Source organism: Argopecten irradians, chromosome 9, assembly GCF_041381155.1.
Source record: "Argopecten irradians isolate NY chromosome 9, Ai_NY, whole genome shotgun sequence".
NCBI classification, from domain to species: Eukaryota; Metazoa; Mollusca; class Bivalvia; order Pectinida; family Pectinidae; genus Argopecten; species Argopecten irradians.
The window spans coordinates 14345049-14417137 of NC_091142.1; the positions used below are offsets into that span (position 1 = coordinate 14345049).

The window sequence follows — 72089 nt, forward strand, 5'->3', positions numbered from 1 at the left end:
CGGAAGTGTCAGAAATGGCGTCATTCGCAGTCAATATACGTCCTATGTCTTGTCTAACAAACATTCTCTGTCAAAAAACATCCTGCTGTCTTTCATTATTGTCCACAAACGACCTTTATGTCTTTTGAGGACAATCAAGGTCTATAGAAGCTACATGACGATTCAATGCCATCACGAATTACTCCTTATGACCTGTCCTGGGGATGGGAGGTGGGGGCGAGGGGGTGTAGCTGATGGCTGACCTTCCTGTATGATGATTCTGGCGCTAGCACTCCTTTACATCTCAAAGTTGTTTCAATTCAAGTAATTTTCTTACAGGAATCCACATCTTTGATACGAGTACACAGCTTTCAGGAGCAGACCAACCCATGCAGTGAGCAAACTCCAATTTTATAATCAGCCTTGTGGACATAGAGCTTTCAAAAAATGGTAAATTTGAAAAATATATAAAATGTAGGTATGTTACAATGAAAGACAGCCTATTTTATCTAAAGTTTGCTGGGCGAGTATTGGAATCGATATGAAACACGTGAGGTAATCGAGAACTCTGATCTTCCGCATGTTTAGGTACTAGTAATTAGGGTCAAAGAAGTGATATCAACCGCATTTTCCAGATGACACGGGATTCCATCAAACGTATTAGTTATTACATAGACAACTCATCTCGATAAGGAAATGCAATATGGATTGATATAGTCGGCCTTTGCAATCTAATCTAAGATATATGTCCCTATCAATTACAATCATGTTCTATAAAGGATACATGATCTTATATCCTGAATAACACATATTATTTGGCATGATGTGGATTTCGTTTGTCATAGCATTGAGACATTTTGCTACAAATTGACTGTTCGGAAATCCTAGGATTAAAGAAAATACACGAGATGTTCACACTCCAAATTTAAAACACTATGTGGGCATCCTCGATAATTAAGGGTTTACTATCACTATGGTCTATCTCATTGTAAAACTAGATGCATCTCAGAAAAATGACCAAATACAGACATGCAGAGACTTCCTTTAAAGATTACAGAACGTGCGAGGTCATACTTTAAAGCCAAGCAGTCAACCGGTGATAGTAATTCCTGGAGTATCGAAAATACAATGTGGGTAGATTAAATAATAATGACCATCATGACGTCACTAATGTTAACGAGAATATATTACACAGGGAATAAATTCAGGTCAACTTCAGATGAATTTCAGTTGAAATTTTTCAGGTCAAATTGACCTGAAGACATATTGCCAGTGTACCCCCTCAATCTTAACCGTCGGTATTGGGGTTTTAGCTATCAAACCCCCACCAAGTTTTGCACAAACACATAAACATTCACAAGACGAAATCATATTTTGAACATAAGAAAGTCGTGAAAGAACTATCTGAAGTAGACTGATTGAATATCCCTTAATGTGCATGTCATCTGGTTGTTTTATTTTGTAATTAAAAGAACATTAATTTATCAATTACAATTTTTAGACTACTTGGACATACTCACACGAAGCTTATATATTAGTTTTGATAATATAATCATCCTTAGTTTATGACAAAATTGAAGGTTTTGTGTTCTGTAGGAGATTGACTAAATCAGAACAAGTCGCACGCACTTCCAAAACACCAACTAACACATCACCTATACGGAATTCCTTTGTGTAATGACCATTGCACCAAATAATGTTTTTATAGACGACTATTCCGTCTTTCCATATTGCAGAGTTAGCTCCCTTGCGGGTTGGTACGATTGTTACGTCATTATTTTATGAGCGCAATTCACGTCGATTTCGGCGAAAGTATGACATTACGCTCACAATCAAATGACGTCATAATTTTTACCGACTTGCAAGTGCAGATAACTCTGTAATATTCAAATTCAGAATATTAACGCCTAACGTGATTTTTTTTCAAGTCCGTCCCTTTATTTATATGCAAGCTCATTCCACACACCAGTGAAGTGAGATTGTTAAAGGTTTATCATTTTGCCAAATCTTTTCATGGGGTGCCATCTTGAATCGAAGAATCATTTTTGTAATTTGATATATATATAAATAATAAAATTACACGAAACTCTTTCATATCGGTTGATACAAGACTTAGTTTTGACAGAAACTTCAAGAAGGAAGATAGCTAATGGAGATAATGATATGCCCTCCATTTGTCCTTGTTAGTTATAATTTGTCATGGTCTCAGATATATGTTTACACTGCCACGAACCACCAGTCGGCACATTATGGAACACGTGCGAATAAAAAAATATACGTACAGAGAGTGGAAATTACAACTGTATACGTGACAGGTACATGATATGTACGTTCATTGGCCTATTCAGAGCTTGCAGTTTGTGTATCAAGTATCTAAATATAATTTAGTCTTTCGTCAGTTAATTCCAAGGGAGCCCAGAGGGGAGGAGACGGTAGACGCTCAATCTAGGCGTAATATTACGAAGCTTTTAAATAGACGTTTTATCTAGGTGGGGACTATTTACAACCCCTTTCCGCGAGTTACAATGTATATATGTTTCATTATTTTCTGTTAGTTTATGACAAAAACTGAAGGTTTATAACCACAGTATTAAAACAGTGATCTTCCTATTTTTAGAACTTATCCTCCCTCCCCTTCTGACATCACTATGTGTAACATCTGTTATAAAACGATAGTTGTTATATAAACTACACTTAGCTTGCGATAATAAGTACGTCTGACAACATGCTTCAATTCAATAACACAATGAGATGGTTAGGGCTAAACTTCCACACAGGTAAATACCCCCAGTGCTCTTTATGGCCCTCTGAACCAGAAAACTTTGATGTATTGATAAACTATGACTTAGGAAATGAGGAAAAAAGCTATAGACTCCAGTGCACATTGAACAATTTCTTTACTTTAACTTTTTCCTCGACAGCGTAATAAGAAACCCTCAAAATGAATTAGTAATGTAATCATTAATATCAATCTATCTTCTGATAAAATCTTTGGTCTATATAGATGCCAGAATTTTGCTTACGATAGGGCATTATGAAGATTGTCTGCAAAGATCTGGCATCTATATAAATGATGTATTTCAATAAAAGTTTCATTTAAACTTCTCGGAAGACGTACTGACATGCGACGTTTAGGTGGATGAGGCAGGAGGACTTTGAAAAAACCCACGTACGATCAGTACATGATATCTGAATTTGACTTCGTGTGTGACAGGTGAAGATATTGTGGTAATATGTTGGTAAATTTTAATCAAACGGCCCCATGACCTATCTACGTACTTTGCATTAAAAGTAAATAGGGCAACAGAAAACATATAATTTACTCCCTCAATTTTACCATCGGTGTAGGGTTTTAGCAATCAAACGCTAACCAGGGTTCGCATTTGAAAATGGAGTAGCATGAACATTCACAATGAAAAAACCGGATAAAAATATTTTGAATATAAGGAAATCGTGAAAGTGCAGACTGAAGTGATTTAATATCCCTTAACTTGCATGGCATCTGGCTGTATTGTTTACTTATAAAACAATAATATAAAGTAGTCCAGATGTTTTTAAACTACTTAGATATACTCACAGGAAGCTTTTATTAATTTTGGTTTTATTAATATTTTTAGTTTATGACCAAACGGAACGTCTATGGCCACAGTTTTACAACAGTGATCTTCCTATTTTTAGAACTTATCTTCCCTCCCCTACCGACATCCCAATGTGTAACAGCTGTCGTATAAAACAGACTGTTGCGTCTCTTCATACTAAATACACGTGGTCGCCATTTTAGGAACTACCTTATTCATATCACACTACCAGATACATACGCTTATAGTATCCCTACGCTAGGAGTGTAATAAATGAACCCAGCTTGATATTTCCGGAATGCACATATGATAAAAGTAAATACACAACATTCCTCCCCTACATTTTAAGAAATACTAAATCTTTGAACTCAGTCTTTTTAACAAGTTTTTTGTAATTAATGGTGATGATGATGATGATGAGATGATGACGATGATGAATGGTGATGATGATGATGATGATGAATGAAACTGATGCAGCAGATTATGATGATGATGGTGAATGAAACTGCTGTGGCAGAGGATGATTGATGATAATCTTAAATTTGTTTTGTATTTGTAAAAATGCTTTGGAAAAATAAAATAATCATATATATAAAAAATAAAAAGTTTTTAGTACTTGTTATTACATAGCTAGATCTGTTTCTAGGTTCTAGGGTTTGAACTGTCACTGGTAGAATAAAAACACTACGGTTATCTTCTTAGATAATTTGAAATAAACCATAGACTGAATTTAACAGGACACAAAATTAACATTACAATCAATAAGATTTCAACAGAACCTTAGGTTCCGCTATAATCACACAGGACATTAACATGTCCCACTAGCACAGTGTGATTATTACTACACATCAAATATTCAGTCTACCCCGAGCTCTCCGGTTTCGTCTAACAGGATACCAAGACACTGGAACTGTTTTCGGAGTCAAGGCTTCTTTTCCTTCAGAAATGGTCTTTTCAGAATTTGGAGCCACAGCATCTCCACCAAGGGTGTTAAAAGAGCGTTACTAAAATCCAATCCTACTAACTGTGTCCTTCTCATTTGATCCACATGTCTACGCCAGATAGCGCCCTTTCTAGTTTTGATTCTGTACGTAAGTGAACTTTCACTCACTATTCCGTGTACCCATGGAATCTTTTCATGATAATCATACACCATAACTGAATGTCCTAGGTATGTACTTCCGTTCCAGAATGTTTAGCGAACATCATTTTCTCCTCTTCTCTTTTTACTCGATCTTCAACATCAGATCTCATGAGAGCCATCCTTGACCGTAAACTTCGACCAATCAGTAGTTTTTCTGGTGTCTCCCCTGTTGTGTGATGGGTCGTATTTATTCGTATTCGTATTTCTGTAAGTGAACAGAAATGTACTCAATCTCTGGTTGATAGGTTTGCCCGTTTTCATGGCAGCTTTGAATGTTTCGATAAATCTCTCCGCTAATCCATTCGTTCGTGGATGGTATGGAGATGATGTAATGTGTTTTACACCGTTGTTTCTCAAAAATGACTTGAACTCCTCAGCAACTGGGGGCCATTGTCTGATACCAACTGTTTTGGTAGACCAAATCTTGAGAAAATGTCTCTTAGTACGTTGATTGTAGCCGAAGCTGCGGTTGAACTCATCTGTATAACTTCCAGCCATTTGGAATGCGAGTCCACTAGGATAAGAAACATGTGTCTCTTAAATAGTCCAGCAGTTGTGAAGTCCACTCCCAGGGATGTACCGGTGACGCTCTGGGTTTTGGTAAGTATTGTTGACATTCCGGACATGTTAAACACTGGTTTTCTATGTCTTTATCGATATTTCGCCACCAGACGTAGGACTTTGCTGCTGACTCCATCTTTACAATTCCCATGTGTCCCTCGTGGAGTTCATTTAAAACGCCCTTGCGACGTGTCTCTGGAACAATTATTCGATTTCCGTACAGCAGACAGTTCTGATGACACGACAGTTCTGTGAACTTTGTATAGTACGGACGAAACTTTTCTCCACGATACATTTTGTTATCTCCTGACATCACCCTACCTAAGACCTGCGATAGAATACGATCTCTCTGTGTTTGTCTTTGAATCTGAGTACCGGTTTTTGGTAGTTTATTAACTTGTGATGCATAAAATACCGATGCAATGTCTTCATAGTTTTCCTCCGAGATAGATAGTGGTAGCCTGCTGAGGCAATTAGCATTACTATGTGCATGAGTTTTGCGATATTCAATGTCATATATATGTCCTGATAGAGATAACGCGTACCTCTGTAGGCGTGCTGCTGTCATTGCTGGAATCCCAGTTTTAGGATTAAGAATGCTGACTAGGGGTCAGTAACCAGAGTGAAACGTCGTCTAAACAGGTAAGTGTGAAACTTCTGTACCCTCCAATATAGCCCTAGAACTTTCTTGTCAATTTGCGCGTATCCTATTTCTGCTTTGGTAAGTGATCTCGAGGCAAAAGCTATCTCTCTTTCTGAACCGTCATCCATCACATGAGAAAGTACACTGCCTAGTCCTTATGGCGAGGCATCGCTAGCCAAATCCACAGGACGCTGGGGGTCGTAATGACATAACACATCTTGTGACGTCATTAACTCCTTCACTTGCTGGAATGATATGTCGCACTCTGAAGTTCATACCCATGGTTTGTTCGCCTGTAGTAATTCATTCAATCGTTCGAGCGTGGACGAAAGGTTAGGCAATAATCGCCGATAATATACTAGCCCTCGAAAAGACCGTAGCTGGGGTAGATTTTCTGGTTTAGGTGCACTTAATTCTGTAGACCTTGATCCGTGATGACATGTCCACAATACGTAATACGATTTTTGAAAAATTTGCATTTTTCCCTGTTGGCTTTTAATCCATAATTCTCGAGTCAGTCGAGTACTGTCTTCAGGTTGATTAAGTGTTCCTCATCCGTCTTCTCATATATAACCATGTCGTCGATGATACAAGATGGAATTCCTTGAAATATTTGGTCCATGGCGCGTTGCCAAATAGCTGGGGCCGACGCTATTCCGAACTGTAGTCGGTCACATTGGTACAGCCCTCTGTGCATATTGATTGTCAAACAAAAGTTCCCTTGATGATTCATCCATTTCCATTTGATTGTAGGCTTAAGTAAGATCTATCTTAGATAATCGTTTTCTCCCTGCTAGTGAAGCGAAAATCCCTCAATCTGTGGCAATGGATACTGGTCAATCTTCAGAATTTGATTTATGGACACTTTGTAATTTCCACATAACCTCACGTTACCATTTTTCTTCACAACTGGTACAATTGGAGAAGCCTTTTTGCTAGATTTTACAGGAGTGATGATTCCGGTCTGTTCTTATCGCTGTAATTCCTCCTCCAACTTAGGATTAAGTTAATATGGAACTGGTCTAGCCTTGTGAAACTTTGTGCGTCGCATTGTCTTCTAAGTAAAGTGTAGCTTTAATGTCCTTCATTTTTTCCTATTCCTTCACTGAAAACTGTCTTGTGACTGTTTAAGATATCTTGAAGTCTCTTGTCAGTAGCATCCTTAGGTTCAAGTGCTTTCAGTACTTTGATTTCCTACCAGATTAATGCAAACTTTGTAAGTCCGTCCCTACCGAACAGGGCTGGTCCTGTTTGCTGAACCACTTTTAGATCCATGTTTCCTGTCTGGTTGTTGATAGTTACAGGCGCATGCACCGCTCCTAATGGCACTATTTTCTCACCAATGTATCACTGATGTTTTCCTATAAAACTCATCAGGAATCAACGATACAGAGGACCCGGTGTCCAATTCCAATGACAAAGAATGACCATTGATCGACGGCTGTAGTACAATAGAGTCTACACTGTTTAAACTGTGCACATGTAGTATAGGCTCATAGGAATCCCCCTGTGGAGCTTGTTCCTCAACAAACTCGACATTCTTACCTCGCTTGCTGTGTTGACCTTTAAAACTTCTTTTCCTTAACAAGCATGCTTTTTCTATGTGTCCTTTTTGAACAGTTGTTACAGGTTGTCTATGCATGATGTCAATTTTCCACTCTGTGTAGTCCACCACATCTACATATGTATAACATTAGTTTCAAAGCACTAGATCGTGTTGGAGTTTTCAGTTGAGGAGACGAAGTTTTACTGGAGTTACTTCCCTTACCTGTGGTGTGTAGTTTGTTTACTGCCCCAATGACATGCCTCTGCTCACGTAGCTCCACTGCATCCTTGCTGGCGGTTTTCATGGCGACCGCAAGTGCTATCACCTTGTCGAGTGTGAGAGTACGTTCAGATAATAAACGCTTCTGAATATTTTCTGTATTAATGCCACACACTAGTCTGTCTCTTTGAGTGTCGTTCAGGTTATCCCCAAAATTGCAGTGTAGTGACAGTTTTCTTATTTCAGCTACATGACTCATGATCCCTTCATCCTGTCGCTGATCGCGTTTGTGGAACCTAAAGCGCTCTGCTATTACTGAAGGTTGTCCGTTCAGGAATTGAAGTATTTGAGCATAAGTGAGTTCCACTGGTTTGCCTGGTGCAGCGATGCTTTTGAGTAAACTGTATGTCTTTCGCCCAATAACGGATAGGAATGAGACAACTTTCAAATCGTTACTCACCCCATTAGCAGTGAAATACAGTTCCACGCGCTCCGTGTAACTTTCCCAAGTTTCGACCGCTTCGTCGAATTGGCCAATATTGCCGATTGACCGTGGAGGTAGAGATGGCTGTTCGCCCATCTTTCCTGCAGTTTTGAAGGCGTATCCGTGGATTAAGAATCCCATCCTCGTCGCCAAAATATGTTGCGTCTCAACATACTACATACATGTGGTCGGCATTTTAGGAACTACTTTATTTATGTCACACTACCAGATACATGCGCTTATACTATCCCTACGCTAGGAGATCGTAATAAATAGACCCAGCTTGATATTTCCGGAATGCACTGTGATAATAGTAAATACACAACACAGACATGTTGAACTTAACACTATGCTTGCCATAAATAGTTCGTCTGGCAACACGCGTCAGTTCAATGACACAATGAGATGGTTAGACTGTACTTCCACACAGGAAAATATCCAAGTGTTCTTTAGTGTTCTTTATGGACCTCTGAAACCAGAAAAAATTGGTGTCGTTACAAATTATGACTTAGGAAATTCACGGCAAGTCAGATAACAAAGTTATAGACTCAAGCGCATATTGAACTCCTGCATTACATTAACGTCTTCTCTTTGGAATAATTTCGATACATCTATTAGGTGTTCTCCAAACTTAATCTTTCTTTCAATCTGTTCAGTAAGTCATTCCTTGCAGAAACTGAATAACAATGTACATTTTCTAAATTTTGGGGTACTCGACGGCTTAATATTCTGCAGTGTCGATTGAGAAATAAAGGAAGTACTTTGAATTACGATCTTTGCAGATCTAATTTGTTGCCTTCTGTACGATGTGAATGTAGATTCACGCAATAGGACTCGTATCACTTCTTCTTTACATGCCCAAATATCACATTATACACCAGACGATATTAAACGATCTTCATTGATACACTGGTGACATCTCATTATACATACTTCTTAAAGGCGTTGTAGATCGAGAACAAAATCTTAATCTTAATATTGCAACAGCATCCAAATATAAAATGTTATCTATATGGCAATGGTATAAAGCAGTATCTGTTGGATAGCATACACTGTACTTGAATGACTTTCAAGGATAGGAATAACGGCATGGCTTAGAATGGATCTTTCCCCCCCCCCAAAGAATGTGTATAATAGACAACGTGATTAAGACAGTTTCGATCGATGATTCCAAGCCAGTCAGATACATGTAACTAATTACAAATTATCATTATTATAAATATTTATAAATATAGTTTATTGTTATGGAAATATAACACATATATCTGAATAAACTTTAAAATAAGCCACAAAGCGGTGCACAACATAACAAATCAAGTTTATTCTTATAATCCAATACAGTTTAGATAATCATTTGACAATAAATTCCAAATTGATTTTAGAATTCTTTTGATATCATCATGCCATTATATTTGTCGATCAGAAGCGACGTTACAAATGGCTAAGTCATTTTTATTTTTAATGGGTTCATTAAATAATTCTTTAACGAATGAGAATATTTTTATAAGAACAGTTGAATTCGTAGATATAATACAACCAATCTTAATATATAGTCATGATTTGCATTTGCCGTGACGTAATATTTATAGGGGTCTCAATATACAAAACAAATATCGTGACGAATTATCCCGTGACCCGAGGTCAAGAGACAGCTGGTTCGTGAACTGCATGAGTGTACTGCGTTCTTTAGGATATTGACTAAATCAGAACAAGTCACACGCACTTCCAAAACACCAACTAACACATCACCTACATAGTGGAGCGGCTAGGCATGGAAATCGTTAAAATTTTGAAGAAAGCATGAAACTTTGCATATGACCTCTTTAGGACATCAGGTTTCAGGAACAAAATAGACCCCAAAAATTCACGGACCCTGGCGGCCGCCATATTGGTTTTCAAAATGGCCGCCAAAAACCACCTTCTGCGACCCATATCTTACGTTCTATACCAGCTAGACCCAAACTTTAAACGTGTACACTCATGGAGAAGGATTTCAATTTCAAGATGGCCGCCAACTTTGCGAGCTATATCTGTATGAAATACATCTAATTGGCTAAGCTTACTTTAAGCAAATTAACTCTTGCAAATTAAGTAATTTGATTATAAGTTTAATTTAAAAAATGACCAACATTTTGAAATCCAACATTGCCGTATAAATTCAAGTTGTTTTCCTATTTATCTGTAAAATGCAAGTTAACACTCTTAAACGTCTACACCCATATTATTGATACGTAATATTATTATTACTGAGGATCATTTTTGTAGCGCCAATTTTCTGCATTTACCTATATCTGTATAAAATAATAATATCACAATTGGCTAATCTGACTTTAGGTAAATCAAAAAACCTGCAAATACAGTGAGTGTTTATATTTTGTAGCGTTTGATACAAAATAATTCGATTCTTATTTGAATTTCAAAATAGCCTCCAATCTGAAATTCAAGATGTCCGGCAGTATTAAATTAAAGGCACTTAAATTAACCAAATTGGCCGATAATTTCGATGACAGATATCTGTATCATCTGAAGAAAGAATTCATATCTACACCTGAGAAGAAATAAAGCGGATTGCGTTCTCGGACATCATAAGATGAAATGTGTTTTTTATAGATGTGGTTATGGATGACTTGACAGTTTCATAGGAGTTACACTGTGAGAAAGGATTTGAAAGATATCAATATCATAGAATGTAGAAATGAAATGGGTGTTCTTGTTTCCTGCATGTTCAACGTAAAAGCTTTATCCAACATGGGAAGTAATGGAGAATGACAAGAAATCAGCTGTGGATCTACTGTCAAAAACAGGAGAGAAGAGACCGATTGATCGCAGTAGAAGTGACAATGTTTGAGCTTGGTGTTATCTGCATATGGGCAGTGATTTAGACAATCGCTGTTGACTTGCGACATTAAAGATGTTCCAACTGAAGACTCGATAAAGCCCATGAAAGATGATCCTCTAATGACGCCTGTAGAGTTGCAATTCGGGGGTTTATTCAAATATCATTTAAGGCATCTCATATGTATCAACGTGTTAAGAGTGGTAACTTGATCTTTTGCTCGATCATTTACAGAGTGAAATACGGAAAAAAATTAAACGGCCAATTTAAAATTCAAAATGGCAGTCATTTTGAAATCAAAATAAGAATAAAATCATTTAAGTATCAAACACTACAAACGTATAAATACTCTCACTTTATTTGCAGGTGTTTATTTGCTTCAAGTCAGCTTACCCAATTAGATGTATTTTATTCAGATATAGCTCACATAGTTGGCGGCCATCTTAAAATTCAAAGTAGCGGTCCTTCTATATGAGGTTTAACGCTACCAGAAAGTTTCTAAGTATCAATAATATGGGTTTAGACGTTTAAAGTGTGGGTCTATCTAGTATAGAACGTGAGATATGGGTCGCAGAAGAAGTTTTTTGGCGGCCATTTTGAAAACCAATATGGCGGCCGCCACGGACCGCGAATTTTTGGGGTCCATTTTTTTTCCTGAAACCTGATGTCCTCAAAAAGCCATGTGCAAAGTTTCATGCTTTCTTTAAAATTTAAACGATTTTGCCGAAAAATCGACCTTAGCCGCTCCACTAACACGGAATTCCTTTGCGTAATGACCGTAGCACCAAATGAGGTTTGTTTTCGCGAAGCGAACTCTTGTGATAGAGGTGTCGCGGTTACGTTATTCTATGTAAATTATCCAATATATGTAGAGTTGGAAAACTTTCTCGTAAACCGGAAACAGGAAGTCAACACAAGATCCAGCATCGCGCAAAACAGTATCAAAAGTCACACTCTCGCGTGATTACAAAATCACACTCTCGCGTGATTATAAACAAGTTATGCTTGAAAAATTCAAAATGAATACATGAGTGAAAGATTAATCTTCCAATTTATTCTTACCTGAATCTAATAATTACATATTGTCATGAATCTTTACTGTAAAGCCGTTTTATGTGAGCAGTTGCTTCGTAATTTTCCGCCTGGTACCGGAGAATGACGTTGAGATATATTTTGTAGCCGCAGTCACGTATTTTTGCAGAAAGTGAAAATAGAAGTACCCTTCATTCAATTTTGTTTTTCTTGTTATACACTCTATGCAAGTAATTCAGCATAGCTATGATTCTAATAATTAATATTTCTGTAAATGGTTTCTAGCAGTACAATTAGTCAACGCACACAATAAGCAATAACAACAAAACACATGCCAACATCGATAAGACTGATGGGTCAGGGAAGAATACTCATTCGCCGATGGAAATCCTTTTTTTACCTGGTATATTTCTATTTAGTAACACAGTTGAAAAAAACAAACGAAAGAATGAATTAACTGCTGCGCTCTCAGATAGAATTTGCCTTAAATTATATTAGAAGACTATTCCGTCTTTCCATATTGCAGAGTTAGCTCCCTTGCGGGTTGGTTTCGATTGTTACGTCATTATTTTGTGAGCGCAATTTACGTCATTTTCGCCGAAAGTATGACGTTACGCTCGCAACCATATGAAGTCATTATAATTATTACCTTCTTGCAAGTACAGATAACACTGTAATATGCAAATTCAGAATATTAACTCCTAACGTGATTTTTTCAAGTCTGTCTCTTTAATTATGAGGAAGTTCATTCCACAAACCTAATTTCCAAACTATACTTTTTAGTCATGTGCATATTTCCTATTCATCCAAATCTGGTACTAGATTAAGGTTTTATCATAACAACTGGTTTCGTAAATAAAATATGTAAGTACAAATGTTGTTAACGAAACCGTACTACTATAGCATGCTTATAACAATAGGTTTTTGACAAAAATGTGTACGTACATATTTTGCTAACGAAAACGTGTTATGAGTAACATCTAAATTGATTTTCTATATTAGAGAATTTTCATTGTTCAGAAGTTTGAGGTTATTTTTTGCATAGCCTGAATGAAATAAGTTTACGTGGGATATTTAAAAGAACGGCATTCATTGGCTAAACAAGAGGCATTCACAAATTTGACCTTTTAATTTTAATATAATTAAACAATATAAAATGTAAGTAATTGTGTTCCGAAAAAACACCTCAGGGTACTCTGTCCCATATGGAATGAAGTACTAATACGCATACACAAAAAAAATATTTCATAAGTATTTTCAAATCAATTAGAGACATGCTGTGTATGTACACGATTAAACATCACTTATGCTCACGATTAAACATCACTTATGCTCTATCGGCGGTTGAGCATCTCTAAATCATTTTAAATCATGATAGGATATACTACTTACACAATGATGAAACAAAAACAGTAACAATCAATTGATCGATTTCTAATGATTTCTAATGCTGTAAATGCAATTTAAAATGATTAATAGTTATTTATTTAAGTTTAAGAGCGAAAATAATGAAACATATATGACTCATGGGAAGGAATTGTAAATAGTCCCCACCTAGACAAAACGTCTATCTAAAAGCTTCGTAATATTACGCCTAGATTGAGCGTCTACCGTCTCCTTCCCTCTGGGCTCCCTTGGAATTGACTGCCGAAAGAATAAATGATATTTTGATACTTGATACACAAACTGCAAGCTCTGAATAGGCCAATAAACGTAAATATGGGTATCAACATCAAGTATCCTGTCACGTATACAGTTGTAATTTCCACTATCTGCACGTAATTTTTTTCATTCGCACGTGTCCCATCACGTGCCGACTGGTGGCTCGTGGCAGTGTAAACATATATCTGAGACCATGACAAATTACAACTAACAAGGACCAATGGAGGGCATATCATTATCTCCATTAGCTACCTTCCTTCTTGAGGTTTCGGTCAAAACTAAGTCCTGTTTCAACCGATATGAATTAAAGAGTTTCGTGCAATTTTCGAATAATATATATAGAGTAAGTATATATATTAAGTGACAAAAATGATACTTCAATTCAAGATGACACCCTATGAAAAGATTTAACAAAATGATAGACCTTTAACAATCTCACGTGTGTGGCAATCGTATGTAAAAAACACAACGACATGATACGTAATAACTATTTCTTTTTTGTTTATCTATTAAAGCTTGATGCGTTGCCAGTAAATTTAGCGACGTATCAAATTGCGGTCACGTTTTCATTGAACTTCCTCACAGGAAATAAATAATACGATAAAGAACACAAGATTTGATTACACTGTATTTATAAGTCACATTTTGGGCTTAGAGCCTCGTTTATGTTCAAATATGACGACATTAGCAATCCACTTGTGGCCGATTATCTTTTATATCATGGTGGTTCGCGAATGTCAAGAGCAACCTTTTGACCCATATGTACTGAAAAATGGGAATGACTTACAGCCTAGTTATTTCCTTTATTCTGTATGATGCAAAAATACTTTACGAAAGCATCACGTGGCAAAATACTGATATCTGATTGGTTTTACTATCATAGGTATTATGCCGCAATAGCGTCGTATCCCGCATCCTCGTGGTGAGATAATGAGACTTCGCTTTTTTGACTTTGACACTATTCCATCCTTAGACAATTATACGTCACAAAAACGACTTCGTAACCGGGTACAATGACAGTGAACAGTTATCAAACAAGTTACGGTTTTTGATCATGTTTACCGAAATCGAGGAAGTACATTTTCAAATTTTGAAATGACATGAGTTTTAGCTCTAGCTTAATATTTTAACTTAAGTCTTTATATAATTTTAAAATTAATTACAGAGAGTATTTATACCGTTACTTCAACACTTCATTTAAGCCATGATGATCACTTATGTCACATCTACAATGTACATTCATGGAAGCCTATCATCATACATTGCGACAATCGGTGTAAAGAGACGCCGTATAATGTAGGTGTTTACACACATTTAAAAAATATAAAATTAAATGTTTCCACTTCCTAAGAGACCCCTTTAATTTTCCTAAAAGGAGTTTGTAATATTAACGGATTTCCTTATCGAAAGTATAATGTAACTGAACGGGGTGAGCTGTTCTTTGTCTTTGACAGGTTTGATCTAGTGAGATATAACTATTAAACATATATATTACGAGAAACTCTCGGGGAATACATACACACAAAAAATATTTTAAAGATTAACCTTTTAAAATTCTATTTCAATGCTACTATTTTGATCGACTCTTTTTGTTAGATTGTATTGCTCTACCGTATCAACCTATCAAAAGCGACGTTTTAAACGTCGATGACATGTATTTACGAAGCGGCTTATAACAAAAAATTTAAGTCAATGAAAATGCTTGTTATAAGTAAGATTAAATTATACATGTATAAAGCCATTCCGCCATTACCAGGCCGTGACCATGAGGATCAGATACAAAATATAATGTCAAATCTCCTTTTAGTTTTATTTGTTAAAAAAGCCGAATTGTTGCTCCATTAACTGAAAATTGATACGCATTATGATATGCACTGAGCATAGAAGAGTAGATAAAGTTATGGAATGCTACATCAGCAATTCTCCGATGCATTAAATAAACTTACCCTGGTATTGCACGTGTTGCCTACGTCCACGTGTCCAGGGATAAACTATGCGCGCCGTTCGGAAGGTAAGAATGTCACAAAGTGAGCGATAAGACATCTGCATTGGTATCTTAACCTTTGATACTATATACCTTAAAGTCAAAGTCTACCTTGCAAACACGTGCCATTTTTAAAAGGTAAATGTGGGTAAAATGGCTTGCAGACGATTTATTACCTCTCAACATCACGTTAGCGAACATTCAACTTAACTAAATAGCCAAAAGGAAATCAACAGTCAGACAACTCAAATAAAGTCATATTGAATGGTTCATCAGTAGAGTTCAGAGGGTACAATATGTACTGTTTTTTACTATGATTGATATTTCTTAAATTAACCCCGGTAGGTTTTATGGACATGGTAAAGATACATAATCACATTTGATGTGTTCAGTATCCAAACACAGCGCTAGCCCATTAAATAAGTATCACCTTCGCACGGAACAACCATCACAGCTTGTCATTACTGCCTGGGAATGGACACATTAGTGGGTTTTTTCTCGTAAGACCTACAACGGAGTCATATTAGGCTAGACATGGAATCATAGACATTTTTCAATATTCCTAGGTGGTAATTAATTTCGGTCAATGGATTCGACATCGTTAACTGACAAAACGGGCTCGCCATTATAACTTCATGGTGACTTTCAAAGTGGAAAAAAGGTTTACTGAACAGTGATCACGCAATAAAAATGTTTATGGAAATATTGATGTTGGTGTCAGGACACGTGAGCTTGTCAAAACGTGACCAGATTGCGACAATCCAAATGCAAAATGAAGTCTACAAGTAGAGTAGATAAGTGCATAAACTGTGCACATTATGATAGATTTGTATGAAACATGTCGGAGAAAATCTTAGGTGCAGAAAGAAAACAGTAGGTACATGTATGTATAAAATCAGTCAGTCAAACAAATGAACTAAAGATTAGTTGCTTTAGCAGATGAAGCATGTCAACTGTCTCCGGCAATGCTCGTTATAACATCAATATTAAAATGCAAAGTTAATGTTCTGCCTGTAAATAAATGCACATGCGCTCACGTTAAATTAACGAACACGTGTTTTTTTTCCAATCTGTATCCCGTTAAATCCATTATGAATTTTTCGCAATAACGAAAATTCTAGATGTAGAGAAGAGATGTAAATCGTCTTAAAATCGTAAGGTGATTCACCAAACTGTGAGTCACACAAATAGAAAAGTCTTTGATTATTTTTTTCGAGTTTTTTTCAATGATATATAATAGTTCAAAATTCAATGACCTTGCCCACTCAAATGTAAGAGTTTAAATATGTAAAGATTATTTGGTCATATTTTGAGGATAAAACTGTTATGGATTATATACTGTTTATATAATCCTATGTAAAAGTAAATTATCTTCTTTAACAATGGGAGACGTCTTAATTGATTTTCTCTATTTAACTCCATACTATTAACCAGTTCTAATTAGGAACTATCAGATTTTAAATATTTGGGGGAATACAAAGCATTTGAAGAAAACCATCGATCTACGATCAATAGCTAACACCTCAGTATTTGTATTTGGTAACTAGAGAATGAGAGCTCACGGCAGAATTAAATGATATCTTTCAAGCGGCTACCACGATCAGGTATACGTGTATTGCAATTCAATTTTCCAAACAACTGTCTTCAAATAGAAAGAACAACGGACGTGTTCATTTCATCACTAATACTGATGCCTTCTCAACAGTTCAAGGCATTTTGGCCATATTTTTGTTTGATTTCTTTACTGGCATATCGACTCTTTCCACCACATTAACCATCGTTAATCATTTGACACGGGTAAGAAACTAAAAAATGTACTGTAGTACAGCATGACATTTGTTGTATGGCAAAATACAAATAATATTTATCTTAAAAATAATGGGGAGATGCAATTTACCTTTTTCTAACAGACCTAACGTGACGCTACCCAATTTGGAACGCTACCCAAAATGAAACACTTTTTAAATATGTGACACATAATTTTCAGTTTACAATCTTTCCAGTTGCTTATTATCTGTATTTAGAAATGAAAATAATGAAATTTTGAAAACTCCGGGAAACGACGTCGTGCGATAACCCTTTTAAAATAAGAAAATTAATTGCTGAATGGAATATTTTTGAAAGACATGTGACTTGAATAAATTAAGAAATGTTTGAACTTTCTTTTAATGAATTCAAACATTTTTTTATCATGCCTGGGCATTTATTAATCAAACTTTATTTAGGAGGTGTTCCATTTTGGGTACTCAAACCTGCTGAAACACAAGGCTGGACCGGGCATGCTTCCAAGCTCTGTATTTATAAATATATGCACTGCTGACAAGTAAACAAATCATGAAATTAATAATAAAAGCATCTATTTGTGGAATGTTAAGAAAAAAATCTGGATTCAACCACAAGTAAGAAAATTTTTACAATAATCTTCAAAAACTGTTCCAATTTGGGTAGCGTCACGTTAGAAACATTTACAGAAGAAAATGATAAAACAACATAACAATATAACAGTTTGATATCTATGCATACACTTAATACAAAGATAGTGTAAAAAAAGTCAATAAAATTTAGAAGCAAAGTCTACCATTTAGATACTATTTAGACCATACCACGTGTAAATTTCCATTGATGCGAACGACGAATGCTCAGACGAAGTAGATGCTAAATAAATGGGAAGAGAGTCTGACAGAATAAAAAGGAAAGAAAGTCAACAATGACAATGCGGTCTTAGCTATCTAAAATGAAGAAGACTGACAACATACATGAAAAGCAAACATGGTTACAGAAGTATATTAGCAAAGTTACGTTAGACAGTTTTATCCGTTAATCTGAATAACGAATAACTGTTCAACTTTGTCCGCGTAGCTCAGTCGGTAGAGCATCAGACTTTCAATCTGAGGGTCTAGGATTCGAGTCCCTTCGTGGGCGGTTAATATTTTTGGGGCCGCGGTGGCCGAGTGGTTAAGATGTCCCGACATATTACCACAAACCCTCCACCTCTGGGATGCGGGTTCGAATCCCTTGTGGGGCAGTTGCCAGGTACTGACCGCTGACCGGTGGTTTTTCTCCGGGTACTCCGGCTTTCCCCCACCAACAAACCTGGCACGTCCTTACATGACCCTGGCTGTTAATAGGACGTTAAACCAAACAAACAAAAGTTCAACTTTAACTTGCTATGTATGTCTTAATTTCTTTGAATGAACATCAAATGAAATCATTCCCAATATCAGAAAAATGTATTTTAATATCTAATATCGTTTTGTTTGGTTTATCATGTTGAAGTCCTATTAACTATGTTGCGGTGAAAATGTATATGTATGTGAAAGGATTCTGCAGTATATTTGTACTGTGTGACCTTGTAATATTGAAATTCTATTAACATTTTATCGTACCATTCTATTAACTGATGCCACAAAAGGTACCGAAGAGGACACCCTACCATGCCAAATTATACTGTGGGCTGACAAACAAGTCGTACCACTGAAAGCAAATATCTGATATGATGCTTAGAACATTTATCAAATAGAAATTAAATATAATTTCTGAGTTGGATCTGTTCCAACCACGAGTTCGATCCCAAGATGGCCTCACTATTCCTTACGGATCACATTATGTATTTACAGTGAACGACATCCGCTTCGAAATCTTTACAAGCCAATTCAGGGAAAAGAACACCAACACTTAACTTGTAGTAACCATCTCAGATACTTCCAAGCAAACAAACTCTCAAGAATGCATGTTTCCGACAAAACATTATGAAAAAATGGCAACTGATGTGTAGGTAAGTTACCTTCGCTTAAAGGGAATTAGTTAATTTATAAAATTAGCTCCAGCATTTGAGATTTTCCCATATGTAGAGAGTGGACCATATAATAAAATGTCTTTTGAATTAATTAATAGATCATGAATTATACTTGTTATTTTATATGATAAAAGTGATAGCGATAATATATTGTTTTCTCATTTGATGTCAGGCAAACAAAGTAGGAACATCTATATACTATAATATCCTCAACTTCCTCATTCAATTTAGAAATAATTCAACTGTAGAAATTAAAACAATGAGTAAAGAGAAAATATGTAACCATGTGTTGATTTGCAGGATTAAACTAAAAATGTGTAACGATTCTCCGTTTATGGAAAAAACATCTAATGATTTCATTATTTTGTAGATCGTTTCCCGTATAATTAAAGTCGGTAACGAGCAAGCAAGTTTCATTTTGTTTTGTATAAAATGTACTAAATAACTCTAAGTCATGAAAATATAAATCCCTTTATTCTGAGAACCATAATAAAAGTAACACAATTATCAAAAGAGATCGAACACTACAAGTTACTTTACTTTGATATCATCACAACGCTCTTAACAAACAAGGAAAATGAAAAAAAAAGGAAAAGTTTCTGAATAAAAACATGAATCCAAGCATAAGATAACATATATTTAAGATCAACAAATTATCCATCTCAAACCGAAGGTGTTATCGATTTATTTTATGATACAATATCAGCAAAAGCTACTGGTTCCACAAATGCAAGTCCCATGTTCATTACCTCCCGTTATATTTACTTCACGTCTCGATTATTTTTTCATACTGACAAACGGATATCTTTATCAACAGATACACCCAAACACACCGGAATACCAAAGAATTAATAAGACAATCCCCGTCATCAAGTTCCGGTCACGCGAGGCATACGAACGTCGTCACGTGCGATGATTAAAAAGCCGCCTAGCGGCAAACCTCAGCATGTCTTGGGTTACAAAACCTTCTCTATAATTGACATACGTTTTATCATCCTATGGTGACTGCAAACTAGATTCTAAATTAAGTACATTTTATCGATTTATACAGCAACGTTTTAGGCCAAGCAAGGAAGGTTCCGTCTCTGAAAGGTGTCAAATTAAAATATACCTTGTTGTCATAATTAAAATTCTTTATCATTTATTTCTTGAACTGAAGGCTGTTTTTTTCATTTGTATCATTTTTGTTGTGATAATTGTTTTGATTCATAAGTTATTAAACCAGTAATGAAGTGCATGTAATCGATTGGATATAATTTCACTATTCTGAAATAAGATTATCAAATAGTATAATTATCTACATTATACGGAAAGAATAAACGGCAATTTCTGAACTTTGAATTTTTTTTTGATTTTCCCAAATAGTTATTGCTAATGTTCTAATTCACTTACAAATTTTCAGTATTTTGATTATTTCGATAATGCATTTTCCTCTAGAACAGCAGTTTTTTATTGGGCGACAGTCTTGCTCCCTCGATCACGTGATTATCAACACGTTTATGATTTTAACAGAATTTATTTACTCCTTACACCAACTGTACTTCGGTACGTGGGTCCTGAATCTGGGAAGATGTAGGTCTCTTCAGAAATAAAATAAACGGTAAATGTAGTCCAATTTGTTCCTTGATGTGGTCAGTCTTCTGATGTCGGTACGGCTGTCACCTGAGGGAGCGCCATGACCGGAAATGGCTGGGGAGTTTCCACAAAGGAGTGACGGCAACCTCCATTTCGAATGCCGCGTTCATTTCCTAATTAGCTAATTGTCCAGAAAAGGATGAGAAATTACTATCAGAAGCCTTTGAGAAAGTTCTTGCTTGTTTGTGTGCTCAGTACATAGCTTTATTGATTATATTTCGGAAGATGACCCCTGATTGTGACATTTCTTTTTTTATGTTTATTATCGAAAATTGTGACTTTGTGGCAGAATTCAGCCAGTTGGAAACCATATCCTATCACTCAATGAATCCTTTTCGTGTTAATATAAACAAGTCTTCTACGGCTTTTTTCTAAATAAAGGACGTGAAAAATGTTTTTGACAAAATCAAATTCAATGAAACTGTATCATATAGCTTTATCATCAATTGGGTTGGACTTTTGAAATTTAGATATAATTTATTTGAACACCATGGAAGCTGAATAAGACCACCATAAAACACTGTATATCAATCTTCTTAGATCTAAAACAAATTTTGTAACAACCAGTAAGAAAAAAAAACCTTGTTTCCCGTAGAACACTGTGAAGGTAATCATTAATCTATTTTAATCTATCTTAACCAACCTCAAATTTCAATCATTATTAAGAAGAGAAACATTAACTTAAACATGTTTGTATATATCATTCAGATAAAACACTAAAAATAAAGTTTAATTTACGAAAGGTAATCTGTTTTAAATTCAGATTTCATCTTTGGGTTCTTTTTTCTTTATTCTATAAAATCATTACGTCGATCAGCCAATCAGACGTGACCTTACAAACGGCGACGCCTAATTTCCTTTTTTAGTTAATAGAGGAAACTTTTACGCCAATGAAAATGCTTGTTAAAAGCAAAATTAATTTAAAATATTGCTAAACTGTTGTTCTAATCCTTTCTCTACATCCCGTAAAAACCCCCTTCTCAAATGCATTGACTCATTCATGGATACCATGGTTATCAAGGATCGTAAAAACTCCAGTTCATAGCTATAAGATTCAAGAAAGAGCTTTCGTATGCTCCCGTAAAGTACATAAATCCCACACGAGAATTAATAATTGTCTTTTCGATAAGAGTAAATTACTTTTGCGGGCAATACCATACACTGCCTTAAGAACGCTTTAGTTTTGCTAGGCGGAAATTGCTTAACTCCACTGGTGCGGGTTTGGTTTGAGGCTACAAGACGTTTCACCATTAATGTTTACATAGGAAGGCAAGTTAATTGAGGCATAGCACAAAAGGACATTAATGGATGTTTGCATGCAGGTCACAGCGATATCAACTACTCTGATATGTATACGAATTGGTTTATTTCCGATATGTACAAAGTGATACTTTGGTTCTGTAATTTAAACCACAGCATGTGTGCAACGCGACCGGGCTGGAGTCTCCTAAAACTAATTTTGAATGCACGAAATGCGTGTTTTTCCATTTCTTTAAACTTCTTAAGAAAAATTGAAATAGATATACTACCAAACAGAAGGCAATCTCATAATCTTATAGGTTTTTTGCCCGTCTAAAAATAGGATATATTAGTTTCCGATAGATCGAAACAATCTTCATCGAATGAACGAATAACTTTAAAAACAATAATAATATATAAGAAGAAGAGGAAATAGAAAATTAAAAATAGAAAAAATGCATCTTATTATAGTGCAATTAGGTGAAAGAAATCAATATAAAGAAGGAAAGATTATTTCAATCAATCGCGAATAGAGGTCCTTCTTTTATTCCTTTGATGGAGTCATTGACTATTTATATGACGGTCGACATGCAATTACAATTTAAATGTTGCTATAATCTTAAAAAAATGTCAATATAAGAAGCAACTTTTGTGAGGTTTGCGAACGGTTCGACACGTGATCATATCAGATAAGAAATAAATACACATATAAGTCATTTGTATCATATTACTGCAACAACCTACACAAAATAAATTCATTATGAACATGTGTTGCAGAGATGTCGTCATGATGTCTAGACATGGCGTCACAATGCATTTTCTGCCCAGCATCTGCCAACGAAATCCGCAATAGTGACATAAGCAAATATTTCCAAGTCACTGGACATTAGCCCAAATATGTGAGAAGATTCGACATAATTCTACCATACCTTGACAAGGAATAAATTTTCCTATTCTTGCAATGTTTGACCAAAACCATTTATGTTTCTAATATGGAGTCTGCCTGAAGGTTTTGGACATATCCTTGATACCTAATGACGTCTTCAAGATGTCCATGGGTCAGGTTATTGCGCTAATTTCTTTCAAATGAATAGATATATAGGTTACCGATGTGCCTTTGGTAATACCATGAACAGAGTAAGCAGGTACTTAATGTGGATGATGGCCTGTCGATTTCCTTTTCCGTGTGTAATTAGTGATAATAACGTGACTCTTGTAGTGCTGCCGAAAAAAACAACTGAGAAAACGCCATGGGAATAATAAAGCAATTATAAAACATGACACGAGGTCATACAGTGTGCAGCTAATATTATAAAACTAATATTAGAAGATGTATTAACACGAAAATGAGGACACTGTTAGAATGAGTACTGTGGACATAACTAAAGTTGAAAAATAGCGTTAGAATGCACCTAGATAAAATGTGTATTTACAGTATAACGTATTCGAATTCATCACATTGATACCGACAGATTGGTCTCGATAGTTTATAGTGTTTTAACCTGATTGAATAGTTGTCAAGATTGGTGCGTGAGAATGCACGTTTATACCTATTTTATCGTGTTTCAGAATGTATTATTAAACCAGCAGGTTTTCATCACAAGCTCTTGAAGATAATATATATAAAGTTGCTGTAAAATGTCTAACGGTATATGTCTGATGATAAACTCTATAACGCCATACCGTTATCCTTTTTACAACAACTTTACACAATGATCTGCAAGCGCTACAGTGTTATCTTTGTTAAGAAGATACTACAATGTATGGCATTGTCCATTCATATTTCGTTATGTTATGCGGGTGTTTTGTAGAATGATTTAGATAGGTTTAGTCTTATGCCAAATCATTTTGCTTACTGCAATAACATTTGTTTATATGAAAAAAAAAATCAATTTTACCATTAGTTTCTTATCAACACATTGAATGTGCAGAATGCACTTTAATAAGTGTTATAGCAGTGTTATTAGAAAATGAATTCACATTTGGAAGCATCACGTGGTGGTATAGTACTATAATCAAATGCCCACTACCCTCCATAAATATAAATAAACAAACCCAACAGTTTCTTAAAAACAATAATAAGATAATGAAATGTATGTCGATGGCCTAAGATGAGGTTACAACATCAAACACATGTAAGCTTTCCGGCTTTCCACGTTAATAACAAAATTATTTTGTTTTTATGTCGACTGGAGCAGTAGTAGTAAACTAACGCGCAGTAATTAAGACCAAAGGAGAAAACATAGACTACCCACGTTTTGAAAAATTACTTTTGATTTATTTTAATTAAATTGTTCAGAAGGTGATGATAAGTTTAGCATTAACGGTAAGCTGACATTGTAATTATCAATTAAAAGCAATTTGGGAATTTAAGTAGGCATTCAGATAGCATTCCATTCATTTCTAATTTCAATAAACGCATTAATATTTATTTTGGGAAGCGTTGATCACGATTACTTAATATCCCAAACAACTATACACGATGTATACACATACACTAAGCGTACACTTGTAAGTCGGGCAAATTAACCCAGGGTGTAAACTACTATCAGCACCTGTTCTATTGAAAGATTAGAAATAACATCTTAATATACATAGTGTGTACTAGTGAAGTCATGTGAGTGCTATTTATAGAAAAGCTTCCCGTCAGATGGACCGCACACAACAATAATGGGGTGTTGTTTTTCGTCACAACAGGTAAGACAAGATCTATTATTAATACACATATGCTAGTGATTGACATACCAGGTTGTCAAAATAAAGCCACCACATTCACATCCATATACCTATATGAAATCGGTATTTAATACAAAGTAAACAAAGTTCAATATCTATACCGCATTACAGGTATGACATACGGGATTTAAGTTATTCTGTAGGACTCTGTGTAACATGTAAGGCATATTCGCTGTAAAGGTAAACGTGTACTAACTATATACATTATACAGGGATAAGTAAATACATCAATCCATCTTTATCATTATGTACTATTATTAAATGTAATATAGATGTAACATGCGTAGTACGTGTTCAGATAGATTACTAATAACATTACTTATAAGATGGTACAGACACTTGAAAACGAAAGTACCTCAATATTGCAATACAAGATGAACTTTAAACGTCTGAGATTTACACATATGCCATACGATTGTGTATATATGCACAAATGTATACTTTATAAACTTGTAAATAACAACATACAGAGATACCCTATTCACCAGGATGGCGATAAGATCAGCTATATGTACAATATACACATGATAACACTCTACATACATGCAATGCATACTATCATAAGCTTTTTAATTATAATGTACATGTAAGGTAACTTGTACTTTCCATATGCAGCCACTTTCGTTTCTAACTATGTACATAATGCTATATAGATTACACGAAGGTTTATATACTAGTTGATTCAAGCAGACAATTTGTAAACTGTATAATCTAAACGCTAAACTCGCGTATTTATATTCAACATAATCTTTCTTTGTTCATTTTAATTGATTTTGTGTATTTAGCTTTAAAAAGTAAAGATGTCCCGAATACGTTTCAGATACCAAGTGACATCTTGTCATATCATTATTAAAAGGGGATAACCCTGTTACTCTGTTCTGCAGGAAGGACTTTAGAATTGTGCCTGCTGTCCTTATTCCGTGATCGTAGGAGGCGATTAGGATCGTATTTTTCCTTCTTCCTAAATTACTTTCTTCTTCCTAACGCCTCCCTTTACACCACCTCACTTTTGACATTCTGTTAAGCGCTCGTCCCTGTGAAGGAGGCTTTAGGTTCTCTCACCTGGCCAAGACACTTCAAAGTCTATAAAACGTTATTTTCAGTTCCTGCTTATCGCTTAGCATATAGGGAGTGAAGTGACTGATTTGATCGAGGGCGTTATAATGTGTCCGAGCGGGGTGTGTTGTCCGAAGTGTCTCTGGCGGTATGCTTCTGTGAGATTGCACTGTAAAACGGGCAAGAGTTTCAACTAATGCAAAGAGACACAACACATATATACCGCAGCCTCCAAAAATATACAGACATTCACACAATCACATTGCATACAGATGTCCTGATATGACCCTAGCTGTTAACAGGACGTGGCTCGAATAACCAACCTATCCAAGTTATTATCTAGTTACTAGTAAACAATGTTGTGAACCCTTCTAAAATCTATACATTACTCCTACACAACGAAGTTATAGTATAAGGCCATTTAAAAAAAAACAAAAAACAAAACAGTTATGTATTGGACATTGCAGATTGTCTTTTGCTTTCTGATGTGACGATGAAATTAACACAAAACAGCTACAATGTAAATTGCTGTCTATTGTATGCTATTGCAGGCAGATATGATGTCGTTGATTTATTGAGGGATTTGTCAGTGCTTCTTAACAGTCTTTACTTCGTATCGTTTATTTTTCAGCACATTTTACGTTTTTATTAAGGCAACCAATAAAAAACTACGTCTTCTATAGAAATAATGAACTATCGATTTTGATTTATTATAAGAAACAAAAACAGTCTTTTATCCGTTTTATTCCTTGTAAGACAACTAATCTCACACTTATCATTTACCAATGTGTTGTGTTTCCGTATCAGAGAGCATTGTATACAGATGTTTTATTAAATTTCTCCTCGATGAAAATTTATCGGAAAATGAATACTCATTGGGAAGCATTTTATTCTGAGGTATGTTGGGAGTGTATTAATAGTCTTCTTCGACCTATCTCACGTCTAATCTTTCTACTTCTTGCACACTTCCGTCAACACGGAAATGCCAATGAGTGAAAAAGTTTAGTTATTGAATTAATATTTAGATGTAATTGTTTTATTCAGAATTATGGGTAGTCAGTTCATGATTGATGCAATTTCATTTTTTTTATTTTGTCAATAATAGTTTTTTTTTTAATTTTAATTTAATCAAATCAATATCGCCTATACAGTCATCCATTTTCAACATGTTCCCATATGAATACATTCGCGATTTATCGTTCTTACTTACAACCGTGCATTCCAATTTAATACTTTCTACGTTCGACCTATTTCCCGAATTTACGTAAACAGTTATCTCGAGAATATATAGTTGTTTCCATTGTTGGTGGTTATTCTTTTAGAAGTCGCAAGTCCATGTATATTTTATCTGATGTGACATTCGCCAAAGATAATCGTCATTACTTCGATATACTTAATTTTTGCATGTTTTCATACTAAATCCGACTTAGGATTGGCACATACTTTTTATTCATACTGCTATGAGGAAAAAAATCCGAGAATTGGGCGAAAACACGACGTTATAGAAACGTTGACATTGCAGATTGACTAAGAAACGATAATGCATTGGAAAATCAATCGAATAGTATGTTCAAACGTATTTTATGTTATCATGTAGTCTAAAAACTAATTATGTGCATTGATGTAACCTTTTTTAACTTCATCGGGTTATGAAATATTCTTTTAATTAAAAGATAGTGACATAAATGCTTTAGTAACTGCAATTTGGGATTAGAGTAAAGCACAATGGAAACGAATATTAGTACGAACTATTATGTGTAATAAAGTAATTTTGCGTCGTTTGGATACCTTACTCATTTCAGTATAAACAGGTCAGTAAAAATGTCTTTTGTTGATTGTAAGCAGGTCATGGTCATGATTTCCACGGTCTTAGTTAGCCTAAATTGATAGGGTCCCGATTTCTTTAAACATAATTCTACATTTGTGTGTCTGTTCCGGAAATATTGATCATCATGATAAGAGGTATATCGTAAGGGAATAAGATAAGATTACTAGCTAAGTCAAAGGTATATAGCATAGTTACCTAATCAAATGAATGATAATCTCAAGTGGCGTCGAGTTTGTAATTCAATAAAGTCGTATGCCATATTATGTCCGCGGAAGCGCCAGAGATGCAACAGAAATTGTCTGGTATATAAAAAAGGGAGTGCTTATAAATAACCATTGTCATATTGATCAATTTATGTAGTCCACAGGGAATATTTTGTCACAAGGATTCAAAGAGCATCTTATATAGAACGATTGGACCGGCGATAGCCGTCGACTAGGTACAATTTATTTCATGATAAGCGAAGCGTTGTATTTGTCTTTGGGTGTTGCTATCTTCATGATTCGAAAACATATATTTCTTCATTAGTATCATATATTCGACACATCGTTATGTCATTATTTGAATGTCTTTAATCATTTTTTTCTAAAACATAAAAAAAAAACAAATCAGGTCACATGATAAATTAAATTCATATCTAACGCATCATCCGACCTTGATAGGTTTCGTCGTTGATGCTAGAAATATCTTGGATGAGTGATGAAGATATCTAAGTGTGATTGCGTCAGTCATTCAGTTGTTTTATGGTTTCTGTTTTTGTAACAAAGATGTGGGAAAAAATCGACAACTTATATGATGACGTATGCAAACGCAAATGTATATCCATTATAAATACGAACATATGAAACGTAATGATCATTTGATTAAGCAAATGTTGCTCAACTAATTAAAAAAACATTAAAAAAAATAGCGTAATGTAAACGTTTTGGGATATATACCAGGGAACAATTTTGCTATAATGTTATGGATCAAAAGACCCAATAACGTTAAGTTCTTTTAGGTTAGCAAGACTATATTAAAGTCATATGTTTCCGCATTCTCGAAATATTGTTAAGAGAGCTTTGTTTAGTTCCTCACAGAACATTATTTCGGAAATTACTCTCAAGAGACACATTCAATGATATTCGATAATAGATTGAGAGTATCGAGCCTACTTCAAAACTCTCGTCTTACGCTAACCCATACACTTCTTTATATTAATTCTCTCTTTATGTCAGTCTATACACTATGTGTAAATGTTAAGGAGTGGTAATGAAGTTTTCTAAAATACAATTATTGATAGATATAAAGTAATAGAAATTTGATAACAGTATTCCTAATTGGTATAACGTTCTCCGTAATAGAGAGAATATAATTGTGATAATATCAGCTTAATAAAAATGTAACTCTTGAATCAGTTAGCTTTTCTGGAATTGTTAGGTTTTTATCACACGCATTATGAAAAAGCGAGTATTGAGAATATTTATTGAATATATTGTTTTATCTAATAACTGGCCCGTCTAGCCATGTCATACGGCCAAATCATAAATATAGTAAGACACCTGTGTAACAACACTATTGTGACGTCACAGGTAGTTTTTGACGGTATAATCTTTATATGACGTTGCATGATTGTCTCTGTAGATTTCAAGTGTTTTATATAGAAAAAAAATTAGAAAGTTTCACTTATACTTCTATTAATAAAACGTATGTGATAAATAGAATCTTATACTCGTGACTATGTGATATGAAATTTATCAAACTAAATAAATAAAATTGATATGCCACTCGCCTAAAGGCTCGTGGCATATCAAATTATTGAACTCGTTTTATGAATGTCATATGACATAGCCACTAATGTAAGATCCTCTATTTATTAAATAATTAAATAATTTGACTTCTGATAATTCAAGATAAATCTTGACTTTGATTGTTCGAATGTTGTTATTTCGTCTCAATTTACATACTACCTACAGACAGGATAGATCTTTATTTTGCTATAAAGAGCAGTTCAAATTATTTTTTCAAAATAACATATTGCTTTAATTTAATTATTATAACACACATCATAATCACATGATAAAACAAAAGTAATACTTAAATAAGACTGTCTATTCTCCTGGAGTCATATACCTTATAGCTGGTAATTTTCGCGGGCCATTTTTTTGCGTTTTTAAATTCACGCGATTTGGCGATAAGAACATCTAGGATTTAACCCTTTCTCAATATTTTGCGGATCAGTTTTTCGTGATCATATTACATGCGTTGCGAAATTATCATCCACGCGAAAATTACCGGCATTACGGTATTTGGCATAATGCCATATATGTGCTATGCATAACCATAGTTGTTATGACTGAAATTGAAATATTGTGTTAAAAAAAAAAAAAAAAAAAAAATATGTGGCATGATACCATATATAAGCATCATTACATTTAGAGAATAATTTATTGACACTGAGGTTGTTCAGTACTACAACATTTGATTTAATTGTCATGGAAATGATATCATCGCCATTATAATGCAATACAAATGTAACATTAAATGATTATAGAAATTACGATAATAGTGCAATACAATTTGCGAGTACGACTGTTAAAATAACTAAAAAAAGATGTGCCGTTTTTTTATACTTGCGAATCAAGAACAGTTTTTAATATGTTATTCATCACCAAAAGTTTTTCCTTTATGTGTTGTCATCTGTGTGATTCCGACACATGTATGGCTACACCTGTATTGCACAAAATACAAGAAGCAAAACGACGCATAGTTTCATCATTTGTTATAAGTCTTCGGTCAATGATCTCAATTTGAAAAATCCGTTCACATGCAATTTAAAATCATATTTGTCAATCCTATCATTATAAGGTTGCTTTGTTCTAAAAACTTTGACGATTGATCGAAAAACTGAAGTGTGAATGGGTCATTAAATTTCTTTTTGTTTTTCTCCTATAAATTTGACACCTAGGGCACGAAGTACGAAGCACTTCCAAGGTAACACATACTTGAAAATATAAGAAAAAAAACCAATCTTAAAAATCTAATACTACACACCGACAGCTTCAGTTTGCGGCCGCCATTTATTCATATATATTGAGAAGGCTATCATGGGTAATCACCATGGATATGATGCTTTAAAGTAAGCTTATTATATAATCGAGTGGCTCAAACGCTCTTATGACCTGACAAACGTAATCGACATCCGGTATAAGCTCTGTGCTATCACTATTTATTTGGAAGCGGTCAAGTGGTTCAGACCACCTTCCAATATAATCAGCTGACCAAAATCGGAATACGTGTTAAGGAAATAAAGTTTCTTTCTTCACTAATGAGGGTTTCCTTCTCAAATAGGGGACAAGGATAGAGTATGAATCATAACTAATGGCTACTTAAATATCCTGCTGTGCCTTTTAAGACCCTGCCTTCAGCCATATTATACCATTTCTGCAATGTGATTGGTGATTCCTATGAACGGTGCGTATTTCTACGCAAGGAAATCGACCTTTTTAACTGTGATATTTACTACAAAATGTTGATATGTAGATTTATAACGGTGGGTAAAATTAGTATCAATTTTTACCTTCTCGTATCGATTTGAAAATGATAACCAATGAAAACATCTTTTTTTCAAATCTCCTAAATCAAACAGTAAAAGCTCAAAGCGGTGAAAAAATGGCGTCTGGCAGTCCTGCATGATGAAAACCGTGAAAGACTGTTTGGAAATGTGTTTAGGCGCCAAACGTCAATCTGTGACGTCCGAAAACGTCACATAATAAAATGTCGCTTGTGTGGTCGCTTATGTGCTACAAAATTGATAGATTTCAACATTTTCCCTTGCATTCAATTCGTCTATTCAGTTATAAATATTTTTTTATTACTGCGCATTGGTATTTGACCGAATTATGTTTTCTAGTGATACCGTCCGAATTTCAACTGATCGATTGAATGATCAACTGGCAGAAAACTCCAAAAGAAAAGAAACAACGGAATATATAAGTCATATGATAAATAGAATCTATCATTAGTTTCTTTGATATTAGATTACTGATACTCGTTTCGATTTTTCCATTCTTTGCTCATCAAAGGCTCGCAAAAAATTAGAAATTCTAAACTCGTATCATAATGAAGGGAAACTCATGACAGATCCTCCTTTTACGCACCTCAAATACACGAAAACTTCATATCAACATTCCAATTATTATTCTATTTAATAGTCATATATATTTCAAAATATTGTTTGCAATATTAAACTGGTCCAATAAAGTTTTCCGTCGTTATTTTTTCTTTCATCTATCATTACATAATCCTTGTACACATCTATCGACAGCGGCGTCGCTAACAAGAAATTATATAAATTAATGAATACTCAAATTGTCGTACGAGTGCTGAAGTATCGAGATTTTGGATGTTTGGGGTCCGGGGGATATCCCCTGGAAAATCTTACGAATTAAAATGGCTTAGATGAGTTTAACGATGTATTTTGAATAAGAATTAAGACATTTTTTTGTGTTTTAGTTGTCCGGGCGCGCGCCAAAGGCACTAGATTTTGATGTTTGGGGGATTCGGAGGTCTCAGGTCTCCCCGGGAAAATATATATCGATTTAGAATGACTAAGACAAGTTTTATAGTGTATTTTGATGATTAAAAGCGTTCCTATTACGGTAATTTTTCGATTTGAAGTTACCTGCATTCGATCTAAAAATACTTGAATCACACCATCGCCACATAGTTGTGTTACTCAAATTTATCATGAATTAATTGTCTCGTTAAGACATATAAACAACTTAATCGTTTAAGAGACATTTTTTGAAATATTATAATCCCTTGATGGACATTTTTAGTCTAATGCGTGTGTATTGGTATTGAATTTTTCATTATTAAAGGTTTGAACATAACGTGCTTGGACTTTTAGGAGACGCGCCGTGCAACGGGACATTTTTAAAAATAAAGAACGAAAAATGTGCAGGATAACCATTTATTCTTTCAAATGTGAATTTTTAGAAATTTCACTCAGCGAAAATGGGAAAGGGGCAAAAAGACTTGTTTGCTCCCCATTCTGAGGAACAGTGGGGAGGGGGGTAATTGCCCCCACTCCCGCTTCATACGCCCCTGTTTACAGTAAAGTATCTAAACAGACATACAAACCATACTACAACTCGTAATAAGCTAAAAATATTAGATTTCTTACCAGAATTGTTTTCCTTAATTGATTATATGATACTGTTTATTTTGTAAAATCGAAGTTGGCTGACTATTATAGGAATGAAAAAGGAGTTCATGCTTTTGAGATTGATGGGTGAATTGACCTTCACTTTTCAGCCTTCAAAACATCAAATCACTGACTTTTTTCTACAACAGTTGAGGAAGTTTTAATTGCTCTTTGAATAATTGAGCTGCAACATATTATGTAGTACATATCGTTTAGTCCCAAAAATCAATAAATTAAATTGAATTTTGAAAATTCAAGGAAGCCAGTTATCTATCAGCCATGATATTATGATCTTTACAAAGATGTATTGATGACAGTGCCTTTTCATTATAAAATGTCATTAAACAAGAGGACATTAACACAAACAACTTTTTTCTTTGACCTGAATTAGTGACAGATTAAGTTCTTGGTTGCATTCAGAAAACAAGTTGTATTCAAAGTGATTGATAATGTTTTGCGGCTCTCTAAAATTATGTTTACTTTAACGGCTTCGTGGTTTGTTGTTGGATTAAAATCTGAGTTTTTTGTAGGAAAAACAATTATGGGATTAAAATTGAAATTCTGATGCAACCGAAGTAATAAAGGTTAATGTCACCTTAGCTCTCTGGTGTTCAACGCAATGCTAATCTTTGTAAACAACATCGTCGATCAAAAACGAATTATATCTTTAATAACCTAGAATACCAAAGAATATTTTCTAGATCGGTAGTCTTATAAAGGTTTTGAAGTTATTCACTATTGTGTGTCTTACCTTTGTATGGTACATTGCATCTAAATAATCAAAACGCATATTTTTTTATTATCATTTCAAGCTAATTTAATTAATCTAATAAATCAGACAACGTAATTTGCAAATTGAATCACTGAAATAATTCAGACGTCTTTGTGTCTTCGGCGACATGCTTAAGTGATATATCAAGCACTATGATGTAAGCGATGCAGGTGAATTGGCTATTTTTGATTTGTATAAAACGGCTGTTTAATGGTACATGGTGACGGCGAATTTTAGGTGATATAAACGACGCCAGTGACTTGGCCATATTTGTTTCGTATAAAACGTCTGTTTTATGGTACATGGTGACAGCGAGGTTTTAGGTGATGTAAGCGACGCCAGTGACTTGGCCATATTTGTTTCGTATAAAACGTCTGTTTTATGGTACATGGTGACAGCGAATGTTAGTGTTAGGTGATGTAAGCGACGCCAATGACTTGGCCATATTTGTTTTGTATAAAACGTCTGTTTTATGGTACATGGTGACAGCGAGGTTTTAGGTGATGTAAGCGACACCATTGACTTGACCATTTTTGTTTTCAATAAAACGTCTGTTTAACTGTACATGGTGACAGCGAATCTTTAGGAGATGGTAGCGACGCCAGTGACTTTGTCATATTTGTTTTGTATAAAACGTCTGTTTTATGGTATATGGTGACAGCGAGTTTTTAAGTGATGTAAGCGACGCCGTTGACTTGGCCATGTATCTTTTGTATAAAACGTCTGTTTTATGGTACATGGTGACATCGGCTTTTTAGGTGATGTAAGCGACGCCAGTGACTTGGCCATATTTGTTTTGTATAAAACGTCTGTTTTATGGTACTGTACATGGTGACGGCGAATTTAAGGTGATGTAAGCGACGCCAGTGACTTGGCCATATTTTGTTTTGTATAAAAACATCTGTTTTATGATACATGGTGACAGCGAGGTTTTAGGTGATGTAAGCGACACCATTGACTTGGCTAATTTTGTTTTGAATAAAACGTCTGTTTAACGGTAACTGTTACATGGTGGCAGCGAATTTTTAGGTGATGTAAGCGACGCCAGTAACATAGTAGTGTCTTAAGCGCCGCCATTGACGTGGTGACCGTAATTACACACCTCAACACCTTGTCTGAAACATTGAAAGATTATCAGTCGTTTGTAATATTCAAATCGATACGTCACATTATCCGGACTCTGAAATTATGTCAAGAGCATTTATCTCAGGGATACATCAAACATTCAATGCGTACAAGCGCCTTTCAAAATGAGACTTCTTCTTCCCCTTGGAATTGTCTAAAAGGAATGGAATTGTCTAAAAGGGAAAAAAATACTATGGAACGACACTATTTTAACTAGTAGTATAGACAATTTCAAGAACATTCCGTTGATGAGTGGCCATACTTTGTTGAGAATGTCAACTCAACTATTGCCTAAATCAAACGTGACAAATTGAGATCGTTTGATAATTTTTAATTTGCCATAGAAAGTCCTAAAGAAAATTAAAACATAGACATTGTCTTCAGTGAAGCAAACTCACATTCTCCTTTTAAATACTTGCTTAACTAAAATGATAAGTTACTTTTCTGAAAATACCAAGTTCCATTTATTAAACTTGAACATAAACCTAAACATATTTTTTCTGAACCCCCCCCCCCCCCATTTTTGGTGTTGTTCTTATGAAAGAACTGCATGATTAATTCGTCTCAACCTTTATATTCTTCCTGGTTGGTCGACCTACAAAAAGCATAAATATGATACTAATAAATCCCTACAGGGTTAATTAAGTGAAGATTGCTTGCTCTTCCATAAGGTCTGCATTGACAGCTGATCGTTTAGAAGCTTTGGCTGACGTGTTTGTCCTTGTAAAAGGTTTCTGGCTATACTCTTGTAACGCAAGAGATGATAAAAGAACTGCCGTTTAGCCTATATTTTCGCGAGTAAACATATTCGTTATTTGATCTAAAAACAAGAAAATTATTTGTTAAATTATATGCAGTCAAAGATGATAATCATGATAATGATACACAAGATCTATTGTATTACTCTTTATTGTTAACAGCTGTCCCATACCAAATATCAAATGTACATTACCATTTAGTTTGTTCTATTCAATTTCAACATTGCGATGATGTTCGCATTAACATGTCATAGAAATAGGGTTTGAAAATGTAAATGTTTTAATCAAATTTTTTCTTATATATTCTGGTATATTAAAAGGACAATTCGCTCTAAGACTTCATTAAAACTTGCACATATTTCGGAAACAAACCAGTTCTAATGGAAATTAGATTAGTTGGTTTTACTGTGATATGTCAGAAAAGCCCACTGCAGTGAAATGTTCAATCGCCATTACACATAGCCTTGTATGCCGAACCCTGACCCTTGCCTGTGTAGTAAAGCATTTTTTGTCTAGAACTACTCAAATCGCTCTTACAGTTGTGGTAACATTATTAGATGCATGTTCTTGTCTAAAAATAATTTCATCAACTCCTCAGTGGTTATGTATTGCATTTGTTTAACGTGCGTGACTTTGACTCGGGTAAGGGAACAGCGTACATGTTGTATCTGCTTAATCGTGTTGATCAACGATCTGGAAATTCAATGGTATTAATCAAAATACTTAACAATGTTGTGGAATTTGTCGCTATTTCTTGTCTTATGTTTCATAAGGACTGTAGAACAATACATTAATGTCATATTTTGCTTCGTGGTTATGTAACGAATTAGCCTCACCGAATTGTCCCTTTAAAAAGTAGATTAAGAAGTACTTACTTGATAATGTTTTGAAACCGGAAACTTTCCACATGTATATCCATCAATTTCACTTAATCGATTGCTTATTAAATCGTCAATAACTCTTTATTTTAATTATTTATCTATTTCTTAAATTCGTTTAAGGGCGTATTCGAGACAATATTTTTATATTAGTTTTCAACAATTGTGCTTAACTACTCTCTGTAGAAAGAAAGTTTTAAATACGTTGATAATGTCATATTCTGTATTCTTTAAACTATGAAGAAAACATACTTAAATCTCTAGTCATCTTTTTAAATATCACTGGGAAATCATTTCCCCCAAAAAACCATAGATATGTATTGTAATTCATGGTACTAATTAAGATCACGAAATATATACTTAGTCACATTTCAGATAGAGCTCGAATCATAAAACTGTCTTCCTGCATCAGCTGTGTTTCTGAGATATTACAAATTAAAATTTCATATACATACTTAAATTGCAAAGAAAGTCTTCAGTTGCGTTTCTGATGTTTTGTCTAAGTTACAATTCCGTATGAATACTCGAATCGCTGAAAATGTACCGCGTTTTTATTACCTTTTCCCCGAACTCTCTTTTAAAGGAAAGCCTTTTCTCTTTCCGTAAATGTATTTTCAACATACATAATATACCATCTAGTTCGAAGGTTTTCAGTTGAAAACCACATAGACACCCATAATGGTACTAATCAATGGCTGCAAGTTTAATATACTTTATATACGGTCTAGTCAAATGCTGTATACTGGAATTCGGCACAGTAACCATTAAGGGCCCACTACATGCCTTTCCGAAACGGTTTTTATTTTTGAAAATAGTAATGTAAAACGAGATTGATAAGTTTGCATAGTCTTCAAAGATATTACCTTTGCGTTGATACTACACTTCTCATCACCAAATATTAATTTGAATAATACCGGTCGTTACAGGGTTGGGTTTGCATACAAATATCATTCTGATCAGAAATAAACATCTTATCATGCATATTGAATAAAACGGACAGACTGTCAAGGGACATTAATCACAGAGCTAATATAAAGATATACAATATACACTACGAATCTCGAAGATATTCGAAAACGAATTTATAATGTCATTCTTCACCGCGACGGAAATGGAATTATCAAAGGAAAGTAACTCTGCTCAACAATAACTCTTCGCCGATTATACAAAAGGAGGTAACAAGAAATAAACTAAAATAACGTATAAAAGCATATAATGTGGAAATAAATCAAATTATTATTCAAGCATTGGACGTTTTTCAGTTGGCATTCATAGCCAATATGCATGCCCACTGGACAGATGCAAATTCCATGAAGCGCACTAGTGCTGCATGTTGGATTTGCCTCTGTCCAGTTGGCATTAATCCTGGCTATGAATATCAACTGAAAGATGGTCAATGCTTATATTTACATTTCGTTACAATTTTATGTTGAAATAACAAGGGAATTTGTTATGAATTAATCAGCCGTTTTCCGTGATCGCTTACACGACAATTGTAACGTCTCCTGATAATGATATTACGAGAAGCGATTGAAGTTCATATTCTATATGACTGCCAACAGCGCTTGGTAAGGTAACATAGTGGTACTGCAGTGAAAATGTAAATATATAATCATGAACAACTTGTATTATGACCACGAAATCTTGCATTTGTTCGATGCGTTAGTTTCATCTTAGGCCATGGATATATACTTGTTCGTATGCAATTATTGTAAATTTAGAAACCTTTATTTTTGTTTGTTTCGGAAAGGTAGTTGGCCTTAAATGTACTTTTCAGTGGATGCACTTTTAACATACCTAACATACTGTCTAGTTCTAATGTTTAACCTCGAAATCATAAAGATACTACAATTACTATTAATGGTACTTTCCAGTGAATGTATTTCATGTATCAACACACTTCACATACGTTCTAGTCGAGTGCTTTAATTTCACATTCACAAAGACACCTTGGTGGCCATTACTGAAGACGATTTTGTGATAATCATAGGGGATATTGTCCTAAAACCTATTCTATAGTTCAGTTATATATACTTCACTTAATTTCAAAAAAAGACACGCAATGTACCATTGTTTATGCCATAACAAATAATACCCTATAGTAGTATTGGGAGATTATCCATTCGGGTTTGGATGTAAGAGATGGGCAATATGATGATAACTGACCTGTGGCATTTATTTCTAATAGGTACTTCCCTGACACATTACACTTTGTTTAAACTGTATACAACCCATAACGACGAAATCATGCCAAGCTCTTGGGAGGTTGAATCAATATACTCTGTACTCTTGGTACTTTATTACTTATGTTTATGACAAAAAAATGTAAGCAAATACAACCCCCCTGTCACATACCTTGATTCTACCAGTAATTGTCTTTGTAAAAAATGTCATCAAATACATCTCCTCAAGCCATTAACACAACAAAACTGCTGTATTTATGTAGCGCGTTGATAGTGCATAACTATCTTCCGATGTTTTATTCTAACATACAACCGTTCAGCTCGTATTCACATATAATACGTTTTACTCGTATTGTATAAGCACCATTATTCAAATTTGCGATTAATGCACGTGCTTGTAAGACACGTGTTTGTTCGTATAGTAGTTGCATGTGTCGCTTGAGTTTGCGAACGTTGACACATGAGAGCTCAGTTCTTCATAATCGAATTACTTAATGATATTAACTTTTTTGTCATCTTGTCTATTTTCATTAATTCTTTCTACTATGTGCCTTATACAATACGATTGGTTTTGGATATTAAGAACAATGATGACATTTTACGCCAAGCCGGATACAGTATACGAGCTATCCTTAAAACAAATATTGAATAGTCGCACAAGACTATAAAACCTACACAAATACATGTTTTTTCTTTGAAAAAGTTTCATAATATAGTAGTTCTTGGCACTGTTTTACACCCTTCATTTATGCTTATGCGGAATATAAATAGATGCAGAAGGCGCATATACATTTGCTTTGCTATTTAACAGGACGGACCCACGGTGAAAACGAGGCTTCTTCCGGATCAGCAAGATCACCATGGCATGGCAGCAACGAAGCACCATCATCTGCTAGGCAGAAATATGGAGACCAAAATGCGCAGACAGTGGAATTCAGTATGTAGAACTAATATTAATTTAAATGTTAATTACCCATTATGCCCTCAGTATAACGTTTGGAATTAAGTATGAATTAATGCTCATTTAAAAGTTAATTACCCATTGTGCCCTTAGTATGTACAAAAGCTATTCTAATTAAATGGAAACGTTCATGTCAAAACGTTGGAAACTGCACATACACTGCACAAATATGTTGCAACGAAACTACAAATAAGTGAATAATTGATTTCAAACTATATTAGTAGAAAAAAACCTCATGACATGCTTACCTTCAGAGGTTCTATCAAAGTATACCAAACCAAATACATAAAACCTGATAGACAAAATGTCCTTAAAACAGATTAAATGCTACTTCGTACAAGGAAAGCGTTAAAAATGAAATGAAATTTAACTCTGAAATAAAATAAACCCATACCTTTTTTGCACAAACAAAAAGAGTTTTTTTTTGGTGTGTTATCGATGGAATAATTTAAATTTTTTTAAAAACTTTGTTATATACATTTAATCAGGTCTATGAAATATTGCCCAGGAAGTCTTACCAGTGTGTTAATTAGTCCATCTTTGAATGATAATTGTACTCTCCATCTCCGAAATATTAATTATTTCCAAAAATAAATAACGTATGATTTGTAGGATTTTTTTCAATAATAAAATGACGTCACAATCGATACTTATCAGCAAGGGGAACTTCATCTGTAATAAACAAAGGTAAATATATGTGATCAGGCAGGTTGCCGTTAGTGCATGTACGTGTTAAGCATTAAACCAGCGCATTATGAGATGATTGTCTTCAGAGCTCTGGCATATACATATATAGACCAAGGATGCCATAGAAAGATAGTTTAATGCTTATATTTATATTATCAACTCTTTTTGGGGTCTCTGCATAAACATTGTTTAAGCTAGACCAGGAAAAACCGTTTATCAACGACGATTTAATCCACAAGATGGAACAACTGTTTTGACGGTGATCAGTTGACGTCACCACGTCATCATTAGTGACGTCATTATGGTCATGATTTGAGTGTCAGTTATGCCGTCATATACTTCACTTTGCATTGGTTAGTTTTTGTAAAAATGACAAGCAATTGTAAATATTGGAATGTAACTACAGACATTAAGTTAAATACAAAATCAAGCATCATAAAGCTGTAGTCCCGATTCCACAGACTAACCACATTGACTAATTTAATTCATTTCTTAGAATCATTATCAAAAATATAAACAGAAATATAAATAATAACCTGACGGATATGGTTTAGGAGGCATTTATCTCCCATACTTCACAGTTATATCCCGTGGGTGCTAGGGAAAATATCTTATGTCTTACATAAGGGGTATACGCCAGCATACACGCGCTAGGAAATATCGTGATATCACCAATACACGCCGCGTAACCGCTACGCACATTGTCGATGACGTCATCAATTTTAAAGCTACGTGGTCTTTATGTACATGTCGAATTGTGTTGAAATTAACCATATATGACTCTTAGGAGATTCTTAAAAGCAAGTGGTCTTAATACAGAGGTGGTCACAAAAGGGGGTTTGAATCTATTGTGTATGTATTTTGAGACTGTTAGTTAACCACGATTAACCAAGAAGTGGATTGGTCAGGTGATGGAGTGTATATAAAGTAGTCCGGAGTCTGAATCCAGAGGAAATGTTTAACATTTAAGGCCTGGTATTGACGGATGTAGAAGTGTTTACATCGCTTACATTATACCTTCGGTTTGTTTTATGTTATAAATATTGATTTAAATGAGATCATAACACTGTTGTTGTACACTTATTGACGTTGAATACTCTCCTTGCCAATTTGTCAAAATGACGGATGTATCTGCGTCATTCTAACCGTTGATTAGGAAACAATAAATTTTCATTTCGTATCATGTCAGCCATAACAAGAGGAAATAAATGGTCTAGAAACTTGTAATTTGAATGAATTGATCTACATGTACGGTCAACTACTGTCTTTGTGGTATTAGGTACAACACGAAATACCAGCTCCCAAACGGGTCTTAATAGCGATGGTCAAATCCATTTGCGTATGATACCTCTTATTACGATTCTTGGGCTGTATTTAAAGCCACTGTGAAATCAGTTATTGTTGTTTGGCTCAATGTTTATGGATTGTAACATTGTACAATTCCCTTGGCACTTAAATTCCTGGAGAATACCATACAGTCAAAACATTCGGAAAATAAAAAGTGGAATTATGGTCCGAATGATATACATACTACCATAACAATGAATATATACTAATATTACGAGGAGGTACAAATGCGTTGTTAAAAAAACGAAAGTCCTGGAAAATAAACCTTCGTGACTGATTTTACATTACTGATCTTCAATATTTATATATATCAATAAATTGATACAATTTCTGGTCAATTCTGTTACGTTTTTCTTTTTTGTTTATTTATTTTTTACATCACAATTTTCATCCGTCTGGGAATCCTGATGGAATGACAAGCGCTGAAATATTTCATTCGCGAATCTAAATCTGCGAAAATTATTACGCTCTGGATTACGGCCGTTTGACATGTCATTAATCGTGTCCGAGTTCTCGCGTGGTCTCGCTAGAGCAGACGTCGGGACTAAATGCCAGTTGTCCACCGTCCTTCACTTGCACGTGAGTGATGTCAGTGTTATGTTCCAAGGACGGGAAATGATGAGGAGACCGAGGCGTCTTGTTCTGATAAATCATTGTCAGAGTGTCTCTTCTTCATCACACCTAACGATAAGGTCGACACGAGTAACAAAGAACACTGTCAAAAATAGCACAGAATATCGATGAAGGCAGCCTATCAGTACAATCAGAAACATAGGACAATTAAAGACAAAAAGAGCTAAAATAAAAAATAAAATAAACAAACAAAGAATCCTTCTATGTTTAGAATAGAATTTCATTACATATTTATTTTCGTTTATTATCTACGATCGCTTATTCACAATAATGCATGTATGCTATCAAAATGGTCAATTCAGGAAAGTGTTCCCAAACTAGTGACTGTTGTTTGTCGTGTTAATCTAAATCGAGTAAATTAGTTTTCAAATTTTGGAAAGAGCTTTAGCGAGTTTTTTTTTTTTTTTTTTTTTTTTTTTTTTTGAAAAATTGAAAATTTAGGATTCCACATTTGGATATGAAAGATAATCTATTCCGGGATGAATAACAAAATGTTGTAAACCCCCCGGTAAGACTCGATCATTACTACACTTTAATAACCTTTGGTAAGGTCATATCGACATATGAAAGAGTATTAAAAATGTTTCATATTTACAAACATTTCAAAGCGACTTTATACCCAACTTCGCTAGCCAAGGGTATTTAGTCCGATACTCTTCCTACTTTCCTTGGCATATCTCACTTTGAAACAGATATTCCGGCACTACGCCACCTGCTGGATAGGACTAAATACCCTTGGCTAGCGAAGTTTATATTAATCTCAACCATAATAGTCACTGAGTACATTGATGTAGGCGAGAAGATAATCAAAAATCCAAAATAAACGCACATAAATATGAAAATGAAAAAAAAATCGATTTTGTTATCATAATTTCAACCACTTCCCGATTAAACCCAATGGGGCTTTGCTGCGTTAAAGAGTGTTGCTGTATTAATAGAATATTCATTCATTTATATATAAAGGATGTCTATCATATGAAGTATTGTGTTACAATAAAATACCATAGCATATCAAAGAAACACTAGCTTCCTTTAATAAAGGATGACAATTTATTGACTTGTGCCCTATCCGGGCCTCGAGTCAATAGATTGTCACCCTTTGTTAAATTGTGTTTCTTTAATATGTCATAATTACTAAACACAATGTATCATACGCACTATGTGTTGTTGATCCAAAGGTATAATTTGACTATTTACACTGTATTCATGTCAGCATATCGAACCGATTATCACTTCGTCATAGAAAGTCCTTTTTTGAGGACGTGGATGTGGCGCGGTGTTAAAAGGTACAGGTATGTTTGGCCAGGTGATTTGGTGCCCTTGATCATGAGTTCGAGGCCCGGATAGGACTCGAGTTCCTTTGCCTCTTGACCCCCTTTTCCGGTGCCCGGGAAACCCGCGCGCTGATTGGCTGCAGTGAGAATCGACAATCAGAGCACCCGTTACAAATCAACAGCGTGGCTGTCTGAAAGCGAAAGTATCACTAAAATTAGCAATCTTCAAGAAAGAAACGAGCGCTCTGATTGGTCAAAATATACGTCTGCGACCAGTAACGGGACTGTAGTGAAAATTTTTGCCACCACAGTAGTAAAGCACCGTAAAAGTGGCGGATGTTGTCAAGGCCATTAATGAGAGTAATGGATTATCTTGCCTTGACATGTGAAGATGTAATTTTATTTTATTTAAAGCTTTAACATATAATATTTTTATACCCTCCATCGCGTGCTGAAATTCTGTAGTGTAAACAAGGCCGCTCGTGCTTACGTTATAAGGTTAACGTTACTAGTTTCCTTAAATAATGCGGGTGTATCATAGCTAAAGTTGTATCGGGCGGCATTGCTTTTTATTCCATAAACCACCACTTTGATTCTAATGCATTTTAAAGGCTGGTCGTATTTGCGCCATTAGTCCAATATATCCTATTTATTTATACACAGTAGCTTTTAGACAACATGGTATAGCGTACATGAAAACATACCTCTTGATTTCATTATAGCTTTAGAAATAGCGTCCCTTCCTTTCCGAAACAAACATACACAATTCGTTAAAACAATAATACAGCAGTGCAATGTTATATCAATACCATGAGTTGAGGTTACAACACCAATTATATGTTTCCCTGTAGTAAGTCGTCTATGTTAACAATGAGGATTACTTTCGTCCGGTGCGGTGATACTCAACTCCAACGCAATAACTAGGACGACGGTGTGATATATAAGACGGCCCGCGTTATTAAAAGAAACATTTCATTTATGTGAAGATTGTTCAGAAGGTGATGATACGTGTAGTATTAACGATAAGCTAAAAAATGTTGTGACTCGACAAAATTATCGATCCCGTTTTACATTATAATTTAAAAACTAAAAGCCGTTTCCAAAAAGTAGTGGGCCTTTTAAGGTTTGATCAAGCTTGCGCTGTTACCCCTGCTATAGCGTATTGACTTAAGGGGCTATGATACTTAGTGCTTTTCGGGCAGCGTGATATGCGTAGCCCCGCGTACCACGACCAACGTTTTGGTATGATTACCAGCTTAGAAATTATCATAACTTAACGTGACTCATCCTTTATGCTAATTAGGTGTAGCCTACAGTTTATATACGATGAAGAAGGCGATGCTGTGCGTTATATATTTTGTATTTGCATATTACAGAGTCGACTGCCATTGCGGGCAGGTATTTATTGTGACGTCATGTGGCTGGGAGCGTAACTTAATGGAAACGACGTGGATTTCGTTAACAAAATAATGATGTAACAATAGCGACATATCCGTAGTTCGGAAACAAATATTATAAAACATATGATAATATGGTATTTGTATTAATTTGGTAGTTCCTCTATTGTATTAGCGTAAGTATGACGATGTATTTACTGAAGAACGATACGCAGTACAACCGTACCGACTAAACAGACCACAAACACTATGCTGTTATTCCCAGTTCAACTAGAGATGTATTTTCTTTTAGAATGCTCATGAAACTGACATTTGCTGTGATGGAGAGAAGTCAACGAAAATCAATCCGAAATCAACAAAGAATCCGATATCAGGTCTAATTGAATAACATTAAGAATACTGATGCAATCCTTGTTTTATGACCAATCTTTGATGAGATGACCTGAGATTACGGCCAACGCAACATCATTAAGAATACATTGGAAACTTCAGTCCTAGGGCAACAAGAACAAATGAGCTACTGGGGTATGGGTTCAGTATTGAGGGCGTAATACAAAAGAAATAAAAGATAAAAAAAGAATAATGGTGATACTAAGTCGGATTACATTGAGGATAATGAACCTACTAATTTGAGGAAGTCAAGTCGCGCAGGCTAAATTTAGTCTTAATTTGAATTAATGGAAAATAGATACGGTGGTTATTCTGAAAAAAAAAGAAAACAAAACATAGCATCAAAATACAGAAAATATGCGTCAGACGGCAAACAACGTAATAGATATTCACTGTTAACATATATTACAGTTGGAATCTTGCATTTATTTGGTGTTGTAAGCTCATCCTAGACCATCAAAATACATTTTCTCATTATTAATCGTGTGTTTCAGAAAGGTAGTTGGCCATTGAATAAAAGTAGGCAATATTATTTTTTCTTACTTTATACTTTTTTTTCGATCTCAAATGTGTTTTCATTCAAATCGAATAATGAAATGAAATTGCAGTGAACTCGATCGCAGACTTTATTTCAACCCTATTTTAGTCAGAATTTGCAAAATCTGATCGTCGCAAATTTGAGCTTTTTTTCCAAACCGTTTCGAAAGTAAGTCTATAGATTGACCTATAGCGGACTGTGTTGTTAGACTGATATCTATCGTTTTTGTAATAATAGTACTGTAATGTTTTATTCTGCATAAAACAATTTTTGCCAATTAGAAAATCAGTAATATGTAACCTGCTTGATGTCGTACCATTATTTAATCATTTAGACAGAACGTTAATTCATCTTATATACTATAAAATAATCTCCGTTCGCATGCGATTTACTTTCGGGAATACTTTATATAACGATGTTCTTGTGATAATGGCGCGATGAATTACTGAAAAGCAGCTGACATCTACAAACCATGAGAGTAAATAATCAAACATAGGTTTTCAAGTAAATAGGGATATCACCACCCTCTCAAAAGGCCGGCCATCAGCCCATGACAAGCTTCGGGTTGACTTTTCAATATATTTTACTCGGTTTGAGATAACCAAGTCCATTTGACAGATCCATATAAAATCCTATTCATTTCTAGTTCTGTAAATATTGTTGTCTTGTTAACCATCCGATATATACTTCATTTGGGCAATATAAATGTTAGGCCTTTTTGTTTTCAGTTCTGTGTGGAGCAAAAGAGCGCATACTAAACCCATACCTATATAGCCAGTTATTTACGCGGGGCAGATATTCGCGATTGAATCTAAAATCAATATTAAATCATATTTTAGCGTTGGTTAAGTTTCGCAATCTGACTTTAAAAGTGTATATATATATTTTTTATTTCAACCAATTTTATTGTTAATAATCAATAGGATAGGACAAAAGGTTAAGCCTATATCGCACTCTCCGATGTATGTTCTATATATGTTTCAACTATTTCCTAATATTCGCGGATCAAATTTTCGTGATCGTCCCACGAAATCGCGAAACTATCATCTTCGCGAAAAAGGCCGACTGTACGGTATGTATCGACAGAAAAAGATGCAATCAGCCAGTGCTTTGTCTTTTGATGTTGCTAACAGAGTTTTATTCTTATTCCAGTGACGTCTGTAGATGTGTTACGACCAGCGGATATGAAGACCGTAGCTTTAACAAAGTTGGACAAAACATTTCAGGTATGTTACTAAAATGCACGTCACACAGGTAATTGCGAAGTCCAAAACATTTACGGGTTCTATCTATCTATAGTTTTATTTGCATTTTTGTTGAAATTGTGCTTAATTGAAAAAAAAGAAATATAAATTAATCCTTACTATTCATAAAAAAACATAATGTGACTTTGAATGACCACAATATGTGATATAGGTCCCTTTGGCATCTTGCTATTTGTGAGAAATTGCAAAAATATAATTACGGGTCATATCATATTATTCTAGGACCAGGCAAAACTATACGATGATCTCCTCACATGCTTCCAAAAACTCAAACAAGACATGGAAAGTTTCAAGGGTTTCTTCGCTGCGGAAACAGAAGGAATTCCAGAGCTGATAAAATGTGTGCCGATTCTTGTTGACCGATGTGGTATGTTACCGATATTATTCTAAAGGGTAGAAATACTGATTGCATTATGCATAAACTAATATAAATGTTTGACTAAGAAAACTAACTGGCTTTAAGATTATTTCTATAGAAACTATTTTGACATTTATTTAAACTTATTTTTCATTAATGTACTATGCATTATTTTGTGCATCTATATTTGTCAAGTAAAAATGTTCAATATTTGATGTGTTGAAAAAACACATGCTAATGTACTCATAGGAAACTTCGCAATTACATACTTATATCTGCAGTGCATCTTTCAGGTGACGCTGAGCTTGCTGTAGACCGAAAGTTGAAAAACTGTATTCAGATCGAGTATAAATCAGAGGAGATTCTTCGCACGTGCACTGTGGATTATCAACAAGTGATTCCAGCTTTAGACCTATTTAACGGTATCAATAAACTCATTAAGAAAATACTAAATCGGGCGCCTCAGGTGCGTTCCACCATAGAATGTTTACTTAGCGACGCGCATGAGATGAAGAAGGACATTATGAAATCAGATTTAGGCTCTTCGGAAGGCCCTGCCGCCATGAAGGCGTGTATTGACAACATTGGAAAGTTAGAGGTCCTCCGAAAGGATGTAGATACCATTACAAAACACACGGACCGGATGTTTAAAGACGTCCTGCAAGCATCTAAAGGATTCTTTAAAGACGAACAAGAGGAAGAATAATTGTGAAGGTGGGAAAAGTGGAATAAATGTATACAGCTTTAAAGGGGCGAATTAACATGTCTGTGCAATAACGGTTGCATTTTATTCAACGCAAGATATATGTACATTATAACTTGCTGCATGCAATGAATTAGCACACGTGCAGTATGTGAGTAGTTATAATAATCCGGATACGATACCATTTATCCGGGTTCATAAAATAATAATCCATTGTATCAGAATCAGATGAATGCTTAACCTTGTGACAGTTTTGACTTATGTTTTGTCTTTTAGACCTGAATCATATCCTATTACATACAATCAAAACGGAATCTTTTTTTTTTTTTTTGAAAATCCAGAGATATTTTTCTTAAATTGTAGATCATTCTTTATCAACAACTCTTTGTATGACGTTAATTTATTGCACAGAAATGCATATTGTTGATTTTGAATAAAATAAGATGTATTATATCATTACGAAAATATTTAATATTATTTGTGTGTTTGTTTTACTATAATTGATAAATGTGTCACTGAATATCTAGATTAACCTATGGATCGTAGTAGAAAGTAGAGAACTAATAAAAACAGGAACAAGTTAAAATTTGACTTGTAATTTTGCTCCACAATAATGCTCCACGATAGCCTCCAATACAATTTCTGTGCAGTTTTAGCAATAAACAAAAACAATATCTATGTCGCAATTAATTACATAAGAATGTCTGAAGTAAATAACTTAGAAGTGAACTGAAGCGTAACATAAAACGTCTAGTTTAAGTAGATTGGAAACCAACCATCACGATATTTGGCAAAAGTACATTAAAATCTATATATAAGATATATAAATTATCTAAAAATATAGTTTTTCTATCATTCAAACGAAATTTCCAACTTATTTTTCAGTCTTTCTTTATATAAAATTTGCAAGAATTTGAAGTTATGACTAATTCTTTAATGAGTCAACATTTTAATATGACATTATATAAGATGTTCAAAAAATATCAAACGCGCCTTCAATCTTTTTATTTTTTACATTTTCATACTCTCTATCCTAGGGAATACTTACCATCTGCAGAAATAAATCTTTGTTGGTATCCATTCCAAATTTTGAATCATTTTTCATAGTGTTCATTTGGGACACTTGTTGAAATTTGATAAACAGACGATCCAACGTCATTTCTTTCATATTCATTTTTTTCTCAACAGTGGAAATATAAGATTATGAACCAAAAAAGCAACACAGGTGTAAATTAACTGCGGATAAAGATGATGCGGAGAGCAGTAACTTCTTTTGATAACAACATCTTATTCCTCAAACATACTGTCAGCATCTTTATCATACAAAAACGTACATACACCTGCTTGTTAGGAAGATGACTCTTGGAGATAATGCTATTTGTCTATTTTTCCACGCCAACATAACTTGGTGTTAACATTCTAAAAACAGGTGTAGTTATTTTCATAATCGGATAATACTTATTGTCGATAAAAATAACATAAAGTTCCTGGCCGCGCGCTGTCCCATTTCAAAACGTTCATTATCGGTTGGCGATATTTTTTTGGGTGTTGTTAATTGGTTTGATCACAACAAGTGATTGAATTTCATTTGTCATTCAATTATGGAACGAATGTATTGTATACTAAATATTATACGAAAACAACAACATTTCGTAGCCAATCGTATTTGATGTCTTCGCTTTCTGAGCAACCTCATATCAATGCACAATTAAGTTTGACAGTGTCTCGAGAATAAGCTATAAATAAATAAGTATGGAATTAAACATCCTCAATATTCCAGGAGTTACTATCACTGTCATGATATCCAACCCTGCAATATGCCATAGCAAATATGAAGGCTCTGTCTGAGACAACACACATTTCAAGTAGTTTGGTTCTCTAATGTGCGTCGAAATAATGGTATACTGTGTTGCTTTGACATTGGGCGTTGTTCTTTGTAATCCCCAAAGGAGATTTTTCTTCCTCCTAAATACCTTTACTTTTACTATGACATAGTCCAGTGGTAGTTATGACGACAGTGATAGTAACCCGATGGTACAGTAAATGACTTTTTGAATATTTTGAATTTTTCAGTTGTTTAACAACAATTCCTCACGAGACCCAACACGTGTTGTCGCACGTGATTCCTGTTGACGACACAAAAACTCCTAGTTTGGGAAAGAACGGTCGACGGGAGGCCATATCGTTATAAAACAATATAAAGGTTGGGTCTAATTACAACGACAATAAACAAGCCTTGATATAGAATAAGAATCCCTACTATTAACCACGAGTCGCAGTTGTTCTTAATCAGAAAAAACCACACACACAAAGAAACAAATAATTACTCTTCTTTTAACAACCATGTTTGAGATTACAGCATGAATTGCACAATAAAAACTTAATTTGGAAGCATTTGCTTCCGGCATCATGTAATCAATAGAAAACAGAATTGAGAAAAATGGCGCCTTCTAATTAAAGTATAGGTTTTATGGAATATGGTAGGGTTGCGTAGACTTATTTTTTCTAAACAAATGGATATCAATAAACAATTTTGAAAATGTAAATAATAGAAAACATCAAACGAAAAAAGGTATACTAGTTTTTAACGACAATGTAAAGGGCATGGTCATTTATACAGAAAAAATGATGATAATAATAGGAAAAAAACAAAGGAAAACATAGTATAGTAGCATTTAACGGTAATCTACGTGTAAAGGGCATGTTGTTTTAATTTATTTGGTAGTGTACTGACAATAAACAAGCCTGGCTCGAATGTATGAACTTGTCAGATTTATTGATAAAATAGTGAAAGCTGAAAGTAAACAAAGTTTACATAAGTATGCTGATGATGGTTTGATTATTATGTACATTAAATGTAAACGGCAATGCAGCATAATAGGCAACATTAATAGTACCAAAAATATGGTTACACTTACTTCTTGTCTCATCCATACACAGTTATACACTTTACACTTGCGAATATTTTTAATATAGTTATGGCGAGAGCATCCTAAATAAACTGGCTTGTTGCTTTACTTTGCAATACTGGCAGAATAAGCTTGAGTAACTTATAATAAATGGACATGAAATATATCAATAATATCTAATGACTAGATCAGTAACATGTTGACGAGACAAATGAGTATTGGAAAAGTGCAGTTATAGAAACATACACCTTAAACACGTGGTTAAATTTACCGCTTCGACCCCACATCATAATATTGCAATTATCAGTAAATTATTTATTCTATGACTTTGGCTTTGAAACAATGCTAATCTATAGTAAAAGTATCAACAAATATTTTTATATAAACTTACACAGTATGGGCCACAATAAAGGCTTAATGTGGCAAACGGCATATTGAGAACCGTATCAAAACAAAGTTGGGCGGAAATGGAGAAATACAAAGGGTGATAACTCTAAATCACAAAAAATTTAGTTAGCATACACCCATATAATTACAGGCCTAATAGGCAGAACAGTTAGAAAATGTTTATAAAAAACTATTGGTGTTTGGTATTATCGAAGTATTTTTAATCTCTCAATGGAATTAAATCTACGATTATTCTGGAAAGTTAAGAGGATATGCCATGATATATACCACGTTCCGTCTAGACTGTTAGGTGATTACGACCGCCAGACTCATTCAGATGTTGGATTCCGACACGTGAGTGGCTACTCGAAACCAAGGAAAGACCGGAAGGTACAACTTTAATGAGACGTGTTTGGGGTTTCTATAACTGCTGGAAGCTGTGTGAAAATGGTTCGTTAGAGCATCCTTACATTGACGTTTATCCAATGCTCATTTCTGTGAACGGCCTTGGATGATATTAAAGCAAAACAACACTAATCGTGTCACGAAGGCAGAAACACAACACGAGGAAGAGGCCAATTGTTAACTTTATATTGGTTTCAGAGAGATTACAAGTTGAAACAATTACGAACTAGATAGGACGATTGGAAAAACCAAATGAATAAGAAAATAGGGAAATAATAACAAGCACTAATTGGAACACTCGACTAATGTTTAAGTTTCTTTAACTCATCCATTGAGTATTCCTCGAAATCTCTTTAGCTGTGTTTTGTTTAGAAAAAAAAACAAAGGAAAAAAGCCTCAGCGTCGCTTAATTACAAGTTATTATGTAGGTACCATGACAACGAATGTTTTCGAACATTACAGTGGATCGCACCATGGCGGAATTGCACTGCCTGTGTACAAAGTAGAAATGACAGTTCATCTGTAGTCGTGGTTAAAAGGCCTCTTCGTTAATTCTGATTAGTCGCCAACCTGGAGAAGGATAGACACTGAATGTATCTGATAGCAGAAGAGGCACGTACACATTTTGTTTGCAAAATTTTAGCAAATTCGTTTGCGTTTATATTGAATTGTTATCTGTGTATCTATATAAATGTAAATAAAGGAATTTTCATATTGATTTTATTTCCAAGTATTAGAGGGATGCAAAGGTTAGGTTCATCTCTCTTGCACTTTACAGTATCTAATGATCACAGGAGGTAACGTTCCGTCCTTTCACTCGATCACTATCATTTTGCCACATTCATTTTGCTCCATCAAGATTCAGATGGTATTAATCCGCAGTACGTGTTTAATGGCATTGTTTTCGTGTAACATTAACCTGTAATTATTTCATTTCAAGTCAATGTGCAGTATTTCTGTACTTTTCTTCCAAATGATGATATGGATCGAACAGTAGACACGTACAGCCATGTTTGTGTTCTTTATATTGAAGAGAGAGAGGCCACTGTCGCAAAAATAAAATTCGTGGGACTTTTTTTACGCACACCTTCATGTTTTCATTCATTTCTTTTGTGTTGATAATTTAAAGTAAAAATAGCATTACGCTACACTGTTGAATTTAATTTACAATTGATTGTTATCAAATAAGTATCAAAAGTAGCTTTATTTCCTCCCATGTATACCTAGAATTCTTATATGTGGCTTCTGACGAGCTCTAGGTGAACTTCAATAAAACCAATATTGACACAAGGGTCTTATATAAAGGACATTATAATATGGTGTTTTCGGGATATGTCGCTTCTACGTATACGTAAAAGCCGCACTGGAATACAAGTCGCGGCCAGTACATTGTAGTGTCTGTAATTCGTTGGTAAGTCGCATTTTATTGGAATTGAATAGCACACAGAGGTATGTTTTTTAATTTAGATCTCTTTAAATATATTTATCTAAGGGCATTAAGATATACATGTGGAATCAATCATATGTATAGAACCATTACTACATACTTACAAGAATATGTAGGGTCTGCGTATGTACATATATACCGGCCGCCCCCTGGTCCTTCTATAAAACGGAAATTTGCCTTGAATGGTTTCCAGTGTTTAAAATAATTAGATTCGAAACATACATGGACCATATTTAAAAAAACCAATTGCAATTGATTTGTTTTTGAAAAAGCTCTTCTTGATGATGCAAGTTATCACTTTGTTAATTGCAAGACTGTTTTAACGTTAAACGTATTTTTTTGAAATAGTGACCGGGAGAGCGGCCACTATCAAGTCGTGCACGATTGAACATGAATCTTTTATAGAAATGTGCACAAGTTGGAACTGCTAAGAAACATTATATGTCTTGTGATAAAACAATAGTTATTAAAATAAGGCTTTGATGATTTGAAATGAGAGCACTGCTATAAATATACATAAATATAGTTTCGGAACAAATACAAAAACAGTTTATTCATTATTTGTTAGATGATGAAACAATCGGTACGACATATTAAATACATTAATGCATAAAAAAAACCATCAATGATATTGAAAATTAACTTCAATCTAGTGTTCATTTAGAGACCAATCTGTAGGCTAGATAATATCGATTAAGATGATGAAAGAACAAAGGACATACATGATAATATAAACTGATTGATGACGTACTAGATACATGCAGTGAGTTAAAGTCAATGACTGCCGAATTACAAATACAATACAATTCATTAAAGCATTGATGTCACTATTCCTTTACGTCATCGGCGTGTAAAGAAATTTTGTTTACAAACTGTGTGAATCCGCGTAGCGGATTATCACAAAAATTTGCAAATACAATTTATTTCATAATCTGATGAATTAAAAAGATAGTTACATCAATGCTTATAATTAATTTTGCAAAACTACTTGATAACATAAAATACGTTTAAACGTACGATTCCATTGGTTTTCCAATGTATTTTATTTCATATCAATAAGCAACGTCGACGTCTCTATTATGACGTCATGCTAACGCCGGGTTTTTTGCTCCATTCTCAGATATTTTCTTCATATGATATGAAGAAAAATAATCTGCGAATCAGAAAGTCGGTTTTAGTAATGAAAACGTTAATTTTATAAATGAACAGAAACATGTTCTGCACGTATTTTTTTTTTTTGATTTTTTTTTTCAAAATAGAAGTTGAACCATATTAAACTTAAAGATGCTCCACCGCAGACATAGCATAAATGATATTCATTATTTGAATAATAATTGGTGTATTATCGTATATAGATATATGTCTAATTAACACAAAAAATACTATGAGATAATTTATTTTGCCTTTGGTGCATGCGCAATCAGTACTTCATTCCATATAGGATATAGTGCCACGGAATTTTTTCGGGATGCAATTAATAATTTTTCATATTTTTAACTTGAAGTAAAATTAGAAGCTCATACTTTTCAATGTTGGTAATGGTGTAAAGTAAGTAACTTTTGTAACTGAAAAAAATACTAAATCGTCTTCTCCTGTTTTCCATAGTGAAAAAAATACCATTTGTCGGCGGTGGAGCATCTTTAACATTTACTAAAAACGTATTTATTTTTTTCCCTTTAAATTAGTGCAGTGCCTTGAGCACGTATGACTTTTACTGATAGCAATAACTTTTCTTTTGAAATGAAGGAGGATTCATGGCAAAGAGCCCGAATAATGAATGCATGGAAAGAGGGAAGCAATATTCAGTCTTTGAGTAGGTCTCCGCATTCCACTGACGGAAATCCATTTGCAACTATACAGGGAACTGGGAGCTGCATTGTTATTTAAATGGGATAGGATACTTGCAATGGAGATGAGAAACACGTGTATGATATATGAAGCATTAATGGTATAACAATATCTATTTTTATAATCTAAGGGTCAAAGAAATTATATCAACAAGATTTTCAAGATGACGGATCCCATCAAACGCAAGTCTGCAGGATATGAATTACTTCAAATGGTAAATATGGGACAAAGAAGTAATTCCAACCGTGTGGACAAAATATTTTTTTCGATGCGATCTGCCCCTTTATCAAGACACAAAAAAAACGAACACGATTACATGATTTTCTGTTTTACAATTTAACAAATAATCAAATTTCTCAACAATGTATAATTGCTGTAACACACTCAGGTGCTTAATTCGGATAATTTCGCGAGTCATCCAAAGTTTGTAAAAATTAATACCTCGTGAAATTGATCAAATCATGGATTTACCTTTCACAGCCTGCCGTGAAAATATCACTCTAAAAAGTTACGAATTTGTATCCCGAAAATAAACCCCAAATTTTACACGCGAGAATAACTATTCCGAAAAAGTCCTTATTAAATCTTGGAACAAAGATTTGAATATGCTAGATCATTAGGAATTTATATTGCAATTTAAACAATAATTGATTTCTTTTATACTTTGATATCATTTATAAAAAAATCCTTTGAAGTCAGCGTACTGTATTGTCGATTGCACTATCCTTTACATCAATAGACGGATATGTCGAAGTCCACAACATCAGACATACTTTTCGACTACACAATGGTTCGACTTAACTGTATTTCTACGAACGAACATACAGCAATAAAACCGACATAATATACCTTCTATGCTTATTTGATACATAATTAGGATCATTATCAATGATGTTTAAGGACTGAAACTTGGTGTTTTGACAGGATGATGGTTTTAGTTGCTCTTGAAACCAATTAACTGCGAACGATAAAGAAGTGTCAGTAAAAACGGTAAAAGGGCTAGAACTTGATATTATAGACTAATTCACTGTATAGAAAGGATTAACAAAGTATGGAATAAGCCTATAAGTAAAACCTTCAACCTCCTCCTTGAAACCAAATATACACGCCTCTCCTTTGACTTCTGCTGACAATGTGAGCAAACATATCAATTTGATATTGAAATATATTAACATAAATGCTCTGCATGGCGTTGTAGAATTGTAGAAATCGAGACGTAACACTTATGAAGCTACGTCTACTTTAAGTAGGTCTAGGGTAATTACTTGCAAGGAGACAGATGCAAACTTACTTTTATTGAGTCCGATTTGAGTAGAAATTCGAATATTTGTGGACAATTCAAAAAACGTCTTTCGTGTTTGAATACTAGTACAAGGCGTCAGGTTGCATTTGCAATATCGTAGCACATTCTTTGTTTGTAGTTATTTAATTGAAGGCGGATTTTCCATTATCAGAGAGCATTGTCGCTGTGCACCATGTGTCCACTAGTATTGCGCTGTTATTATCACTGCCTTATACGAATAACAAAAATAAAATTAGATATAAATAACTACAAAGATGAATTGAAATGAAAAACGAAAAAAAAATCTATTTATGGTTATTAGTCTTACATAATGCAAAAAAAAAAAAAAATTTGCTTTCATAGCTCTGTTTGTTTAAATCGGTGGAAATTTGAAATCTTTGAAATGGCTTAATAGTAATAAATCACAACAAACATTTAGACCAAACAATTTATGGTGATATATGAACGAAAGCATGGTCTGCTCTACTGTTAGCTGCTTTATCAACTCGTCCACCCCGATGACGCATTTGAACTCTTCCATTTCTAACACCGGACGATCTCATTATAAATGTTCAGGGGTAAAATCAGGGGTCATAGACTTTGGATAGATGAGCAATTCTAATGTTGCAATTTCAGCACAAGCTTACTTATGAAAATGAAAACAAATTAAGTATTAGTTGTTAAAATGCTGTTGACATTGTTAACCTAAAAGACTATCTGTATCTAAATTGGAATCATTAGTTTGAAGATGTTTGACATTTTGTTGAAATTATTGCTACCGTCACAAACATGATGGCATTTATCAGTTTATGATTGCGCACCAAATGACCATAAAGGAACGGCGAATCATGTAATTATCTACTACGTATATAGTAATTTGTTCTGTCGAATCCTACAAAGGTCATTAAGACAATATCTTTTCGGAAAGGACATTCGTTTATGATTTCTAAACACGTGGTAAACACACAAAAAAGAAGAAAAAAAGATAATAAAAAAAAACAATAAATAAATAAACCCACTTAGTTTGGATTATCAATATGTTCTTTGCTTCACTGGGTATTCTAGAATGTATGAACACATCACTTCATGTCAAAAATATTATAACTGTTGCTTAGATCTATATCAGCATTTTGTTATTATTATTTTACAGAGGAAAACGCGAGCATCGCGATGACACATGAAATAACGAAATCATTTCAAGGAAAATGACCAGTTAAACTGCAATAAAGAATATTACACCATACACATAATAATAAGACTTGACAAAGACTGCCCGGAATTCTCACAGTGCACATAGATGGAAAGCCGACTTTGTGAAATTATTTGCGGACTTTAAAAGAAACATTGTAACAAACAGTATTTGCCTGTATGTTCCTCTTATTCGTTGTCTGCTACTATTAAACTTCATATATCTTCATATATCTTAGTTATTGAACAGAGATTTTTTTTGTAGTCTTCCACATACAGACTTTGAAACTACTAGTAATAATATATGGTTATTTAAGTTGCATCAATTCTGAAAGTCCAGCTTTCAGAATTCTGCCATATTGCTTAAGCCAAACCAGATGTCTAGTATTTAGCATGCAATATATCACAAAAAAGAATCATTTAGTTATTTCAGTGATGTGCAAAATACGCATCAGGGAAATTGCTAAAGGCAGAGGTGAACCGAATGACTAATGTCTACATTTACGTTCTGTCTAAACCACAAGACATCTCAAGACATCAACCGATCATCATTTTTGAGTACTATGCCTCTGTCATTAACTAGTTGTTATGCGTCTGTTCATTTCCGAAGAGGGATTTGGGTTTTGCATTGCTACATACACATTCTCATCAACGCAATTCACTTTTTTTTACATGCTATTCAACGAATGTACATGTACTTAATATCTCCATGCACTGACGAGTGCAGACAAAGTTGAAATCAGTACTGAACCGAATCTTCATAGTCATATTATTTATATATATATATATATATATCATTCCTATGCTGACGAAAGAAGAGAAACGTATTCTAAAATTCTAAGAAGCCAACGTGTAAACTTGAGAAAGAAAACCAGGGCATGGAAAATAATGGATATTGGAGCTTCGGTCGTCAGCATCGGAGGTGATTGCATATTTCTATCAACCTGACCTGACTTTAAGCGTATGCCATATCATGATGTCCTAAACATCGGGTATACAAAAAACCCCACTTATCGTTCATGGTTACCAGAGGGCCAAAATGAATACTCCTCCTTTAAGACATATGTAGAATTAAACAATTACACTCAATATGTATTTGTTTATATATATACATATGGCATGTTGTGTTTCTCTTGTCCTATCCTATTATATAAAAATATCACAATAAAAATATGTTTAAATCAAAGTCTTATTAAGATAATGTAAACGTATATTATACACCACCTCGATACTGCAGAGGTTTCTCTAACTGACGTTGTATTCACTCATGAACTATCTCAAAGTGAAACTGAAGGCAGGTCAGAAGATAAAATAACAGGCCTGCAAAGATTTACTTTGAATACTACAGAGATAACGACGCTCCATATCAAAACTACACAGCCAGTCATAGTGTACCGTTACACGGCTCAATTGATGTTCATCAAATGACTAAATAACCTGATCTGTTGCTTCCATTTCTGCCTATGAGATAGTCCAGGGGTGGATAGAACGACGGTTAAAGTAAACCCTGGAGGATCGATGGTGATTTTACATTTGTCAGCGGTAATCGAATTTCAGTGCTTTTCGCCCAAGAAATGCACAGCTAAAATACGATAGCGCTTTTCATCTTATTCTATTTTTATTTTCACTGCAGTCTGAATATGTAACCTTACCAAGAGCAGTTGGAAGTCATTTAGACTATGAACTTCAATCACGTATTATGACGTCATTATCATTGTGACGTCACAATTGCCGTGCCAGCGATCACGACAAACGGCTGTTTAAATGGCTGTTCCATCATTGACGATAACGAAGGGTTAATCTATTATAGATACAAAATCCAGTAGGATTTCAACATAAAATTGTAAGCAATTTTAGTTGGCTTCCATAGCTTATATAAATTCCAACTCGACAGTGGAAAATTCAACATGAATTTGAAAGCCAATCGGAACAAAAGATGTAGGAATTGACCAATGAGAGGCGCCATAGGTGTTTTTACATTGAATGTGTAAACATAAACGAAAATACAAGTGAACACGTGTTTTTTATTTTCTTATTTTCTGGTTTCAATATTACTTTTTTTCCATTGTGAAACATACATATACATGGGGTAATTATATTCCTGTTCGAGGAATAAGGTGAATTCGGCAAATAGTGGTTAGCGTTATTTGATTGCAGACTGCAATCTTGGCCAAATCGAATCCTAATTCGAACATGAGTGGTTATGATATTAATCGGCAGAAAATATATGACGTACAACGGTTTTTTATTCCTATTTCGCCCGAATCATTAATAGTGTTCTTTTCACATAACTTGAGATTTCTCAAAGGGGAGGTTAAGATGCAGTGAAGAAAAGGTAATGTACGCAAATATCACTGATATCAAAAAATAACGCTGAGTTGGACATATTAGATATGTTCTGTGTGTCACGTAGTGCAAATTATAGCCCAGAAGACATATTTCAAACGAGATTAAATATTAGATTTTCCTCCGCTCATCTGCAACAAAGTGCAGCCATATATTTATTAACGTAAGGTCACATGTCCGATAACGTGACATTACGAGTGTTGTTAAATCAAACAAGTGATATTATTTTGCACTAATATTTTAAAAACACCGAAAAAAGTGTCTAATTATTTCTATATTCTATTTGTTGTTTTGCTCACATCAAATTGAGAAAAATAAGTTGCAGTAATTACATATGTTTTGTTGCTCATATTATGTGACAAAAAACGAGGTCAGCTCCTTGTAATTTTTTAGATCTTAGGCATAAAAAGAAGAAAAAAATCTAAACAGATATTCAAACTATTGTTTTAAATTATAATAATATTTAATTTGATACATACGTAAGCCATATATGACTACTTCGCGATGCCAAAACGATTTGGAAATAATTAACTACAATTTATCGTCGATAAATTGCACAATACGATGATAGCAAACTCACAAAAATCACGTCCTAATATCACGTCATGTTATGCATGCTGTGTTCTCGAGTCCCTAAAAAGGCGTAAAATTAAAGTATCATTTGAGCGATTGCTTCCATTTAGGAGTCAACTCCGGGCATCTAACGTACGGTTATAAAGCTCAACTGATCGAGCGATGACAATATCAATAGGATTCTGTTTCATTCTTTTTCTTCTTCTTCTGCCAGAAAATAATGTGGAATGTACTTTAAATATAAATACCAAACTTCTCATTTTTAAACGATCCAATTAGATTTAGATCTTGACATCAGCTCGAACAGATTTCTACTTTATAAACCTGCGACAAAAAGAAGGTCATACACCAATAAACCGCATTATTTATAAAACATTTAATAGTGAATGTTTTCTATCCCTTTGATGTTCCACATTGCCTGGCGGACAAAGCATTTGGATTAGCTGCCATTTTAGTGACCATTACAAGTTGAAAGCAAACGGTTGATCAACGTATTACATTTTAGGTGGGCGTTTTCGGGGTTTGATCATACTAATTATATCAAGAATACCAACATCATCACGATCCCGGCATCATGGTAACCAAGACGTTTGTTTTATCTGTCTTCAACAATTAAAACATGTAAAATTGCTTGGAATATTTCACTCGAAAAAATAATCATTTTCACCTAGAATTAGACTGGCCATCAGTCTCTAGAATATTTAAAACATCGCTAAAATTTGTCTTGATTATTTATGTCTCTAAGACAAGTCTGATTCCTATGTTTCAAACTAGGGAGAGATAATCTAGTAAATAACTGAAAAGCCTTATCGACAACTTAAGGTATGTTAGCCAGACTAACTTCCAATGTATTAAGCAAAATTTCTACGCCAATGTCTACCAAAATACGTCATGTTACCCCAGTCCCAACCATTGTATAACTGTGTTGAGTGTTAGATAAATATATTGGTATTCCACTAGAGGAATAACATCTCCCTGACTTTTGATTGGTCGAGATTTTAAACTTTGACCCGAGCTACTTTTTTATTTACTATCACGTCACTAATTCTTAACGTCATCAATTTTGAATGACATCATGTCGCTATACTCTTATTGCTGAATTCAGAACAAACAGCTTTTGAAACGGTGTCGTACTCTTTCATCTTTTCCATTCGGATCTTAAAATATCGACTCAAAATTTATAATTGTCTTTAATTTAGTTATGTATCATGCCATGTGATAACACTTGGAGCGAATTAGGTAGAATTAATGCACCTAAGCCTGGCTTGAACTTGGTTTGATGATTATTTGGTGGGCAGTAAATGCCATTATGCCGTACACATGTCCGAATATAGTTCGACAACAATAAGTTTATTGTCCAAGTACCAATATAAATCAATATTCAAAAAGAAATAGAAATATAGGAATAGGAATCCACGGAGCAGTTGTTCATGTTAAAATTGATTTGTTATTTATACACACTTTATGATGATATCACTGCAACTTATTTGCATATGTCGGTAGATAACGTTAATAACGTTATTGCATGTTGGCGTTCTTGTAGATGATTTCATTGTCGTAGAGACAGGCCACTAAACTCGATGTTGTTGGATATGGAATTTATTCAACACTCGTAAGTTATTTTTAAAATTTACAAAAGACTGTATATATACTGTCACTATTAAGGGAGTAGCACGACTGGTTCGCCCGTTTTCATTATAATGTGACAGGTAGGGATGTGTTGCTTGGTGTCTTCGCCTGCATGCTTCCATGATGTACCAATATAAAATACGCACCACTAACATCATAAAGCCTACACACGACATACATGGTAGGCCGTCCTTATATGACCATGGCTGTTATTAGGACGTTAATTTAATCAAATAAACAAACAAACACTATGTCACTTACAACATAGATCATTAATTACATGTTCTCTCTTTGTTTAGATAGCAGTGCGTGAACAATTTTCTTGTGAACTCTGACAAATAACCACTAACCGTATAAGAAAATGTCAACATCTAAGCCAATACTGGTCTTTTTCGTCAGTGAGCTGCCAATTCAATTAGCGTTCCACATATGGTTAACCTCTTGTCTAAAATAGGTCAGGCTTCTCTTACCGTGCAAATAATATCGCTTATATAGGTGACCCTATAAACGACTGTTGTTTGAATAAATTTTGGTTTTAAGATTTGACAATTAATTAATTAGAATTAAGATGAACATGATAAATAACAGTCACATAAAATGCCTTTCTTCCATACTAGAGAAAATATAACTCAATATTGCACAAGATGGTGTAAGACAGCTCACACTCACTTACCAACAACGTGACGTCATCAAGACATGCACCGTATTCGCGGTGTGCATTATAAATGACGTCATCGATTTGGACGAATTGATATTCCATTGATTAAAAAGCTCTTCATTTTTTCTACTAATAATGATGAAATCTGTCATATTTGTATAGATCCCAAGAGAATAAACTTCCCCAAGTCATTCACGGCTGTCGTCACGCAAAACTGTCGGATGTCGTCTTTTTTTACCGTTAGGTTTTAATATAGTTTTATTGCTTGTCATCGAATATTATGTTCAAACTGACACGGGAATATCAAAGTTGATACTGATTTCACGCACCGTTATGGATATGTCTCAATCGATTTTACATTACACATTTGATCTCGTAAAATGTGACAGATACCTCCGTAATTCATAATGCTATAAAAATATATCTGCTGGATTTTTGTATAGTCTCTAATATTAGATTGTTATTAGTAAGATTTTCCTTCTTCAACTTGTCGTTTCGTAATAAAAAAGTACGTAGTAAAAAAAAGGTCGTTTCCAACCCGTATAAATACAATTTGTACGAAGCATTTATAGGAATCAAGCAATCAACACGCAGATAAGTTATATTACACGTGTGTCATGAATACAATTTATGAGAAGGGAAACCATCGAAGTTATATCATGAAAAGCATGCATGTACAATGTTCATAGCAGAAATGCAGGATATCACAGATGAAAACCTACATATTGTATCAATCATTGTTTGTCAGTTTACAATCGATTTCTCACAGATATTCGATTAAGGAAGTTTTAATCCTGAATTACTTTTTATTGAAACATTATTATATTCGTGGCACCTTTTGTTATTAATCAAAGATACATTGCGATACATGTTGAGTGTCCTTCGCTCGGTTAAATCCGGAATAAGGATATGAAAACCACATCAATCAATCAAATCATATGCCAGTAATGGTTTATTTCTTTGACAGAATAGCTGGTTTATTAAGATTTGTTTTTCCGCTTTTTGACATTTTTACGGTTATTTCGATGGGTGGATATTAATGGTGTGTCATTGCGTTCCTGTTTCCGCGTAAACATAGTCAGAATAATTACAAGAAACATGTTCAGCATGTCATAGAGTAAACAACGAACAGCATTAGTTGTAGTTGTTTCATTCACCGACCCACTCTGGGCGTGAGTTCAGAATAACATAATATTTTATTTATCACTTTATTGTATATGGATATTAACAGATCATATTTATGACCATGACCCAAATCTGAATTAATTCCGATCCTCCGCCAACAAAACTAATTTTCATTTCTCAAACGAGATTGGGAATTAGGATTATCAAATTTGTATTTCCAATTTTCACAAATATTTTATTGACAAAAATATATTGAAATGTCAGATTAGGATTAGAGATCAGACATAGTGTATCATAGTCCTAGCCTTATAATAAGACATATCATATGAAAATCATAATAAAAATCCAAAATGTTATTGAAGAAGCAATTCGGCTGATCACAATTTTACAACTTTCACATCACCATTAAACAATATAATTTATGGTCAACCTAGACAAACTTTTAGGAGAAAACTGAAGTTTGCATTTTTTTTTCTTGTTTGTCCGTTTAAAGGAAGAGAATATTTCTTGTTGTGTAGTAAACGGGAACTTATCTTTGGTGTTCAAGTGATTATATGACTCTTTCATATGTACATATGTAGGATAGAACTATTCCACCCGAGGATACAGAATTTTGGGTCAGAACCGAGGCTTGCCGAGGTTTCTGACCCAAAATTCTGTACCCGAGGGTGGAATAGTTCTATCCTACATAATTTACATATGAAAGAGTTATTTTCTCACATTGCTTGTCGAGTTACTTGCACGAAAGGTGAGGCAGCCATTTTGTGACAAAATCTTAACTTCTTAAATAATTGATCGATTTTAAAAATAAGAACGCCATTCGAAAGAGCTCATCAAAGTTTGGTTTATATTAAAAATATAAACAAGAAATCTTAGGTACAACGGTTTGAAATGCAAATTAAACAAATGAAATGGTAAATAAATCCGGCAAATCAATCGAAATAGAAGAAAAATGACGTCAACTTTGGCTGATATGACGTCATCTGATTGTTCGGCAATTGTGACGTTACAGCTATGTAAGATACATATATATTACATAGCTGTCTTTCATGGGACAACTCTATCTTACATGGCTAGCTATGTGAGAAAAATTGTTCATCATTGTTTCGTTTTATGAATTTCCGAATCTTTGATATTCTGCTAGCAGGGATTTCGTATTTCTTATTTCTATAGAATCTCATTATACTTTTGTTGCTTGTAATATGCAAATACAGATTACATAAATTGTATGAAGAAGGCAGATCCAAAATACATAAAGGCTGATCACAGCCATTTCGTTGCTGCCTACAAAGATTTGAAAAGTAGTTTGTATGTCTGAACAATTGAGAACATAAATACATAGTATTGTTATTGCCGGGTTTTAAGCCTGACAGAAGATATTAAGTAGGATGTCTTTTATCTATTGTGTTAACAAGTAGATTGAATCTAAGTGTTCGCTTTTAGAAAACACCAAAAAGAATTTTTGAATAAAAAGTACATTTTCAGCCAATAACATTCAGTCGTAAGCCTACTTGATACTTCAAACTTTGTTGATGCCTACCTTGGAGAATTCAATTGGAAACATTTATCTTTGAAATTCATTCGATTTGTTGCCTACGACACGCTAATATGTTTTATATACGAGATGAGAATGCAATAAAGATGGTTAAGCACCACCAACGATTGCTTTACCGATTTAAACAAAATACACAACACAAACGCAAAGCCAAATCATATTCAGATCAACGCTTGATTAAACGTATCTCCCAAAAATATACAGAATGTGCTTTTATTTATCTGTTTGACAGGACTCAATTCTCAAATATATATTTATATTACAAATCAGACTATTTTTTTCCTCGTAAACATATTTAAACATGTATCAGAATAGTAGAATTAGTCCTATTTTTGTATCAATTTAGTTTGAAAACTTAATTGATATATTTTGTTAAGTTACAATATTGTATACTGTGTGTGCAAAAAATGGTATTTAACACATTAGTTATCGTTCCATATCATAAGGACCCAAAGAAAACTAATAGTATAAAAAATGGCTCCAGTGTTATGTCACTTAACATATAATATTTCATCCGTTTCCAGATATATATGCTCGAAAAAGTTCAGAATCGCCTTTGCTCGATCCGATGAACGTGACTAGCTCTTAAAATTTGATTTGTATTGGAATCCCGGTTTCTAAATGAAATCCTAATGGAAATTCCCGGAACTATGTCATTACGTATTCTTATTTCAACATGAAGCCGATCTGACCTGTTAACCGCGTTTAATGTTGTCTCCGGAACTACGTCATTACGCATGCGTATTACATCATGAACCCGATCTGACCCTTATAACCGCATTTAATGTGTAAGGTTAATGATGCCTCTAGTCTTAGTTCAACTGTTGCAAGGTTATATATAGATTTCTATTCGCACGAAGAACTTTAAATATTTTCACTTTCATCACTGTAAGTCATGCATTAAACACTATAAAAGTTTAAGAAGTAACGCCTGGTGGCGAATGTCACAATCACTCCTTGAAACATTTACTCAATGATAAAACAAAACTACTAAGATGTCGCTACTTGACCAATATACAGTTCATATAACATAAGAGGAGTCCAACAGTGAAAGGAAAGTTAATACGTCAAATATGATGACCCAATCGACAATATACATGTATGGTATAGTTACGCTGTCAGAGCCCATGCAAAGCATTTTCATTGTCACATTCTATTTCTCAATTCAATATCTAAAGATTAAATGAAGAATCGTCTGTTTGTTCTGATTCCATTGACACATTTTGTTATGCGTAAATCATGTAAAAAAATTATGCCTTTAAAGACAAATATATTTTCTTGTACTTATAACCCCTGAAGCTTGTTTGAAAAGTTGACCTCAAATGGAAGAAAGTTTTGTGTTTCGGATAATATTTAACTGTAATATAACATAACGTGTGTTATAAATACCATCGTAACTTACGTCATGTTTGCGTGTAGATATTTGTTAAATATAATCGTTTATCACGAGAGCAAAAATTACATGCTTTGACATCCAATGCGATACCAATTATCAAGTACAAAATGTGCAAAATAAGGAAGCCGTTTCAACTTGCAGTCTGAATGTATATTAATAGTCGTATGAAGACTTAAATATTTCGCTCCTTTTGGCGAAGAAATGTAACAGACGAGGTTACAATGAAACCAAGTAAGTTTATTTCGAGTAATGTTCAATTCAATCTTATATTTTGCACTCAAAGGTATAATTTTTCAGACATGTGGCTTTAAATAGGATCTAGTATAAAATGTCACTTGGTTTATACATGTCATAGGGTGATATACTATATTGGAGTTGATCAAGTGCATGTTTTAATCGAATAAGTAAGCACCATTGTAATTTAGGTCAAGCTCAAATGCAGATCTTATATAATATGCACACGATGAAAACGCAACCGTTGTTATTATAACAAAATGCTACAATATCAATGGCAAATAAACAATGGCTGTATTCCTTTTTGTCGGAGTGAGACTGCCTTCCCAAGCCCCAAAAGAAATCACTTCGCTCCATAAAAACATCTCTGATTCAAAACTCATGAATCGTTGGATGCTACCAGGACGAATGGAACGGTCCGCCTATTGGGCCTCGTTCTATATATTTACGACTGTGACGTGTCGTTAAGGTAGACGATAGATTGGATAGGAAGGAGAACATGCTGTTCTCTCAGATTGAAATGGTATGTAAGATAACTTACACAACTAAAAACATGTAAGGCTAAATCAACAGATACACGGGCGTACAAATGTAATAAAATGGAATATTATTAGTGGTGAATACCATCAAGCTTCGTTCATTTGCGCTTCATTCTATTCTAGAAATTCCTGTTTATTAATTCAATATTCCACACATAACAATATGCCATTTGAAGTTGGATTGGACGATAAAAATATAATTATTTCACCTGTCAGCTCTAATTGTTACGTAACCAAAATCAAAGCACTGTTCCTGTAACATGTGCGTAAGCAAAAATACATACTGAAATAAATGACCAGCATGCATGGATGGCTGAAATTCTTCCGGTTTAAACTGTTCCAGTTGTGCGTTGCTCCGGCACTGCTCTCCACAGTAAATATATTAAACTGATGAAAATGCATTAACAGGAGTAATTGAATATGTTTTAATGTACATTAATAATAACTCTTTTGAAAATTTAAAGCTATTGAATACAGTCAAAATATCCACAAAGCGATAAATGAGCACATGGAATCATGACGTCACAACACATCAACAAATGGCGCGAAATCATAGGATTCGCATACACGGCACACACGTGTCTGTGACACTAGTACTGCATGAACACAAAAATCAACGTCCAAATCCGAATAATTGATTTCTGTATAAATTAAAAAAAAAATTACCCTGACATTATTTCACCGACTACTATAGGTCTACTTTCAAGTACGTCCCTTCAAATTATGTTTTCTACTTACAAAAGAGAAGAAAATAAACAAGACAAGGAGAGTTTATCACTCGACTTAGAAAGTAGACAGAAATAATTACGGAAATAAGAGTAGTTTCCTTTACAAAGTGCTAGAGGCGATCTTATTTTGATGCTATCGAATTTTAGCGTGAAGCAATCTTGAACAGGTAAGTGCAATAATGAATTCACGTAATTACCGTTTTGATTTTTAATAAACTACATAACATGTTCTGTATTTTACAGAGTTATCTGCATTTGCGGGAAGTTATCGATTGTGACGTCATGTGTTTGTGAGCGTAACGTCTTAATTTTCTGAGGAAACGACCAATATCTCCCCGGGTGCATTGCGGTCCCCACAATTTCACTTCTGTAAACGGCCAATCGAAATTTCAAGATTCTTTAATACATATTGTAAGTTTCTTTTTGCATCATTCCCTGTACACGACTGTCAGTTCAGACATAATACAAGTTGATCATTCAATATAAAACCATACAACAATGGATTCTTTTGCGGATACATTAGATTTATTTGTAAAGGAGCTAACTCTGTAATATGCAAAAACGGAATAATCTTGTCAATTCTTGCCCGACGAGGGCTAAAATGAAATCACTGCTAATATTTATATACGTTTACAGTATATAAGTCATGCCGGGGTTAATCGGCATATCGCCATTATGAGACACTCTCATATTTGGATATGAATGATATGAATATTTTACCCGGGGGTCACAAAAATGTAGTAAATCCCGTGTGCTTTCGATGGTTCACATTTTGTGATCTCGAGGGTAAAGAATATGTATCATCCATATCCACACAATAAAGCGTATTTTCTTACACATCCTTTTAATTGCAGTTTTACAATGTCAAGAAAATTATTCGTTCTTATAAAACCCCCATTGAAAACCTATTATCCTTACATGAAAAGTGCATGTGAATTTAAATGCATTTTTATATTAAAACGGACCTAGATCAGAAAATGACATTTCATGTTAGTAAGAAAATAGCGATTTAATTGACACAATGTCAACACATTGTTCCTAAGTAACCGTCAGAGTCAGACGATATGAGTGTATTGCATGAAATACATCAGTACTATAACGTAGGTATAACGAAATATAATGTACAATGTAAGTACAATATCAGCATCTATCATGTAGTTATGTTTTATCATTCTCCACTTCTCATACATTAAACATGTCACATGATTACCGGGAAAACACTATTAGACGCTGCTTCTGGAGAACGGTTACCGAAATAGTGTATGTAAGTTTAAGATATCATTATGATACTTTAGGAAGAAGTTTAAGCCAAATTAAATTTACAGCATCAAAAAAAAAACAAAAAAACAACACAGTTGTGAAGAAATAGCAGTTGTGTGACATGTAATGGTCTTCATTAGATCACTCCATTGCAACAACACAAACGACTGGAAACCCATTAAGTAATACAAAGAAGAAACCAGTTCCACACTCAAGCATTAATGAACTTGATTTAAATCCTTTATTAAAAAAAATACTACCTGAGAGGTATGAATGTTTTTATGGCAATTGATAGAGTTTAACGAGTATAACACACATAAACGGAAAATGAAGTTCACGTTTGTATAATTTTGATAGATGGTTATTCCGCGTATAGTTAACAAAGCTACAAAAATAATTAATTTATTATTCTATTTTGAGACATAGGCGTATGGACGCCAGTTTTATAACAGAAAAATATTAATACGGTTCGTGATATCAAAGGCGAAGTAGTTTATTATTGTAATCTATCAAACTTTTTTTTATTAATTTCAAAATTATATCATAATTGCATAATGCACATTATGATGTCGCCTTAATGTCGCATCTGACTAGCTGATGCAAAAACGCAATTATGATTTAGACATGTTTTTATTTTTTTGTAACTAAAGTGGAAAAAGCAGAGTGTGTTTTTATTTCAAACCGGGAGCATTGTGATTGTATCTGGTTTAACATTCAAAATATAAGGTTCAACAAGCGAATAATTCATTACGCTTTGAAGGACGGTGCAGATTTCCTGGTTTTCAAGAGTAGAAAAATGTAGGTTTGCTAATGTTGTGCTCAGAATGAGTGTCCTCCGTACACGATATATGATCTCTTCCATCGTCACGCCAACACGTTGGCTATGGAACCAACAGGAATACAACACATAACGTATATTATTTAAATCTGCCGAGACTTCTCATATTCAGCTGTCACATGAGTACTGTAATTGGTCTGTTTAATTTGGGGTCTGTTTCCTTTAGGGGCCGTGGTGGCAGAGTGGTCAAAATGTCCCGACATATTACTACAAGCCATCCGACTCTGGGATGCGAGTTCGAATCCTATGTTGGGTAGCTGCCAGGTACTGACCGCTGGTCGGTGGTTTTCTGCGGGTACTCCGGTTTTCCTCCGTCAACAAACCTGGCACGTCCTTACATGACCCTTGCTGTTAATAGGACTTTAAACTTATAAAACCGAAGTCTCCATATATCCATTGCAGCCAAACCTAAAAAAACCAACAAAGACAAAACACTTTATAAACAAGTGTCTTTATTTAAACTGCAAATTGTGTTAAAATTGATCCGTTAAGACTCCGTAAAAATGGTCTTATTGAGCAGGCGGTCTTTCTACAGAGGTGGTCTTTGAGGCAGGTCTGAATATACTGAGTAATCCTTAAAGCTTAAATAGGTATATAAGTTGAACAAATTTAATATTTTTTGAAAATTGAGATCGGTGAATAAATGATTGTGATAATTAGTGATTTCTCATCATGAGTTTTGGAATGAAAAGAATATGTGAAACCATATGAAAATATATGTTTTCAAAAAGAGTGATGCCATTATTTTCAAGGGACGAAAGTGACTATTTAATTTCGGGATCGAAACATCTGGTTTTTGTGTACCTGTATATATTTAATTTTTATTTGTTTTTATACTAAATCCGACAATGAAGAAAAAATCCGAAGATGGCGCGAAAACCCGACGTTATCATGACGTCACATTAGAGCCGTCGACGTTGCGTATTGATTGAGAACAATAATCCTTTGAAAATCAATGGAACCGTTCGTTTAAAAGTATTTTGTGTTATGAAGTAGTCTGACAAATTAATTACAAGCTTTGATGTCACTATGATTTTACTGCATCGGGTAATGAAAGAAATTTTGTTTGCAAACTTTTGTGAGAATCCGATAGCAGATTCACACAGTTTGCAAACAAAATTTTGTTAATACCCCAATGAAGTTAAAAAATAGTGATATCAATGCTTAAGTAGAACTTTTTTGCTATGATTTATTTTCGTATTCCTCATATTCCCGCAAAGTATTCGAAATTTAATCTTACGGGCAATAAGTTGGTTGATAGTTGATAAGAAAACTTCATTTCTTCTTAAAGAGGCGAGCTAACTGGTACATATCCCTATTTGTTTCA

General features: G+C 34.3%; 1 protein-coding gene, 1 non-coding gene and 1 pseudogene across 2 annotated transcripts; 2 read left to right on the plus strand and 1 right to left on the minus strand.

Moving 5' to 3' along the window:
* Nucleotides 1-7551: 7551 nt before the first annotated feature.
* Nucleotides 7552-8295, minus strand: LOC138330545 (uncharacterized). Its single transcript, XM_069278109.1, has one exon. The coding sequence runs from the start codon at nucleotides 8293-8295 to the stop codon at nucleotides 7552-7554; it is 744 nt and encodes a 247-aa protein (XP_069134210.1).
* Nucleotides 8296-10912: 2617 nt separating this feature from the next.
* On the plus strand, nucleotides 10913-48882 carry LOC138330546 (uncharacterized; annotated as a pseudogene).
* Trnae-uuc (transfer RNA glutamic acid (anticodon UUC)) lies at nucleotides 18518-18590 on the plus strand. Its single transcript has one exon. It is a non-coding gene; the product is annotated as a tRNA-Glu (tRNA).
* Nucleotides 48883-72089: the final 23207 nt, after the last annotated feature.

Excerpts from the sequence above, each read along its gene's own strand:
- LOC138330545 (XM_069278109.1), bottom strand. The coding sequence starts at position 8,295 with ATGGGATTCTTAATCCACGGATACGCCTTCAAAACTGCAGGAAAGATG.